The following is a 72089-nucleotide window of genomic DNA, read 5'->3' as shown; positions in this document are numbered from 1 at the left end:
ACGGTACCTAGGTGTGTATCGTGGACAAATATTCACTTGGTAAACGAATCAATATGCTTTGTATGGAACATGTGTGTTTTATGTAATGAGAATGGATCATGTTATGATGCCATGAGAATTGATATGATATCATGAGAATTTGTTTGATATTTTGGTGAGGAACTTTTGTTCCAAATGTCCTATTTGTTATTGAGAATTAAACATGTATTCAGAATTAGTTGTGATGGTGCACATACCACTTCGAGGGCTTAGGTAAAGCGGTAAGTGGGGATGTGGCACCAATGATTTGTGTCTCAATTGGGTTTGAGCTCCAACCATGGCGGACATGGGGGAAAGGTGGACACCTAAGTGGGTTAGAGGCTCATACAGTGAAAGATACCCTAAGTGGGTTAGAGACTCATACGGGTGACGGTCGCTTGAACTGGGGATTAAGCCTCATAGAGAACCCGATATCCACCGTGAAAGTCGAATCATACGAGCATGCATGAACCGGACCTGACTTAGACGTAAGTCCGTTCGGGGATCGATATTTCGTGAATCCGAATAGTGATTTATTGAGTTATGTGAACTCAAGTGACATGTTTTCATACATTCCGAATATCCCTTAGTTGCTCAAGTCCTGGTTACAAGGTGCGAGTGATGCCCAAGTAACAAAAGGTGAAAACTTTAGTTAGAATTCATTAGAAACCTTGTAGAGCTGAGTGGACCCATAGGATAGGAGAACTCACTGAGATTATTATCTCACCCCAATATTGTTGTTGTTTTTCAGGTGTTATTTGTAGGTTATATTATACAAGAGGAGTTATGCATTAATGTTTCAAAAGAAGCTTTTACTGTGATCTTCCGCCGTGGATTTTGTTCAATTGTAAATATTATACGTAGTTCTTAGAGTTTTATTTAGGCATTATTGTATGACATGTGCCATATGTTGTATTTTATATTATGGACATGTATATAATTATGCCGTTAGGCACTTATCATTGTGTCAATACCAAATAATAACACTTGTATGATATTATTATAAATATATATATTATACGGATTGTTACAATTATTGTATTAAGTTTGTAATAGACTTTTGAAATATTTATTTTATTAAATTGTGAATATATGATTGTGTGTGACATATCTATGAATTTATTTTTATATATTAGTTTATTTAATAAACGGTTTGACCGTAGCTTAATCGATTAAATCGATTAAACTTTAAATAAGATATTTCATTGGTTTGACCCCGATCTAATTTTTAAAACATTACTTGTATTGAGTCTATTTTCGAGTAATTTTTATGGGATGGGATTGAGTTAAATAAAAAGATTAATTGGGCTACTTGAGGCACAATTCGTGTTTTATATATATATATATATATATATATATATATATATATATATATATATATATATATATATATATATATATATATATATATATATATATATAAGTGACGGAGTTTAGGGATTAAAACCCTGAAACCTTTTAACATGATTTTAGTTAGAAAATGGTTTTAAAGATTTAAAATTTAAAATAATAGGCTACGGCACAACTTTTTAACATATGGCAATTTTTAGAGTTCAATAGAGAAAACTTCAAAAAAGGATTCTAGTGGAGAGTCTTAGATACACTTGATAGAAGGGTGTGAGAGTCTTAGATACACTTGATAGAAGGGTGTGAGGAGTAAGAGAAAATTGGTTTAATGAAACATTAGATCACATAGAAGGTTTAGGATGGTCTTGGGCCGGTTTGGATCCAATGATTATATAGTGAAAAATGCATACAAGATTTTTCTAGAAGGAAATGAAAATACTGATTTTCCTTTCAATAATTTGATTCATAACAAAATAATTGATAGTGATCCTTCTATTTACTTTTAAGTGTCATTTAAAAAAAAATTAATTATTATTTGCAAAATTTAAAGTAATATTAGTTACACTTTTATCAAGATTATTTTTAGTTATTTATTATAAAAAAAATAAAATAAAATGAATATAATAAATAATTAAGAATATTATAAATAAATAAAAATTATTGTTTTAAAAATGCAGGTAGAGAGTTTTTCATTTGGGTGTGAAGACAATGAAACTATTTCTCATTTATTTTATAATTGTATTTATTTAAAGATTTATTTTACTTTTTTTTTTCGGTATGTAATAATTACAGAGATAATTTTGACAAAAATATAATTAATATTATCTTGAATTTTGTAAATAATAATTAAAAAAAAACAATTTTTTTTAAAAAAAATGATATTTAAAAAAGAATTGAAGGAGTATTTAGTTTGAATTATTTTAATGGTTGGAGGTCTCTAATAATAACAAATTTAGAAAGTTTTACGGGAATTCTTAGAAGACACTAAGATTTGGTACATTTTATTTAGAGCACTTTTCCTATTTTATCTTTTTAGTAAATATAGATGTTTTTTGTAATTAAAGATTTTAAAATTTTCGTAAAAAATGTTAGAGCACTTTTCCTATTTTGGAAGACACTAAGATTTGGTACATTTTCGGAAATTTGGAGTATGTACATGTTCAATTTTTGTAACTAAAGATTTTAAAATTTTCGGAAAAAAAATGTGAAGAATACTAGAATTTTTAAAAAATTTGAGTTTTTTTTACCCTATCGTAAATTTTGAAAAAATATATATATGGCTTATATTTGTACTGAACGGAAAGTTCAGAATAACATAGTATTTAAATGTGAGAATTATAAGGAAGAGAGATTAATAGAAAAGGAAAAAATTATTTCTCGGAGATGAATTCATTAGAAATAAAATAAAAAATTGGTTATCTAATAAGTCAATGGTTATGCACTCTAATTACTTTCATAAACAATTGAGAGATTTAGAAAATTCACATGATCCAAGTCTGCAAATTTTCAGTTTCAGGTAGAAAATTGAACTATTATAAATTTCCACGCATATCATAAACAAGCAACACAAACTCTATTTTTAAGAATTAATCGAGATATTTTCAATTTAATCTTTGAATTAAATTTCAATTTATTTTCCCACCCATGAAGCTAACGAGTTTTTGTGGCATGAAATTATATATAGGAGAGATCTTTTAAACCTCTTTAAATTAGATTAAATAGTGACATACTCTATTTTATGGAATAAATATTAATGTATTTTAGAACAATTATTCTCGTACGCTTTTTGATTATCTAACTTTGAACAATTTTTTAGACACTTTTATTTTTTTGACAAAAAATGGTACTAATTAACTTTTTTGAATAAAAAATGTTTCTTTAATTTGTGTTTAATTTTCTTAATTTTTATTTATTTGGAGAGTTAGTATATGCAGTTGCACTCAAAAAGACATTTAATTTCTACCCAAAAAATATGATAATTTCTCCTTATTTAAATCAAAATTTAATTTTCTTAATTATGTTATTATCTTATTACCCTCAATTTACTCATATTTTTTTATTATGTTCTTATTCTTCTTATTAATTCCATTTTTTATTATTTTAATTTTTAATTATAATAATTAATTATCTACCAAACTATACTATTTCTTATTTTTCTAAAACAGCCTTATTTTTAATTATTCCATTTAAATTAAATTAAATTAAATTAATCTAATTAATTTCTACCATTCCCTTAATTTTCTCTAATACTCACCGAGACACATATATTCTCCAATTATCCAAATAAAAGAATATAAATTACTTAATAATCTAAATAAAATATAACTAAATTTAATTAAATAGGTTAATTGAATTCGGGGTGTTACAACTCTCCTCTCTTAAAGAATTTTCACCTTTGAAAATCACCAAAAGGAAATAGAGTCAGATACGACTCTCTCATTTGACTCTCTAGCTCCCACGTCATGTTGCTTTCAGTTGGTCCTTCCCACACCACCTTCATCAGCGCAATCTCCTTGCCTCTCAAGTTCTACTCTCAAGGGAGATGCCTCAACGACCAAGTTCTCTCTAACTTGCACATCGTTTACTTAAGTCACATGAGACGGATCAGGAATATATTTTCTCAGCGGAGACACATGAAAGATATAATGAAGATTCTAAAAAATGGGGGTAATGTCACTCTGCAAGCCACTTCTCCTACTCGCTTTAGAATATGACAAGGACCACTGAAACGCGGCGTGAGCTTTCGGGATTTCAAAGAATGACTAACACTTGTCACCATAGTGACTCTAAAAAACACTTAATCTCCCTCCTAAAACTCAAGTGATTTCCTCCTCTTATCATGATAACTCTTCTGGAGAATCTATAAAGCTTTCATCTTCTCTTGGATCATCTTGATCTTCTCGGTAGTCTGCTGAACAATCTCAAGTCCAAGCACAACACTTTTAACATAATCATACAAACACAAAGGTGTCCTACACCTTCTACCATACAAAACCTCAAACGATGTCATTCCAATACTAGAATGGAAACTGTTGTTGTAAGTGAACTCAATCAACGGTAAGTAACTGCCTTAGTTACCTCTCAGCTCCAAAATGCAAGCTCTCAGCAAATCTTCCAAAGTCTGGATAGTCCTATCTGTCTGACCGTCCGTTTACGGATGATAAGCAGACCTTAACTTCAGCTTAGTACCGATGGCTTTCTGTAAACTCCCAAAAAACCTCGATGTGAATCTCTGATCTCTATCAAAAATAATACTCAAAGGAATACCATGCAAGCTAACAATCTTCTCAATACACTTTAACCAACTTCTACAATGAATAACTGATCTAAATTTGAATGAAATTAGATGATTTAGTCAATCTATCCATTATACCGAAACTGAATCATTCCCTTTAGAAGTCTTAGGCAAACTCGTCACAAAATCCATGGAAATACCATCTCACTTCCATTCAGGAATATCCAATGGTTTCATCAAACCCAACAACTTCGACTTTTGGCAAGTCAAACATGCATAAACGAACTCGGTTGTATCCTTCTTCATTCCTAGCCACCAAAATATTTTCTTCAAGTTTTGATACATTTTAGTAGCACTAGGATGAATACTCAGACCACTTATGTAACCTTCTTTGAGAATACTCTCCTTAAGTTTTGGCACATCACATACACAAACTCTATCATGAAAGCGCATAACACATTCTCATATATTATGAAATCATCTCGTTTACCTTGATTGACTAACACTAGTCGGTCAATCAATCCCAAATCTGATTTTTGACCTTCTCTAATTTCTTCGAGAATACCACTAGTCAGCTTCAATATCCCAACTTCACAATATTAAGAGTTCTTTCACATGATAGACTCAGATCTTTGAATTGCTCGATTAACTCCAGTTCTCAAACCATAAGCATCAACATATGCAACGACTTCCTACTCAAAGCATCGTCTACGACATTGGCTTTACCAGGATGGTAACTCAAACCAAAATCACAATCCTTCAAAAATTCGAGCCACCTCTTCTGCCTCGTATTCAACTATTTATGATCGAACAAGTACTTCAAACTCTTGTGGTCACTAAACACTTCAAATCTGGAACGAAACAGATAATGCCTCCAAATTTTTAACACAAACACTACGGCTACCAACTCTAGATCTTGCGTAAGATAATTCTTCTCATGAACTTTCAACTGTCTAGAAGCATATGCCACAACCTGACCATTATGCATAAATACACCACCCAGACCCATCTTCAAAACATCACAATACACGACAAAGGATTCACTTGGGCTTGGAAAAATTAAAACTGGAGTTGATGTCAGCTTCTACTTGAGTTCCTAAAAACTCTCTTCTCACTGAACACTCCATACATAATCTTGGCCTTTTCGAGTCAACTAAGTCAAAGGCAATGCTAACTTCAGAAATCCTTCGATGAACCTTCTGTAGTAACCAACTAAACCAAGAAAAATTATTATCTCGGTAATAGACTTCAGAGTCTCCCACTCCAACACTGCATTTATCTTTGATGGATCCACTATGATACCACCACTAGAATCACATCACCAAGGAAACTCACTTCTTTCAACCAGAACTCACACTTAGATAACTTCGCATACAAATTCTTTTCTTTCAAGGTCTTCAACACAACTTTCAGATTCTTCGCATGCTTTTCATCAGACTTCGATTTTATCAAAATATCATCGATGAACACAACAACAAACTAATCTAGATAGGGATTGAATATTCTATTTGTGTACTCCATGAACACTTCATGCGCTTTAGACACACCAAACGACATCACAGAATACTCATAGTAACCATATCTCGTTCTGAACATAATCTTCAGAATATCTCTTATTTTCACTCGAATCTGATGACAACCTAATCTCAAATCAATCTTGTTAAAAACATAAACACCTACCAACTGATCCATGAAGTCATCAATTCTCGGAAGAGGGTACTTATTGTGGATATTGACTTTGCTCAGCTGTCGATAGTCAATACACAACCTCATGCTACCATCTTTCTTCTTAACTAACAACATTGTCGCTCCCATGGCGAAACACTCGGTCAAACAAACTTTTTCTCAATTAGATCCTCAAACTGTTTCTTCAGCTTACTCAACTCTGAAGCAGACACTCTATACGGCGCCATTGACATAAGACTAGTACCATATACTAAGTCTACAACAAACTGCACCTCACGCTCCGACGATAAATCACTAATGTCATCTGGGAACACTTCAGGAAACTCACACACAACAGGTAGATCCATAATCATTCTATCGCTTCCCCCTCTTAAGGACATGGACACTATGAACAATTCAACACTCTCTCTCACGGACACCACTACCTGCCTCACGGTCATGAAACTCGACTTTGTACTATCCTCAAATTCAAGAAACTTCACCACCTCAACAACACCTGCATTCATGCAATCAGTGGCACGCTAAACTAACCCTCCATGCCTGAAACATCTCAGAGAAGCATAAGTTTCTCCCCCACTTGTTTCAATCCCGCTCATGCGAGCAAGTAGTAAGAAAAACAAATGAGCACCGATAGTGTTTCACACACATGTCGCGTGCTAGGGAACACGCAACATTACAAAAACCTGGTCGATTGACCGACCTACTCAAATATCACTATGTAACACCCTAAACCCCAAAACTTATATAAAAATATTTAATTGACAATTAAAGGTGTCATACGACAACCATCCAAAAACTTTTGAAAACATTTAACAACATGCAGCGAAAATTATCATAATAACAACTTCAAAATCAAATTACAAAAATAAAGTATTAGGCTGTAAACCACACAATTCAACATTAACTCAAAACATAATAAAAACGCCATGATCACGATGTTACAGATTAGAGCATTTATTCGAATAAAAACGATAACAATAAAATAAACGAAGATGAACTCCAAGGTTATCTTCCAACTCAAAACAACTACTACTCGTGTTCCTGAGTATCTGTACACATCGTACATCAACACACAAACAAAACAACAAATGGGTGAGAATACACTTAAATGTGTTAGCGGTGCAAAAGATCAGGAAGGGTAGCCTAAAGAACAACAACAATAACAATCATCAATAGGTAATGTATTCACACCACAATCATCGATAACATAAACTCATACAAAACACTCTAATTAATTCACATAATCAATTACTCATTTGCATGAACTCATATTAGCAACTAACTCAAACTCAATGCAAATATGTATGCAATGCTCATCACGATCCCCTCTCTGAACCGGAATCACAATTCAACTCTATATGCATATGGTACCAACTCAACAATGGTTCTTCATATGAATCGGGTCCCAAAATCTGAACCCCAAGCCCCCTCTCTGAGTTCCAAGCCCACTCTCTGAGCTTGGGACAAATCATAAGTCCTCACATATGAACTCTTGACTCTCCTGTTTCATAACAATGACAACATATGATGTATGACATACAATGATTCAACGACAACAACACAACAATGATTATAGCCCCACATCTAACTGTAACAATCATGTGTTTAAACACATTAACCGTAGTTCTCCCTCCGAACTACGCATCTCAACAATCAACAACAAGTATTTACAACAATTCACATAATTATACTATACTTCACATCATATATTCACACATCTATTACACATCCACATAACACTCAATCATGTTAAATCATTTTAACATCGCTTTATCATTAATTCATTCATTTACAATAATTAACCATTTGTTTGTTACCGTTAACTATTATGTACCAAGAAAATTTATTAATTTTCACAAATTTTAACACCCATCTAACCTCCTAATACATCACTATGGGATAGTCATACGCATTAGCTTTCCAACTCTTCAAACCACACATCATTTGAATTTACGGAACTAAAGTTCTAGAAAAAACTATAGGAGAAAATAATATGTTTCAGCTCAGCAATTTTTTCAATTTTCCAAAGTGTCAATCTATTGCAGGGGAATATCAATTGATTGATCTAATTTCTCCCAACATTCTATTTTCCTATTTCACGTTTTGGCTTGGCGCAATCGATTGATTCAGGAATTAATCGATTGACATAGTTTGATTTTTCAGATTTTTCCAAAATTTCACGTGATCAATCGATTGACATCAGCGAATTTACTAAAAATTCTAGTTTTAATCACGTTTCAGCAATGTTTATCCCTTCCAAACCCCATCCAAACATATCCGAACATACCTAAACCTTTTATATAACAACTTCTACATCAATAAGCACATGGTAGGCAATCAATACACCAATTTTCATGCAATTTACACATAAATATCAATTCACCATGGAAATTATCTTCGTGTTCATCAGCATCAAACACACCAAGAAGAACGACTAAATTCAACCTTGCATACCAAATTCTGAAATCATTATATCATGAACACATATATCAATTGCATAACACACAGATCAAATTATGAGTCACAATAATTAGAGATATAATTTACACAATTTTCATTAAAAACACATGAATGCATCAACAATGGTGGAATCAAAAGAAAAACCTATAAGAGGGTGAGGATCTCTCTCTATCCTTCATAAAAAATACACCCATAGAAGAGTAATCTCCCCCATTACCGTATATTTCCAACAAAGCAAGCCCTAAGCTCCTCAACAATGGTGTTTTCTTCCCAAACCCTAATTTGCCTCCCTTGCCTCTTTTCTCTTGTTCCAAAATAATATGTATTGTAAAAAGGTTTAACCCTCACTTTTTCTATTTAAACAAAAAACTAATTCCCCTAACTATGTTATTCTCTTATTACCCTCAACTTTTTCTCATATTTCCTATTTTGCCCTTACTCCCCTTACTAACTTCAATTCATTTATTTAACTTTTAGTTCTAATGATCAATTATCCACCAAATTCGACTATTTCTTATTTTTCTACAACTACCTTATTTTTAATTATTTCACTCTACTTAAATTAATTAAAATTAATCTAATTAATTTCTATCATTCGCTTAACTCTCTCCAATACCTATCAAAACACATATATTCTCCAATTATCCAAATAAAAGATTATAAATAACTTAATAATTTAAATAAAATGCAACTAAATTCAATTAAATAAATTAATTGAATTCCAAGTGTTATATGTTACACTCCCTCCAGCAGGTCCTCCACAAACAACTCTCACTAGAGCAATCTCTTTACCTCAGAGTTGCTACACTTCTCGATCTTCAATCCTCATAGACGATACCTTGATAGTTATGTTATCCCTCACTTGCACATCATCCATTTAGATTATATGAGATGGATCGGGAATATACTTTCTAAGCTTAGATACTTAAAAAACATCATGCAAATTCAAAAGAGATGGCGGCAAGGTCACTCTGTAGGTAACATATCCAACTCGTTGGGTTATCTGATACGGACCAACGAAACAAGGAGTAAGTTTCTTAGACTTCAGCGCACACCCAACACCAGTCACATGAGTGACTCTCAGAAATACATGATCACCTTCTCGGAACTCAAGTGTTTTCCTCTACTTATTATGGTAACTTTTTTGCCTACTCTACGACACTTTCATCTTCTCTTGGATCATCTTCGCCTTCTCAATAGTCTGTTGAACAATCTTTGGTCCAAGTACAACACTCTTTCCAAACTCATACAAACACAGAAGAGTCATACACCTCATACCATACAAAGTCTCAAGTGGTGTCATTCCAATACTAGAATGGTAGTTGTTATTGTACATAAATTCAATTAGTGATAGATAATCATCCCAAGCACCTCCTTGCTTAAGGCACAAGCCCTCAATTAGTCCTCCAAAGACCGGATAGTCTTCTCAATCTGACCTTATGTCTGCGGATGATAAGTAAAACTCAACCTCACACTTTTTTATTTTTCAATTGTCTTCTTCTTTTTCTTTATCTCTTTCCTTTTCATGCTCCTTTATTTCTTTTTTATTTTCTCTAGTTCCAATAACAATTCGTTAATATTAATGAAGAGGGTTTAATCATAGTTGCATGAATTAAGACACCATTAATAAAGATAATTTAAAACATACTTTTTGAAATCATTAATTATCAATGTGTACTCTCACTTGAAAGTTGAATATCAATAATTATTTGGATAAGATCTTCCTCTCCTTCTTTCTCAAACTTTGATGGATAAGTATGCAATAATATTATGATTTTTTTTCATATGTCCCAAGACATATTTATAGAAAAAATGGAGAGGAGACATACCTTTTAATAAAAATTTACAATGGTTCACCCTATTAATTTGAAATCTAAATAATAATTTAAATCACACTCGTTCCCTAAAGATTTAGAAAGGTTTGCCATATTAAATAAATTTTGAATAATAATTTAAACCATACCTTTTTTTTTAATGAAAAGTTACAATAATTTTTTTTGTTACAAATTATAATAATTTCATTCATTATAGATTTATCCAACTAGGTACGTTATTCAAATATACATACCACATGATGCATAATATTTATTGATCACATTATAGATAGTTCAAAACTCATTAAAGTATCATTCAACTAATGACTTAATCTTATAAATCAATGGAAAACAATACTCATAAAACAAATTTTTCTACCAGAAAAAGTAGGATTATGGAATAATCATCCGTTAGTTTTCTATTAAGTATTTTAATTGATATTTTTCTTAACATTTACTATTTGATAAAAGTTACTAGAAATTGAAGATAAGACACAAAAATGAAGTAGATTTTTCAAAATTAAATTAGGGATGGCTACTCGAGCATGATGTTGCAACGACTGCACAGAGCAGGGAGACATTTTAAAAATACGAATAGATATGACGGCCACACTGCCCATACGTAAATAATACCATGACAATCACAACCAAACCATTTCTATATCATATCCTCTTTTGTAACATAAACAGGTAATTGCCTAGCCAATTCTATAACATATACTCACACATTTAGAAAATATAACTATTATATACTATCCTTTTAATAAATGTTATACTACTAAACATGAACACAACTTTCATAATCCAATCAATATCTTATCTTAGTATAATTATTATGTATAGACATCGATGCTAATTAGCTTTACAACCGTAGATTAGTGAAAGACTGGATAGGGTTTGGCACATGTCACAATGTACTTTTTTGTTACATTAATTATTATTTTACATTTTACGGTTGTAAGGTATGATTTAAATGAAGATAGTTAAACTTGAGGATATATGAATTAATAAATAATGAGGATTGTCATACGTAAGTTGATGACCGTTTTTTGTGAACTTTTCTGAAATAAAGTTGCGTGTGTATAGTATTGCACCATACTTTTATGGCAATATAATAGTTAAAGCACATCACGAAGACTTTCACAAATGAACATGATTAATTCTATCTTAGTAGTATTACTTGTCCAAATCCATACTACATCTTATGTAATTGACGGTTTAGGTTGGAGTGATCGTAAATGATAATTTGACTTGTAATTTGAAAATATGAAGAGATTTTTATTTCTTTATGGAAAAGAAAGGGTCTCTAACATGTTGTTAGTCATATGAGATATATGAGACGTGACTCATTCATTGGTCGTCGATACGTGGTGGTGGCCCCATTTTAAATATTGTGTTTTTTCGTGGACTCACGTGTTCGGAGCTTCTTGAGAGGAAAATGCGCTTAGTTGCTTAGTTTTTCAGGACAACTCGGTAGACTTAGTCATTCCCCTCATGTGCGATAGTCGATTAAAGTGGTGGTTTTCTTTTGGAAACTTCTCCAAAAATAATGTCCTTATTAGAGTTAGCCTCTATAGGCGTAGAGTGATTGTAGATCCTGAATGTATTTCTTGTCCTTTTTGTAAAGAGTTCTCACATTCGGTTTCTTATTTGTTTATAACTTATGATCTAACATCATTTGTATGGTATATAATTTTAGATTGTTGAGGTGGTGTTTTGTTATTCCTAAGGTGCTTACTTCAATTTTTATTTTGCTTAGATGGTTGGGTGGAAGGTCTAAGAAGGGGGTGTCTTGTCCATGATATAGCATGCAATAGTTTGGTCGTTATGAAAATATTTTTGACATGTTCCCCTGTAAGTGTGAAAGATGTAAAAGATAAGATGTTTTCCTCACCTAAATATTATATTTTGGAAGGTCTATGAGAAATTGTTGTGCTTTTCCTACTTGACTAGATAACCTTATCATATATTTGAGTATATAGCAGGGTGAGTGTTTTTGATCTTACAGTGAAAAGTTCTTGGTAGTCTTCCTAAATAATGTTTTTTCTATTTATGGTGATTGTTTTGACTGAGATTTGACCTCCTTACTTGGTGAAATGTTTTTCTTTAGTTTTTCGCTTTGTTATAGCAATTTTGTCTGTTTGGGTGGTGTTTCGCTGCCTAGCTGTGTTTCTTAGCACCACCCTCTTTCTTGTCTTTTGGGTTTTAGACTAAATATTTCTCGTGTCTTTTAGATTATATATATATATATATATATATATATATATATATATATATATATATATATATATATATATATATATATATATATATATATATATATATATATATATATATATATATATATATATATATATATATATATATATATATGGTTCTGTTCATGAACCAAAAATGAATGTGGTTGGTGAAATGGATATCTTGAATCTGTGGTGCTTATCTTTGTTACGGCAGTGTGGGTGGACCTGCAAGATTAACACTCCAACACCTAAGTTAGTTCAAGATTTAATATGAGTATAATGAAAGTGAAGATTAGAAAATATACTTTGATTTCTCGCGTGAACTGATTTTATATACCTTGGTCCAAGTGGAGCAGATTTGAGATGAATTCAATCTTAGCTATTTGGGTCTTTGGCTGGCCAAGAACAGTTGTCTCCAAGGCTTTTCCAGGCACTGAGTGAGACAAAGAAGCCTTTAGTGTTTGTGGTCAGCCTCGAAGATGTTGTATGGTGTGAACTAGAACTGAAACACTTTGAGTCAATTGAAAAAGTAATGGGGAACAAGCACATTAAATGCACTCTCATCATTGAAATGTTTCACTGCTTACTCGTGATATGTGGGTTGTCGTGACACGTTAGGGAATGACGTAGCTTATAGTGCCCTCAAGTTTGCATGTATCCTCGAGAAGAAATCTAGCTATTGATTTCTCAACTCCTTTCATTAATTGGTCTGATTTGCCCAATTATTCTCGCCTATAAATTAGAGAAGTTAAGCGTTTTGGAAATCTTTTGCAAACTTTGGCATTAAAGTTCATTCACACGCGCTTTATTGACAAACACCTTCGCCTCTTCCTTACTAGGAGCATTAATCAAGACGATTTCAGTTCCTTTACCAGAGTTTCTATGCTTCATCGATCTCAAACAACTAGGTATCCTCCTCAACTCAAGCTTTTGTCTTCAGTATATCATGTTTTCTAGTCAGGATAAGTGATAGTACAGTTAACTTAGTGAGCGATTCTAAAAGAGAAACTTTGTTTGTCTCGAGCATGGGGACATCCATTTATTATCACTCTTCTCTTGATCATGATCACCTCGAACTAGAAGTCATACCTTTATCTAACGATTCTGACTCAGAAAGGGTATTTAGGGATTTCCTAAATGAAGGAATTTCTTCACCTGACTCATTAGAAGCCCTTTTATCAAATATCGGCGGAGAAGTGAATTATTCGGAGGTCCTTATGCCCCACACCATCTTAATTGAGGAGAAAATACACACTAATCAGTGGATGAGAGGATGTATTAAAAGTTATATCTAGCTTTTCCTGATAACCAATAATTGTGAATCTAACGACGGTAAAGTGAAAGCTTATTTAGATCTTAGAGGTCGGTGAGATGCAGTGTCTTGAATCACACTTTGCGATCATTCTAAGAATAATCATTTATCCCATAAAGGATTGACGCTAGTGGATCCAGCCTATGTAGTGAAGTATGGTCGGGTGAAGGCCGAAGTGGTAGGTACCCCGTCTGTTTTGAATACTGAGGCAACACTAGAGGTTGTTGGCCTTGTGGTCGGTGATCCTCAAAATTGGTTGGTTCTTCCGTGGATATAGAGAAGAGGATATGCAGCTCCTTTGACGGTTGTGTAGTTTTGCTTTATACGTTCCTGCTCACAAGGATAGGATTATGGATGCCTTTCTCCGACTTTGAAGTGGTCGTCCTGAAGCATCTAAAAGCTTCTCTTCTCAGCTTCATTTGAGGTCTTGTGCTTTTTTTAGGGTATTTGAGTTGTGTGTCGAACATACGTCTTAGAAGCCTTCACTTAAGTTATTCTTTACCTTGTTCTACCTGGTCCGCGCTTCCCGGGATGGCTACCGTGACCAAGGGCTCATTAGCTCCCACATGGACGACCGTTGGTTCGACCATTTCACCCAAGACTAGGGCGATTTCATGGAGCATTTCGTACTGGTGAAGCCTCGTACACTAGAGGCTCATCTTACCCTTTTGCTACTCTTTTGATGAATCTTCTCGCTTCTACAATAGCACTTTTTGAAGTACTGGTATTCATCTTATTTCCTCCTGGACGTTCTTTCCTACCATGCTAAAGAGAGCTACTTTCCTCTGACAAGGCAGTGAAGAATCTGCATTCCTGGTTTCAAGGGCTTGGTTTTAAAGAAGGATTTGGGCCCGATGAGTTACGTTCTTCAAAGACGAAGAAGAAACAAATTAACATTTACACTATTTTGAGTGCAGACAACCAGGAAGAGAGGAGAGAGATTTTTGGTGAGGATGAGGTCCTGTTTTTTTTTCTCTCTTATTTGACATGTGTGATTTTATTTTGCAGGTAATATGGAAAAATTCAAGATGTTATATGACCTTGATAGTGCTCAAGGTATCCAAGTTATTGTGCCTCTTACGATGACCATTGTTTCTGCTCCAACCTATGCTTTTATCTAGGTTGCTAAGGTTTCTACTTTTGCACCTGTGTTCAACCAGCTTGTGGATGATGCGGCCACTCTGATTGTGGAGGATGCGCCCTCATCTCTAATTCCAACAAAGAGGGTATGGATGAAGACCAATCCTCTCCTCTGGGAGAAGGTTCTCCTAAATGGACTCGTCTTTTTAGGGACCATGCTTCATGGGAGATAACTCCCTTCTTGCAGATGCCCGATGTTTTCTCGTCCTGGCTTGCCTATACTTCTGAGGAGGCTGCTGCTACCATGTTGATGTTGGACATATCCTTCATCCAAAATCTCTCTAAGGGGGAGAATATGGAGATTTTTTATGAGGTCATCCATATAATATATGGGGTTTCTTATCAGTTCTTCCTCGTTGTTGTTGGTAAAGGAGACTTCCTGGCTCTTGGAAATTTCTACAAGTAAATGGACACTTGAAAGGGGAAAAATGAGGCTATGGAGCAAAAGTTTTATTCTCTCCAAAAGGATTTGGCTGAGTTGTAGAAGAAAGCTAAGTTGGCTAGATCTTTACAAGATGAGGAGAATATCCACGACTCCCTTACTACTCTGGTGGCTCGGGTAACCGAGCTAGAGGTTAATCTTAAGGCAAAGGAGAATCGGTATCAGGATACCTCACAGTCTGCTATTGAGATAACCTGTCATGCAGAGGAGGATCTGAAAACTCTTCGTCAATGGCCCATGTCAAGGATCTGAATACTCTTGAATACGAGGTTGTTGGTCTAAAAGTGACGCTCTGGGATTCCCTCCAACGGACTATGCATGTTGTGTTCGGGGTCTACTACCGGGTTATGGAACAGGCGAAAAGGCTATGCCCCACTGCCGAGATTCTTGTTGAAAAGTTGAACCCCTTCCATCCTTCTTCTAAATGGGCTCAAGATGGTGGCCATGGTACCTCGACTCCAGATGCTTCGGCTTGACCACTTCTTTTGCTTTGTATTGTCTTTTGTTCCTGTAACATTTTCCAGGTCTTTATGCCTTGGATGTAACAAATAATGTTTATACAAGTATTTTTACCTCAGTGATTGGTGCATTATTTAACTTTGAGTTATGTAGTTGTCTCCATTTTACTGTTGTTGTTCTGTTGCAACTTTGGTTATTATTAAGTTATTGTAATGCCATGGTTCACTTAGTATCCATACAAAGAAATATTTGGGGATCATCGAGCTTTTTCAATGTTCACCGATGAGTTACGAGTCTACACCTTGGCATCTGTGAGTGGTTGTCCACTTAGGGTGCAGGAACCCTGATTGATTATTTTTAAGAGGGAAAGACATGCCTCGTTACGACGAGGTACTAGATGTACTCTTTGCACTTTCCTGAATATGGTCTTCGTGATTTGTGACTTAGCACATTGAATGTAGTTAGCTACCCTTTTTTGTTTCCATATTTGTCCGTTGTATTTAGTGTTTGTCAGCATGTTGTTTTTAGCATTCGTTGTAGTAGTGTATTCTATTGAGTGTGTTGCTTTTGTTTCCCATGATGGGGCTCGTAATCGGCGATATCGATGAGGTGCATTAGTCTCTTTGTACTGCACTCCACGTCATATAGCATTTTTCTCCGGCCAATGGTATAATCCTCGTCCCTACTCCCGAGGCTTGGCTCATATCGAGGTAGACATCTTCGAGCTCCACCGCTTACGCCATTGGATTGGCTATATCTAAAAGGGGGTGTCGGCTACACATAATGCATTTAATCCATATCAGATAAGTAGAAATGTGTGTAGTCTGTATCAAACACATAAAAGTTCGTGTAATATGAGAGAGAGAGAGAGAGAGACTGAAAAGAGTTCAATGGGGGAAATAGTAGACAAATATTTTCATTCATAATGAAGTAAATTTATTACAATGAGACAACATAATGACTAGATAAGTAAACCTTCAACTATAACACTATTTTAACTTGGCTTTACGATTACAATCTGATCTTTTGAGGTCAAGAACATGGTCGGATGAAGGTGAAGCTCCTTGAGAGGCTCTTCCCCCCGACTTTACGAAAGAAGCTCGTCCTGCTTTCTTCACCGGATACTCTTTTTAAGGACCAGTGATATGGGGTGAGAGGCCATAGGTGATTTTTGACCATATGGGCCTTTAGAAGAGACTTAATTTCCTTACTACCATAGTTCAAAGGCTTATTGAGTGAATCTATGCTATCTCGTAGGCCCGATCACTGGGATTTGGTAGTTCGTCTACGTCGGACAAGGCACTGGCGCTTGGAGATGTTGCTCATGGGCCATCTCATTCGGACTCTGCCCTATTGGAAACTGTTACACTTATCGGATGACCTGAGACTGTAGTTTGTTCAACTTTCTTGTTCTTCTCCCGTATATACGATCAAATGTTGTTATTTCTTGATGGAATGCTCTAGGGTCATATGGAAGAGGTAGTTTACCAGAAGTCCGTCCCTGGAATCAACTGCGTTCCTAGTAACAATTGACCTAAGAGATCAGGAAGAAATATAGCGGAGTCGGCGTACTCTATCACGACCTACTGGATTCGGCCTAAGGAGATATAAGCTCATCGGCTGGAGATCATTTGGTACCTATAGTATGCACTTCGATATCATTTTTTTGTCGATCATTAACTACAAACTCATCGTATCTCCAATGTGGCCACAGTAAGTATCACGTTAGTGGCAAGAGATAGACACAGTGATATATTGGAAGATGGATCATGAATTTTCAACATGATCTCCAAAGAAATTATCTTCATTTTCTAGTGTTTCCAATGTAGATCTGGATTTGGATCTAGAATCCTTTCTTCTTTTACTTCGCAAATTTCCCAAGGGAAATCAGAGATCTAGATATTTGATGGATCGTAGTTGAAGCGGTAAGTGACTGGACCGGTTGCAACGGATATCCGCGTTCGATTCTGAATGCTCTTGATTCAGTGACCTGAAGAGGCTACAAACTAGTCATTCAGAGATTGAATATGAAATCGTGTAAATCATAGGAATCGGAAGTCGTTTTCCACAGGTGGCGCCACTGCTCCGTTCAGGAACAAGAAATGGATGCGGTTGGTGAACTAGGTATCTTAAATCGATGGTGTTGATCTTCGTTACGGCGGCGCAAGATGGACCTGCATGGTTAGCACTCCAACGATCAAGTCAGTTCAAGATTCAAGATGAGTATAATGAAAGTGGAGATCAAAAAATATAAATTGCTTTCTCGTATGAACTGATTTTATACCTTAGATTAAATGGAGGGAATTTGAGATGAATTGAGACTTAACTATTTAGGCATTTGCCCGGTACAGAATATATATATATATATATATATATATATATATATATATATATATATATATATATATATATATATATATATATATATATATATATATATATATATATATATATATATATATATATATATATATATATATATATATAAATGATAAAATATTTTATACTATCAATTTAACATAATCGTTATATTTTTATAAGTGTTTGATTTTTACTTTATCTAAAATATCAGATATGAATAGTTGTGATGCACCCGGTAAAACCTTTTTACATTATAAATGAAATGCATATCAATTAATCTCATCATATAATAGTTAGACACTTTTAAGCATTTTGGAAATTAGAAATTTTTTAATTTAAATTTCTGCATACTAAATATTTTTTAAACTATCAATTAAATTGTACATTTGGACATACTTTGATATCCATATGATTAATTATACTGCACAGGTAGTTGAGAAAAAGCTGTCACATATACAGAAGGACATACTTTGATTTAATTTTCCAACTAATAAAACATACACTAAATTAATGAGAATCTATTCATGTTTTAAAAAATCATGACTTTGTAGCAAGAAATATTTTGTCTCTCTTTTTACATATATCAATTAAAAATATATCAAAATTTTCAAATATATATAACTGTTTGCTGATATATGTAATATAAATATTTAATTTTCTTATTAATAATTAAATTTTATTAATTACTATCTCATAAATGTAGCAATGTTATTTAATGTTATAAATACCTGGCCTGTTACAACACAACGGCAATATCATCATTTCAGTATAATAAGTTCAAACTTCTGAATTGAACTTATTTCAGCCAGACATGAAGAACTCTGGGAAACATTTGTTGTTTTCTTTTATGCAAATAATTTTCATTATTCTTAGCTTATTATGTTTCACAACAAGAGCTGAAGCCAATTTCAACAAAAAAGTCTCTGGCTTTTATGTGTTTGGAGATTCCACAGTAGACCCTGGAAACAATAACTACATAGACACACTTTTCAAAAGCAATTTTCAACCATATGGCAAAGATTTCACTAACCATGTTCCTTCCGGAAGGTTCACCAATGGAAAACTAGCCACTGATTTCATTGGTAACTATTAAAAATCATATTTATAAGTTCATTTTTTTTTCTGGTTAGTATATGATATGTGACTTTGTGTGAATGCATTTCGCAGCTTCTTATGTAGGTGTGAAAAAAGAGCTTCTTCCAGCTTATTTGGATCCAAATGTTATTGACAATGTTAATGAGCTTATGACAGGAGTTAGTTTTGCTTCTGCTGGTTCTGGTTTCGACCCTCTTACACCGTCTATCTCTGTATATATTTTTTTCCGTTATTTTATCTGATCTTATTTATAAGAAAAAATTTACTTTCGAATATTTATATATCTGGACTTAAAATTTTTTCTGTGTTTATTTCAGAGTGTGATTCCGATACCGAAGCAATTGGAATATTTTAGAGAATGTAAAAAGAAGCTGGAAAATGTGATTGGTATAGAAGGAACTGAAAATCATATAAAGAAAGCAGTGTTTTTCATGAGTGCTGGTACAAATGATTTTGCTCTTAATTATTTTACTCTTCCAGTAAGAAGAAATAGCTTTTCTCTCTTAGGATATCAGCAGTTCTTGATTCAACGTGTCAAAGAATTTTTACAGGTTCGGTTCAATTATGTTGCTAATTTTTGCATAAACTCATAATAAATTAATGATAATAATAATATGAACTTTTCTATATTTTGACATTAGTGTGATTTTTGGTGTTTGTTAAATATTTATTTATTTGGTAATTTTTCTTGATTTGCTTCTTTCACTTGTTACAAGTTACTGATTATATTTAGAAATATATGTTACTTAAAAAACTAATGTGATTAGTAATGGTTATTAATTTTAGTAATTTGTAATCATAACCCAAAACATCTCATTTTTCTTATTTAGTAATTTGTTACCTTATAAAATATGCATGAAAGAAAAATGGTAGTGAGGTCCCATTTTTGTCATTCTAAATTTTTGTCAATAAAAACACACGAGTACTTTATGGAAAGTGGTAAAAAAAGAAGACTTAGACAATTCAATAGCACCTAATAATTATGAAAAACAAAGACAACAAAAATTGGTAGTGTAGTTGAGAGTAGACAAGAAAACTAATAATGACCCAACCCCACTAAAATCAACTTATTATAAAAATTTAATTTTCGTCAAATTTATTATATTATCACATTTTTATAATATTATTATTAATATAAAAATTTACAATTAATAATTTAGATATTCAAAAATCAGTTTAAAATAAAGTATGTTAAATTAAATTAAATAAAAAAATCGAATCACATATATTTTTATCTTTAAATTCGATATTAAAAAAAGGCCCTATGTACATGTAGATTTACAAAAACATTCCTATCAAATAGTACTAATTGAGTAGGAATAGTTTGGTTAGAATTAGATTGTGAATTCACATAATACAAAGTGTTGGTTGAAAGTAGTAGAGACAATACATCCATTTGCCAAGATTTTCCTGTTACAACCGAATATGGAAGTATGGTTGATGATGTTAATTTTAGAATGGTGATAGAGTGCTTTATAAATAATTAAATGGAGCACCACCACTGGCCATAAGTCCATACCGTGATCTGTCATCATGTATATAGTGTTAGTTCTTTTCTATTTTGATAATAAACTCTATAGCTGAGGAAAGTAACCTAAAGTGGAAAATAGGCATATGTTGCCTCTAATGTAAATAACGTATTTGCCATACATATGTAATGTGAGATAGAGTCAACTATAATCACAGTTGGGATCAAGAATTGGAAAGTTTGAGACCTTGGGGTATGGGGTACAAATATTAATTTTGAATAAATTATTAGAGTTTGATCTCATTTAATCCTTATAAGATTAGTTTGTAAAATGAATGGTGTCATTTTATATAACTTTTTAAGATATCATCTCTAATCAATATGATAATTAAATTTTTTTGATATATTTTTTCACGCTCAACGCTCTTTTGAGTTTGGTGCATGGATATAAACATAGGGGGATAAACAAACTTCTAAAATGGGGGACGTCATCCAATATTATTTTTGACTTAGTGTACAGATATTAACTGTGGATATCTCATGGTCCGATCGATTCCAATATCATATACAATTTTGATTTAACTTAACCTTGTAAAATCGGCAATCAGAGAAAAAATCACAGTCGTTATCAATAGACAATCAGATAATAACATTATGTAGAAATTGTTACACCATTAACTAACTCAACTCAGACCCCCAATACACTCACACCCTCAAAAACAAATGTTTAAATACATCTCATAACACTCTAATATAAAAGTATAAGAGAACAAAGAAAGTCAAATATAAGCTTAAAGTGTTTTTGACTGATGCATCTTTGAATGAAAACTTGAATCTATATATAATCTTGGACAAGAGCAAGACAGTTCTTAGCCCAGAGCCTCCAAATTAAGGGGCCTCATTTTGTTTTTAAAAAAAGCAAAATATATATTTAATAATCTATATATAATAAACATGAGTTTGTCATTGATCAAACGGTATGAGATTGATTTTTAAATATGATGGTGAAGGTTGTGGATTCAATCATCCTTGTTATATTTGTTTAGATGTGATCATTGCAAAACCTCTTGCTTATGTAAAGATATTCTTTTGTCTAAAACTTCTATTATAGCTAGTTTATAATCTTACTTTGGTAATTTTCATTTGTGAAAAAATTTATATCAAAATTGATCTTATTTTTGTATATACTATTTATTTAGATTTATAAAAAGATTTTTGTTGTATTCGAGTTGTAGTAGAAAATAATTATAGCTAATCTCCATACCGAGGAATACTATATAATTTTTAATAGTAAAGACTGTGGTTGACAATTTAATATTAATAGACTAAATTAGTAGGTTTATATATTTAAAATGCCAAATCTATTTAAAATGCCAAATCTAGTAGTATCTAGAGTCAAACATTTTGAATTTTAAAGGAATGATTATGATTGAATCCGAAATTCATTGAATTTTATTAAAATGAATGTTGGATTGAATGTTCGGATTCATGAATTGACTCATAATCATTAACACCTTTAATTATAATTAAATAGGAAATAGTATTATTTAATTTTTAAATAATATTTTTTTTGTTTAATAGTATATTAATATATGAAGTGTTCCTTGATAAATGTGGTCTAATACTTGTTATCATAATAAGTGCTGCTAATTTATAGTACTAGTTATCATCCCATATTGAAAATGGGAAATGATTTATACCTAATTCTAAAGTAGGGAAGAGTTCTATCAGGTCCTCATGTTCAAGATTATGTTCAAACTTATTAGGCCAAATTAATTTAGACTTAGTGGGTGCATTCGACTATGCTTTTTTTATCAAATATATTCGAATATAGTATTCAATAACACAACTAAATAATCAAAATGATTAAAAGAATAAGAAAATTATAAAAAAAAAAATGTACTAATATTTTTTTTATCTTGTATAGATATAACATATTCATCTTTATAATAAATATATATAAAATTGAAAATTGAAAATTAAAAATATTCCGGTCATCCCAACTCATTGATACACGTATAAATACGTCGTAAGTTCAAATCTACAACATTTATTTATTTATCTTTAATATGTGAAATTTTAACCACTACTATATTATTAGATTTTTTCAACTACTATATGTTTAATGTTTTGGTCAGGAATTGTTGGCAGAAGGTGCTCAAAAAATTGTAATAGCAGGAGTCCCTCCAATGGGGTGCCTACCATTCATGATCACAATGAACTCCCCTAATGCCTTCTTACAACGCAACTGTATCGAAAGATTTTCCTCTGCTGCTAAAGATTACAATCAGCTCCTTCAACAAGAATTAAACACAATGCAGTTTCACCTCAATTCCTCAAATTCACCTGCAAAAATCTATTACATTGACATATATCAACCCCTAGCCAATATGGTTCAAGCACATCAAAAATATGGTTTGTAACTAAATATTTGTTTTCACTTTCTAGGAATGATAATACATAGAAAGAAAAGTTATGTGCTAACATTTTTATTTTGTATGTGGCAGGATTTGAAGATATTAATAGTGGATGTTGTGGAAGTGGATACATTGAAGCAGCACTTTTGTGCAATAAGGAATGCAATGTGTGCTCTGATCCATCTAAGTATATGTTTTGGGATTCAATTCACCCCACAGAGAAAGCATATTACAACCTTTTTTTAGCTTTCAAATCCACTATTGATTGCATTGTCAACAACTAGAATCACGACTTTATATATATATATATATATATATATATATATATATATATATATATATATATATATATATATATATATATATATATATATATATATATATATATATATATATATATATATATATATATATATATATATATAGATATATATATATATATATATATAGATATATATATATATATATATATATTTTTTTTTTCTTTTTTAGGTCATGGCCTCTCAAACTTTAACAATTTTTTTTCTAGAGATAGTATGGTGAGATTGTGTATGTGACCCGCATTCATACTATTTGTGTGTGACCTATAATAAAATGTGATCAATATTGTGAATAATATGTTATATTGAAATTTATTTTTTCGGTTCTTATTTATAAGATTTTATAATTATATTTTTAAAAAAATAGGATTCTAAAACATAGGGTTCCTTCTTCCTCTGCTCATGGAGTGCGTACGAGAAAGCAAAAGAATGATCCAAGAGAATCTTGTAAGCTACGAGTTAATATGTCGTCCACACTACCGCAATCTTAACCTTGGTCTCATCCTCAGATTGTGTCCCAAACTTTTAGATCAATATCATTTTCCACTACCATGATACACTAAAGTCTGTCAACCATGGTTAAAAGACGTCATCGGTGTTGCATCCCAATGAGGATTGGTTTCAAGACATACCAAAAACATTTGGTCTCAAACATGTAGCAAGATATTGTCGGAATTTAGTAAGATATTGCAAATTTAGACATCTTTTTTCAATCTACTTATTGGTGAAATGACAATTACTTTGGATTACATGTCTTGTGTGTTTAACCTAAGGATGACAAACGGTCATGCTCGTCCCATTGAGGCTCAGCCCGTAAAAGCCCACAAAAAATGGGACGAAGTGGGGCGGGCATGGTTAAGTGAGGGCGGGTGTGAGCCTACGGGTACTATACCTTTTAAGTTTAAAATTGCAAAAAAAAATATGTTAATGTCCACATCCATAAAATCATGCAAAAACAGAAAACAAAGCGGACACATTAGAGAGTATGTGTCTAAACCTTTGAACTACCTCACAAAAGAGCGTGCGAAACAGTCATTCCCGACAGGTCGGGCTCGTCTGCCACTCCTAGTTTCACCTGTTGGTTGTTTGCCGACCTTTGCATCATACTCTAATTCATAGGATCCAATGATGATTGATATCAGTTATGAGGTAACCCTAGAAGGTTGACTATGAGATACTATAGATTTGGGATTGTTATGTAAGATTCATATGATTGGAAAAAGTATACTAGGATCATATGTAGGTCTCATTGGCTCATCACGGGAACAAAACACAAAGATTAACCCATATTATATGTGATCATGTGTTATCATAAGAAATATCAAAGAAGATGATGATTTACTAATGCATGTATCCCTTTTTTTACTAATATCATATACTATGATGAAAGCTTTGAAACTAGAGAATCTGAATTAAAACAATCAACATCCTCAAAGAAAGATGATCAACGCTCGATTTAACTGTCACTTGTAGTATATTTGACCTTCTTTAATGCACCTTTTGTTTTTATTCGTTATGTAGGTGAGCCATCTTGGTCGTTTCTAGATAAGCCATTTGACACATTTTTTCCTTAATGTATTGTCTTATATTGCAACTGTTCTGGTCCGGCTGAAGGCCCAAATGGCCAAGATCCAATTCATCTCAAATCCACTCCGTTTGACCCAAGATACAAAATCAGTTCACACACAAAGAGAAAGATACATTATCTGATCTCCATTTTTCATTACACTTATCTTGAATCTTGAATCAAATTAGGCGTTGGAGTTCTAACCATGTCAGTCCATCATGTGCCGACGTGACGGAAGTTAGCACCACCGTTCAAGATCATCGATTCTCCAACTGCATCCATTTCTTGTTCTTGAATGAAATAATAGCGTCGTATGTGGGAATTGACTTATGATTCCCGCATATTTCCACCATTAGATAAATATCAATCTGAAATCAAATTTATACCAACAATAGAAGAAACTAAGATGATAACTCTAGTAGTCATGTCTAAGATCCTCAATACATTTCCTGAATCAAACAATCGTCAAATATCACCGATTGATGAAGTCTTTGACACCGCTTCATCTAGCACATGTCCTTCATCGGATTTCTTTCTACTCGTACCTGGCGCTAACATTTAACGAAGTGAGGATCGTTGGAATTAGGATTTCTAGATCATGAGAAGATTAATGAAATTCCTTTCTTCAGTTTGCTCTTGATTCTTACGATCACCATCACTGATTGAAACCTAACAAATTCTTTGTAGGCGACGAAAGCTCTAGCAACATCCACTATGCAGATACGATGGATCTATTAGGTATCTGATAACTCAATCTAAATCCTTATAACGAGGAAGATATGTTATCATTCAACGATTTTTATCATTTATAATTGTAGAAGGAGAATTATAAAACAACATAAATTAAAATATATATATATATATATATATATATATATATATATATATATATATATATATATATATATATATATATATATGTCAGGATCAAATGATATAGCAAAATTCACGTTAGATTGAAATGTATTATCATATAGATCATCTCTATAAAATTTAACATCAACCGAAAATCATTTGATATGTTAAAGAAAATTATCAAAATTAACGATTTTGTTAAAGTTTTGTAAGATGATAAATTGTATGCATCTCGTTGACATATTAAATGTTTTTTTATTGATGTTAAATTTTATAGAGATGATCTCTAAGATAATAACTTTCAATCAAACGTTGAATTTTGTTATACGGATATGTGGTAAAGAGTTATCGAATATGTCATACTACTAAATTTAATACCTTAGTGTCATTTGATCCTGATTATATATATATATATATATATATATATATATATATATATATATATATATATATATATATATATATATATATATATATATATATATATATGTATTATTTCCTTTTTTATATACAATTTTTATCTAGGTATATGACAATGAGGATTCAAAGACTCTTGGATTAAATGGGAGTTACTCATCCTAGGGGGATTGTTCCGAAAAATACACAAAAATTATAAAATGGATTTATCATGAAGAAAAAGACACACATATTCTTAAATAAATTTTTTAATCTCAACCATTTTATTTTTAATCTAAAGACTAATAATTGTTCTTTTATATATATATATATATATATATATATATATATATATATATATATATATATATATATATATATATATATATATATATATATATATATATATAAAAGATGATTTTACATCAAAAATAAGTTTAAAGACTTACCCCGAATATCAATTTATAAGAATATATAAAGGAAAATTTTGATTTTGGTGTAGCCTGTTTATCTACCAACTTTACCTTTAGATAACTTATATAATTACTTCTAATAACTTCTATTGAAATCAGTACTATTACCTTTTATCTAACTTTCTACTATTAACTTCTATTTAAATAATATTAAATAAAATAATATCGTATATATTTTCACGTGAGTTCATTAAAAAAGCGGTATTCGTCCGGACGCTAATCATATAATTATATTAATTTAACCGTTTTAATTACTTATTTGTATAAAAAATATTTTCAAAATTAATTAGACTAAATAATAAGTTAACGCCGTTAGTAAATACATTTTATCGCATCAATTTATTAATAAATGGTTTTTAATTTATTTAGTGCTACTTACTATTAATTTAATCTTTCTACCTCATCCTTTTTGTTTTACTTTTTTAGTCCCATAAAATGTGTTTACCAAAAAAAAGAATTTAATCTTTCTATTATTATTTTATATGTTTAAAAAATAATTGATGAATTTCATGTTGTAATATTACTTTTAAACACATTATATATTTATTTTTGCATAATTATATTACTTTACAATATGTTATAAAATTATAATTATTAATATAAAATATTGCAAGTAATGATTTAAATATTTAAAAACTGATTAAAAATTCATTATACTAAATTAAGTCAAATATTTTATACTCAATCCGCTTATATTTTTATCTTTAAAACTAAATATTTTTTCTCAAAACTAATAAAAAAATACCTTATGTACATGTACATTTCCAAAAATTCCTATCAAATACTAGTAATTGAGTAGGAAGTGTTTGGTTAGAATTAGACTCTCAACTCACATAATACAAAGTGTTGGTTGAAAGTAGTAGAGACAACCCATCCATTTGCCGAGATTATCCTATTACAACTGAAGTAAAGAACTATAGTTGTTGTTAATTTTAGAATGGTGATAGAGTGCATGTATTTGATAAGTTTATGAATAATTAAATGAACCACGAGGAAAGTAAACCTAAAATGAAAAATTGGCATATGCTGCCTGTAATGTAAATACGGTTTTTTTCAAAGGCAAATAAGAATTGTATAGAACGGAAAAAAAGAAAGAGGCACAGCAAACAAAGTACAAGGTATTTCAGGGGAAGGCATAAGAAATTCCAATCTCCATAACACACCCAATAGAGTCAAATAGAAAGAAAGAAAAAATATCACTGGCTATAAGAACCCCATCAATTAATAAAGGATAAAGGAGGATGAAAATCGCAACTACAAATTAGAAAAACACAGAATAATCAGCATCAGATAAGGTTAGAACTCTCTAAATCAAACACATTTGCAGGAGCAACGAAACCACAAAAGCCGCAATAAGAAAACATTCAATGGAGGTCGAAATCACTCATCCCTCTATTGATTTGGGAAATAAATACGATTCTCAAGGCAGTTCGAGAAGACACATGAGTTTTCCACTAACCTATCAAGATATCATTTTCACACCAAAAAATGCTCTTGTCTTCCACGTCTTTTGATGACACCGAAGATTAAAAAAAAACAATATCATTCCTAGTTTTCCAAATTGACGAAAACACGACATGCCAAATCATCCTATATCCTCTATAGACATAGGACATCCAATTAGAGGAATAAACATTTGAAAAGGGGTCAAGATATCTCTAGATAAAATAACACACCACCCAACCACCTACAAATCTGATACCAAACAGAGGAAGCAACCTCACAGGTCACAAAGAGATGAGAGGTCGTCTCAATGTGGAGAGAGCATAAGGGACATGAAATAGTCCCAGTGATAAAATGAACACCCCTTTTAAGTAAGTTATCAATGATCGGGATACGCTCCTTAAGAAGTTGCCAAGAGAAAGCAATAACTTTAGAAGGGGCCATGTTACACCAAATAGCCGAAATACTAGCTCTACATGAGAGACTTGACGATCAGGGGGAGACGCTCGGGTCAACAGGTAAGAGTAGGCAGAAGACACAATAAATCTCATCACTCGACTCATGCCACCTCCACCCATGACTATTAGTAGAAGGGGTGAAGTCTCTGATCACAGACTTGAACTCAGTGAAAAACCTCAACTCATAATCAAATAGGAAAGTCTCCTCCATTTAAGGTCAAAGATGCAACTCTCTCCCTCCATAACAAATTTATTGGTCTGGTTATAAATATGAAAAAGTCTAGGGAATCTAAGACGAAGTAGAGAGTCACGAACCCAAGTATCCTCCCAGAAGGATGTAAGAAGACCAGAACCAACTTTCACGGAAATACCATCCTTGAACTAGTCAATAGAGTATACACTCGTACCTCCTAGAAGAGAAATCCATATCCATCAAGGCGAGGCCGATCAGAAACTCCGGCTCTCCCGCCCAAGATAGAAGTTGTGGGGGCAACGCCATATCTGACAGTGAGAATATCACGCCAAATACCAGAAGCCCCCAAAAATAGGTGCCACCTCCATTTACCCAAGAGATCCAATTTGACCAACCAAAGGTCACAAACACCTAGGTCCCCAAACTTTTTAGGCTTACAAACATCCACCCATTGGACCCAAGCTATCTTGGAATCCCCTTTAACTCCTTCCCAAAGGAACCTCATTTAAATCTTCATTATTTTCTTTCAAACCTTAATAGGCATATTCAAAAAAGATAGGAAGAAGATAGGGATGGAATTAAGAACAAAGTTGAAGAGGATCACTTTCCCTCCCAAGGAGACATACATATGCTTCCACGAAAGGATCCTTCTAGATAAGAGATTCACTAGAGGTTCCCAGATAGACGTTAGACGGGGGTTGGCTCCAACGGGAAGACCAAGCTACTTAAAAGGAATAGACTCCTTCTTACAGTGAATAAACACACATGCAAGGTATAAGAAATCCTGGTCAGAATTCACCCTAATAAGAAAGCTCTTGGAAAAATTCATCTGAATGCCTGAGGCGAGCTCAAACCCACAAAGAATAACATTGATGGTCCAGAGGTTATCAACAGAAGCATCAGTCAGAATAATGGTGTCGTTTGCATACTAGAGATGGGATACCACCAAGTTAGAGAACCATACTATAACACTTTATAAGAGATATATCTTAACAACCCTATAAATCAGTCCAGTCATGCCTTTAGCTACTAGTAGAAAAAGGAAGGGAGCCAGGGGTCGCCTTGCTTCAAACCCCTATGAATGTTGATCTCTTGAATCGGGAAGCCATTAACCAAGAACGCGAGATTACTAGAAAACACATTGACTCTAATCCTACTCATCCACTTATCATTAAAACTAAATATGGAGAGCATTAATCAAGAAAAGACCAACTAACAGAGTCACGAGCTTTCTCAAAATCAACTATAAAGAAAAGATAAGATTTCTTAATTTGCTTGACAAGATCCATAAGCTCTAACATATTCACACACATTTTGAATGAACGAAGCCTCGTATTTGTCCAAATTCACACCTGGCCAGAGGATAGTTGATACCTATGAAGGATGTTCATTATGCAGTCTGCTTCACCTAAATTTTCCCTAGCAAAAAGTAATTTGTCATCCGCGAAGAATAGATGGGAGATGAAAGGTGCTTTTCTAGAAACTTGAATACCGTGGAAGCTCCCCTTCTTCGCCCCTTGCTTTATCAAACCTGAAAAAACATCAACACACAAGATAAATAAATAAGGGGACATGGGATCCCCCTGGCAGAGCCTTCTCTCAGGAGTGAAACTTTTGTTGGCTTGACCATTGAGGAGAACTTGGTACAAAACCGTGAAAATAAACCTATTGATGAGATTGACTAAAGTCTCAGGAAAGACCATGGACCTTTAGGTAGAAGACACAAAATCCCATTCTAAGCGATCATACACTTTTGACATATCAAGATTTAAAGCCATCACACCCTTCTTGCCCTTTGTCTTCTTCTTTAACTAGTGAAATCATTCCATGGCAATAAACGTGTTTCCTGTGATTGACCTTCCATGGAAAAAAGCACTTTATTCCTTATCTATCACCTCTGGAAGAATTCGTTTCAATCTGTTGGCTATAGTCTTCATAACCACATTACACAAACTAATTGGCCGAAAGTCCCGTGGGAAAGAGGGATTCTTGCATTTGGAGATCAAATCTATGAAAGTATTGTTCAAAACCCAGGGATCCTTATTGTTATTAAGGATATCCAAAGCCATCTTTATCAAATAGGAACCCACTACATTCTAGTACCTTTAGAAGAACATAGCAGGAAGCCCATCTTGGTCAGAAGCCTTCAAAGGATGCATTTGTAATAAGGCTTATTTTACCTCTTGAGCAGAAAACTTGGCTTTACACCATCTGGCATGGTCCTCTGTTAGCTTTCCCTGAACTACTTCATATGTTTCTTGGATATGAGAAGGATAAGAAGTGGATAAAACCTCAAAAAAATTGATCAAAAGCCTCTCATAGTTGTCATTTCTCCTCCACCAAACACCGCTCCCATCTCGAAGTTTCTTGACTGAGTTTGTTCTTCTTCACTGATAAGCTTTACCATGAAAGAATTTTGTACTTCGATCGCTATGATTAAGTTAGCATGCTCAACTCTTTTGCCTCCGTATTACTTTCTCCACTTGTACAAGGTTATCGCGTTGAGCTTCTAGAGATTTGTAAGCTTTGATGTCCTGCTGAATTGCTGACCATCTGACATTGTTGTTCAAGAAGGATTCAATTCTAGAGAGCTTGTTTGCCATAACTTTGAGTATGTATTCTTTGAAGTGATCATCCAGCTCCTGCATAGCTTGAAGACGATGGTGTCCTTGCACATCATTCTCATTCCACAACTGGCCCACAAACTTTTCACATATAGGATCCTTTCTCCACGCCTCCTCAAATCTAAAAATGTACCTGTGCTTATTTTTGACCTCCTCCAACATAACTTCAAGATCAATTCTAATAGTAGCATGATTGGAACCATGATGAGGGAGATGAATAACCTTATCAGGGGAAAACCTACTTACGAAACTAGTTGAGGCAACAACTTTGTCACGTCTGCACTGAATATTTTCACTATCTTGCCTGTCATTAGACCAAGTGAAAGGGTAACCTTCAAAACCTAGATCTGTTAAGCCACATAAATCCAATGTTTGACGACCCCAGAACATTTGAGATATTGATCTATTAATCCCTCTAAATTTCTAATGTTCAACAATGATATCATTAAAGTCTCCAAAGAAAACAACTTGGTTTCCAACTCTATTGACCACTTCCTCAAGCAACATCCAAGTTCTCATTTTGTTTATCTCCTCCAGGAACCCATACACACCATTAAAGAACCATATTTGATTGTCTATCTCGTCTTCAACCGATGATTACTCGAGAAGGAAATAATATCAATCCAATGTTTGACGACCCCTGAACATTTGAGATATTGATCTATTAATCCCTCTAAATTTCTCATGTTCAACAATGATATCATTAAAGTCTCCAAAGAAAACAACTTGGTTTCCAACTCTATTGACCACTTCCTCAAGCAACATCTAAGTTCTCATTTTGTTTATCTCCTTCAGGAACCCATACACACCATTAAAGAACCATATTTGATTGTCTATCTCGTCTTCAACCGATGATTACTCAAGAAGGAAATAATATCAATCTTCAACTTTTCCTTCCATACCAAAACAAGGCCTTATGCTCTTTTCCTGCCACTTCCAATGCACACAACCTGTTGACAACACTCAAACCCACACTTAAACTTGACCTTCAAAATCTCCTCCTTCTTCAGGTGAGTTTCCATAAGAAACACCATATCGGGGTTTTCCAAATGGAGGAGCCTCGACAAGGCTCGAACTGCACGGGGACTCCCCACCCCCTACAGTTCCAACTTATTATTTTCATTGGGATAGGCGGTGTTGGGCTTCCAACACCATCTCTGGTTCTGTTTGAGACACAACAACTGACTTGATTTGCTTCCTTTTCTTGTCATTACTCCCACAATCATCCATAGCTCCTTCAGTGATCAAAACCTTCACCAATTATCTTTTTCCACTATCCTTTTCCCCTAGTTTTATCTGAATGATGTCCACTTTCCTGACCCCCTTCCTCCTTCTCCATTTTTTCATCCTAGAATTTGCCTCCTTTGAGATTGCAACCCCTTACTTTCCTTTATTTTAAATGTCAACTGCACTTAGAGACCTAGCCACCGATTTTATCTCTAGAAGATTATTCTTTGAAGTGATTCCTTTCGGTCTGAGACTCTATCATTTTGTAATAGCCTTTATAGCAACTTGTTCTACCTCCACCCCATTCCTTTCCTTCCCTTTACCTTTGTTTCTGCATCTTCTATGGCTTGTAGAATTATTGAGGAGGCTCTTGTTGCAGGTGCTTGAACTAGAGTCCTTCTTCTTGGGTTCCTCTATAATTTTTGGTAACGGATACGCTCTAAGCCATAAGCCAGAGGATAAGTCTTGTTCATCTAAATCTTCAAAGTCTTCCTCGCCTAGATTCCCCATCTCCTCACAATCCTTCAGCTGGTGCCCTATCCTTCGACACACGAAACAAAATGTAGGAAGGCACTCATATTTGAAATGGACCCTTAAATTTCTCTCCTTGAAGTGAACCACAATACCTCTCTTTAGAGGTTGTTTGAGGTCCATTGTAACTTTTATTATGAGAAAACGTATGTTCCCGTGAGCTTCCTTCTGGTCCATTTTCTCAAAAGTCCCTAAAATGCCCCCTAGTTTCCTTGCCATGGTTTTAGATCTTAACACGAGGAAAAAATCATAGATCCTAACCCAAAAACTTCGTAGTGCATGTTTAGATATGATGATTGTTCTTCACTAGAGACACAAGCTAAGACCACTAGATTTTTATCAAAACTCCATGGCCTATTCCGAAGAACATTTTCTAAATCTTATTTAGTAGCAAACCTAAACAAGAAGAGATTTTTGCTCAATTCTTGCGTTTCTAATGTGTTCTTAAGTTTCTAAGCATTAGTCATTGTACTTGTGAAAGCTCGAGTGTTGAAGTTGTTGTCAGTCCATAACTTACCCGCCAACCTACACTAAAATATTTCTTCACCACATACCTCATCCACCACCGCTGTTACCCCTTCTTTTTCTTTCTTAGATAAAAGTATGTTCTTCCACTTATCCATGGACACAAAGCTGAAAGGAAAACCAAAAATCCAACCTAGAGAGCTTCTACATGAGAAGAGAGAAAAATCAAAAGAGATTTAAGGAAAGAGCCATTGAAGGATTGGAGAAAAAACCCCTGCCCAACCCTAGAGAATGAAAGGAATGGTGAGCGAAACACAATAACTTTAGAAAAAAGGTTGGAGTCTCTCTCTAAAACACGTAGAAATATATTGATATTAGATGTTTGAGGTTATGACCTCTCAAACTTAACATTTTTTTCTAGAGATAGAATGACGAAATTATGTATGTGATACACATTCATACTATTTGTGTGTGACATATAATAAAATGCGATCAATATTATAAATATTATGTGATTGAATTAAAATTTACTCTCTTAATTCTTATTTATAAGATTCTATAATTATATTTTTTTAACCAAATTAAAATCTCTCTCTAACTATCTATCTATCTCAAATTAATTTTTTTAAAGTTATATTTATTATTCAAAATGACCAATAATATTATTATTTGTGAGTCTTTGCACTATTTATAAAAGATAAATTATTTATTGCTTTTGATTTAATTATTGTGTATATTTTATATATTCTTTATTTATAGTTTAATTTAATTATTATCTTTTAAGATGAATTATAGAACTCATAAAAAATATACTTAAAAGTTTATATAAAATTTAATGTTAAAGGATAAACAAGTATCTAATTGTGAATACAAAATAGAAAAGAAAAACTACTATTAAGGGTGTAATTTTATTTGTAAGATTTGGATTAAGATTCGGGTGTAATTTGTTTAGAAATTAAAACGTCTTTAAAGTTTTACTACGGTTAAAAATGAGTTAGATTTTTTGGGATAAATTAAGTTTTGGGTTAAGATTTGAGTGTAATTTTAAAATTTTATTTAAAAATTAAAACGTCTTTAAAGTTTTATATTGATTAAAAATGAGTTAGATTTGTGTTTTTTTAATTAAAAAAGTTAATTTGCCAAAGTTATAATAAAGATTTCCTAACAAACTTTAGAAGGATCATTTCAGATGTTTTTTTATTGAGTCAGGTTTATATTTAGAATCTATTCTTCTTGCCTAAACAAATTAATTATACTTTTTTTTTGTGAGTAGTTATTGATAGAACTTCTGTAACAAACTTTTGCACTCATTACATGCTAATCTTGTTCTCATTGCCGCTCATTTTCCGATTACGAACCCTTCAAAACCTCCGCGAATACGGCGGTGACACACTCAACGCCATGCCTCAGGTCAGATCCCCATGGTTTGTTGTTTTTAGCTTCTAATCTTGAAGTACTCAATCATATTAAGCTAAATACATTTTGAGATGATTTTGTTGATTGTATTGGATTAGGATTTTAAGTCTTTTTCTATATAAAATGTTTTTATCATATTCAATCCAAACAAGTCTTGTGGTATTCAATTAGGAGAATCAGAAATTATTAAATTAGATGTATAAAACTGATGGTATTGATTAAGAAGTTTTTGTCTTTTGTGAAATTGAGTTCATGAATTCAAAAGGTATTGTGTATTGAGGCCAATCCAAGGTTTTCTTTGCATGCTTTCAATATAGGAAACAACTTTATTTCCTAATGAAATTTGGTTAGGATCACAAGCTCTCTGTGGTACCAACACCTCTGAAAAAAGGTGTGTCCATGTTAGTGTCGGTGTCCGAAACCGACACCGACACTTGTGATCACATCTAATTTATCATTTTTTAAATTATTACCGGTGTCAACATGTCGGGATCAGTGTCAGCGTCGTGTTTTCAGTGTCCGTGCTTCTTAGATCTGAAGTTGCTTGATACAACAAAGTGATGTTGCCATACTCCGGTTAAGAGGGATGTCATGCAGTTTCTTGATGATTTTTAGCATCAATATGGCTTTTTTTTTGTTGGAATTTGAATACATCAAGTAGTCTAATATACAACAAATAAAGAAATGGCATAAAGATTTAACTAAAAGACAGAATTAATGTTTCAAAATTTAGTATTAGATATAAGTTAATGAAATGCTATTAGTTATGCCATTATTGGAGTTTGGAGTATTTCCACACATATATTCAAAAGGAAAAAAATACAAAAAATTGTAGAATATAATGCAGTGTATTCAAATGTGTGTGGAAAATTTGTTACAAGCTCAAAGAGCTGAAATAGACAACTGAACTGATAGGTAGAGACAAAAGGAAAGAGCAATCTTATTGAACGATATGAATATGAATGAATCTACTATTTTTCGATACTTAACCAAATGACTCTACTCTAATTAACTAACTACCTTAATTATTTCTAATTGCTTCAATTCTCTTTTATTCTTCATCCTAACAGTCTAAGACGAGCTTTTACCGTGTCTAATATGACAATTATTTTGAGGTATATATGGTTCCATGGTTCCTATGTCGTCTGTTGTTATATGTACTAGTACTTCTTTTGGTTGAGAAGCCATTTCCTGTGAATGCTCAGGTGTATCACTGATGCTCACATCACCTGATCTCGAAGAAGAGTCAGTTACATCCTGTACCTTGTTTGAATTGTCAAGCTTTTTGCTACGAATCTGCTTTGCAAATGTAATAACCGCTTTCCACACCCTTTCATCACTTGGTGTTCCGTTGCCTTCTGGTGGAACGTCTTCATGTGATTCCCTGGATTTTAGACACTTGATGGCTGATATTAGTACACAAATAGTAGAAGTGGCACCAGAGATGACATATAGAGCCCATAAGCTTCCAAGATTCAAACTATCCGAATCACTGGAGGACGTCACGTTGGAGCAATCTTGTGATGTAATTAACCACTGTTCTTCCAATCTCTTCAATTCTGCCTTTTCTGAGAGATGTAATATAGCTTTAGAGAAATCTCTGGTCAGTGGAGAGCCTTTCTGGAACATCTGCATTAAGTTATATGATTTTAATTATATATAACCGCAATTGCAATGCTAAAATTCATAAATAGTTTAGTCTAACAAAATAATTTATTTTTGTAAAGGGTAAGGAAGGGCATTAACGAGTTAAACTGTATCATCACTTACAAAGCCCAATCCTCCAAATCTATTTCTAGGAATGAAGCCGGTGTATTTCTTGCAGTATTCGCTAATGAATACTTTTTCATATGGGAGCTCAAGAAAAGCAGCTGCTATGCTGTTGTTGGCGAATGCTTCATCATACTTGTACTCGTTGGTTATGTTTATGATATTCTCTGGCTTGAACTTTTCAACTTTCTCTAGGAACGTCCTAACAAATGAGTCGCCGTCACAACCAACTTTCTTGTTGTTGTTCTTCAGCCATTGAATGTCCGTGACTTTTGGTCGCAACTGCTTAACTGTGAGCATTGAAGAAAGACTAGCTGTGTAGCATGAGGTGAGAACCAATACAAGAAAAAGCCACGAGAACATCACCACTCGAGTTAAGTTGCTGTGCATTTTTTCTCCTGCAAGATGAAAACTAAGACATTACTTGAGTAAATTAATTCACTGTTTTAAATTAGGTGCTTTCTTTAACAGGATTATATGTTTTTTCATATTGTTATTTTGCATCAAAATGACAAGGAAGTTTGAGATTGATACTCACTATGAGCAAAGAACAGAGAGGAAAAAGTAAACCAAAAGGCTGTGCTGAGCTGGAGCTTCCAGTTTCCATGGAACTCTGGGTTGGGTTCTCTCTCAAGATACCAAACAACTAACATTGTGTAAATCAAGATTGCATCTGTAACCAGCCACAATTCCCAGGTAAATGGCTTCATAAACATCCATGCTGATTCTCCAGACTTCATTGGAACTATCATTGACAATCCTGATTCTGCATATGGCACTGTAAAATCCACATACTTCAATCTTTCCTCTATTATGGTCATGTCTCCAATAACAGCATCAAAAGTCTTCCATTATTGTTTAACCACACATAAACAAAAAATCGTAATCAATAAATAAAAAAATATTGTTTCTCAAATTTCAAAGTAATTAAGTTGCATTTAGTACATATTATTAGTTATTCCTAATCGCTAACTATAAGTATCTTTGTCATATTTGATAGGGAGGACAATGATAATCATAGAAACCAAAATTAAACATTTGATTTCAAAGAAAAATAGATTTAATACCTTGTTATAGACAAGCTGAACCAAATCGTTATAGGTTCCATTGATGGCATGATATTTATATGGAAGATCGTACCCCAGAAGTTTCTGTACTTGCTCGAAAATGTCAATGCAAAATCCACTATATTTATCATCCTTTCCATTATGGCCATACTCAACCTTGACAAACTTGTAAAACGAGGTTCTGCTTCTGACTGCAATTTTCAATGGATATTGTTTGGTAGGCATGTTCCACCCCTTTGGATCGCGGTCCAAATTCCCAGGCCAGCGTACACCCCTGAAACATTCTGTATTTCCAGCAACCTTGTTTCCACCTTGTCCGGTATGGAGGACTGTTGTGAAGCCATGTTGTTGAGTCCAAAAGCATAATTCCTTGTAACTCTTCCCAGCCACATTTACAATTCTTAATACAAGATTCTTCTGCATGAGTTGTTCATCTTCAAGTTGAATATGGCCACTCAAACCAACGAAATTGCTAGACTGTATTTCTCTTAGCAAACTCTTTGGGCTGCTATTGTTTCTACTGGTCATTCTGTCGATTGCTTGAGTTACAATATTAATGCTATCATATGCTTGTAGAGCATAAAATCCTGGGTATCGGTTATCTTCCTCTGGATTCTTTAACCAAAAAGTTCTCCTGAACTGAGCCTCAAAGTCTTGATAATCCTTGCTTCTCTCTGAGTAGTAGGCTTTAATTCCTAAAGCTCCTTCCATATAGGAAATAGCAGATTTATCGACAGAGTCCATCAAATTTGTTACGCTCTCTGGGATTATCCAAACTGATTCTTTACCCACCAGTCCAACTTTTGAAGCTTCTTTGAACAAATGGATTGTCATTTCTAACGATGATTGCAGCACTATGAACACCCGAGATTGTGCTTGTTTTAACTTAATCATCTCTTCACTAACTAACTCTCCTGGATCATGTATAGAAGAGATTGGGGGAAGGACTAAGCGGTGTTCAATCATTGAATCCACATCCTGAAGGGCCTCAGCTAGCAGAGCTAGCATCCCATAATCTCCCCCGTACCCGTCATCTTCGTAGATTACTACTACTCTTTTCCAGCTATATGCCTGCACTATGTCTGCAATGCATTTTATATATGATGTACCTTTGTTTGCTTGTCCCACCAGAAAAGGCCATCGAGTTTTCATCAATGGTGGCATTATGGTAGGTGCTGCAAAGGATATGATAGGAACTTGAGCTTTGCTTCCTATTTCAGCTACTATACCTGCTTCTGGCCATGTGTGCATCCCTATAATCACTTGCACCTTTTGCACCTTAATCATCTCTTCAGCTGCAATTAAAGATCTCACATGCTTCATTATACACATGTAAGAAAGTTTAATGTTTTTTTTCTCAAAAAATACTAGATGTACTAACCAAGTGTGATGGCCCTGAGGGTATCCTTGGCAGAGTTCTGAAAATAGAGAGCCAGGTTGTATTCCTTTGAAGCGATGTTGTATTTCTGGGCTGCAATTTCCATGGCTACTTCTTGTTCTTTCCCAATACGAGAATTAACATCAATGGTCACCCCAATGGATATAACTTTGTTTGTCTCATCTCGGAAACCAAAAATGAGAACAGAAGGAGTGAGTAAGAAAAAGAATAGCCAAACTCTTGCTAGTGCTTGAGGAATAGTTGAAAGGCAATGCATTTTGCTGCAATATCTTTTGCTCACATAATCTACTAGCCTTTGTTGGAAACTGTGCAGGGACTAGCTGCCTATATATTACATGATTACCTAGAGGAATTAATATTACTCAATGCCGAGGATTTTTGGAGTTACTTTGGTTGTTTCATGGAAATTTAATGTTTGACTTTGTCAATTATGATGTTGACTCCATACTTGGAGACAAAGTTGGGTATAAGAAGAGAATAAGCAAGGCTTGCAAGTTGCTGAGTTATTAGAAGGAAGGCTAGTCATAACACCTCATAAGGGAGGGAAAAGTAATTGTAAGGATCAACGATTTGTTAGATGGGATAAATCTTGGATTTAGAGATGGTGAAAACTTAGAAACAGTGCTCTAGAGTTTAGACACTGCTCTTAATATTATTCACTAAAAATAGAGTAGAACTGTCACAAATTATGTTAGATGCGATAGAAATTGTCAATGTTGAATATGATTCATAGTTGTTGATAAGCGGAAAGGGTCTATTGAGGAAAGCAAGAGAAACATGTCCTTAGGCTTGGTCCAATCATTTTTTGTGGGGTTGGAAGTCATCTGCGGTACAGTTTAGAGGTAATAAAAAGAAAATGTAGTTCAGGGTGTAATTAATATTAGCCAAACTTTGTTAGCATACAGCGTGCTCATTGTTTGCGTCTATTGTTTCTTTACTCTGTTAAGCCGGATTATTGTTCTAAAAGTCTCCTTAATTAAATAAAAGCTGTACTTTTGTATGAGGAACAATAAGACCAAAATATGTGCAGCATTACACCTAAGTTTTATCTGCTTATTGGAAAACCTATTAGGGAAAAACTAATGTTAAATCCAAGTAAGAGTAAGGGTGGTTTGATAGTTGGAATTTAGGAGACAAAAAGTGGAGCGATAGAGAGGTGGAGAGTTTGATCCGCATTCAAAATAAAATTAAGAATACTAAGTAGTTGATAGAAATATGAATTCATACTTCAAAAATGACAAACACTCTCGTGCCACATGTAAGAACGCGTGCTTATTGTCTCATACCGACACACAAGTGTATGATAGGACAAAAGATTATATTTTCTAAATTTAGGATGTAAGTCTTCTAAAAGATTTGAAATTTAGGATTCCTTGCTGTCGGGATTTCCTGCATCCACACATTCAAAATGATGGTAGTCTGTTCAAAATCAGATGGTCTAGATTCAAGTTTAATTTATTGAATTATAAAATAAAAAATCAGAAAATAACGTCTTTAAATCAACTAGAGATAAGTTGATCCAGTCAAAATGGTAATCTTAATTTCATTTAGTGTTAATTTTATGTCATTTCTAGAGATAAGTTGAAAGATCATCAAAAATGGATGCTTCTTGGAAACACAGATTCTTGTTGGATTGGCCAGCTATGAGAAGTGGACCTCAAACTAATGACATTTAGGCTTTGATATGTGGCCACAAAATTTAGGACAATAGATCATAATAAATGACTTTAGAATCTGAATAGGAAATTTGAGTCTGAAAATTTGTAAGTATATACATTCCCCCGGAGGAACTGGTCATATAATTCAACATGCATACTCAATGTTAAAATATGTGAAAATGATTGTCCTGCAATTATCAGCCTTATATTTATCATTTTTTAGTACCTTTGTGAAATGTCATACTTTAATTACATAAAAATAAAGATGTATACCTCAAAATAGACGGCTGAGAATGAAGACAAATGTAGAGTGATATATAATCCCTTGTGCAAGAAATTTAAAATGTCTCTTGACCATACATTGTAATAGTTGAATTTTGCAAGTGCAGCATTGCGCTTATTGTAGGAAGAACTTTTTTCCCATACTGAATCATATATAGTGAGGTGAAGAACTGATGATATTGCATGTTTTTCAGGAGGAGACTGATGAAACGAATCACATTAGATACTAACTTTAAAATACATATATTTGTGTTAAAATTACTATAGGGTTTTCATAATTGCTACTACTACAATTGTTAAAATTAAACACATAAAAGTTGGAATGTATATGGTTAGCTATTACATAATATGAATTATATCATTTCTATGGCATGGCAGCTGATTGGGAGTGAGGAAGATCGCCCTGTTCATCAGAAATGCTTATACTCTCCAATTTTGGTGAATTTCTACGACGTACACCTTCTTTTACACGTCCACCAAAAGTTGCAGATTTATTTAATTTAATGAGATTCTCAATGTTTAAACCTGTACCAACTCTAATTGCTCTCTGAGAATTATTATTATTATCATCATCAGATTCGGAGATTACACTTCCTTGAGGAAGTTGATCAGCTTCTTCATAGTGGTTATGGTTACGTAAACGCTTCTTCAACAAAGCTAGTAGTAAGCAGATGGTGGATGTGGCAGCACATATGACATAGAGTCCCCAAAATTTGTCAAGAGTCAGACTCTCAGTTTCTTCTGGAGATGGTGAGTTGTTTGAGCATTTATTGGAAGGTGTTAACCATATATTTTCCAAATCTTTTAATTTTCCATTTTCTGCCAGTGTTAAAATTGCTTCAGAAAAGTCTTTTGCCATTGGATCGTCTTTTTGAAAAACCTGCAAAATCATAGAGCATGAAACCAAACATGAGTATGCAAAACTAAAATAGATACTAATGTACTTTGAAAAGACAACTATTAACTTTTTGTAAAAGTAAATTGTCCAAAATAAGAAGTTTTAGGCACTGACAAATCCCAATCCTCCAAATTTATAGGCTGCTGTAGTTGAAGTGTATTCTTTGCAGTATTTATTCAAGAAAACCTTCTCGTATGGGCTCTCAGCAAATAGAGCAGAAATTTTTTTGTTCTTGAATTTATCCAAAGTGTCTTGTTCATCCCCAACTTCTACAACTTGATGCGTAGAGAATTTATACACTTGGATCAAGTAGTCCTTTACAAAGGTACTAGTGTTATCACAACCAACTGATAGATTGTTTTGTTTAAGCCATTCAATGTCTCTGTCAGACCTCAATTTTTGGACAGTAAGCAATGATGAAAGATTTGCAGTGTAGCTTGAGGTCAGAACAAACACAAGAAATAACCATACTCCAACTACTACTCTTGCTGAGTTGCTGTTTATTTTCTCCTCTGGTATGCATCAGAAACAATTAACTTGTTACTATTAATTAGTTTGCAAAAGTAGGATTTTCCAAATGAAGAAGCAATATTTATTAAATTTAACATCTCAAGCTTTTCTAAGAATTAAACTTTGTAAGTATTGCAGCTCAGAAGTTCCATAACAAAAGTTATTGACTTCTAATCACTAAAGAGTTGAAATGCTTTTTCATATTTATAGAATAAGTGGAAAATGGTAAATATTGTTAAGAGTCTCTTGTTAAGAATCTCAAACTAAATAGATAGATAAGGTCTGAACATAAGTTTATTATTGGGAGTATTCACCTTACTAGTTTTGTATTGAATTAGTTGTGTCACCTGCTATCAAATCACCATTATTGAGTCATGCTCTAGATGTTTAGCTCTAAGCTAGATGAGGGTGTTAACAGCCTCACATTGAATGAGGTAAGACATGAACTTAAGTTTATAAGAGGAGACAGTCCTCACTTTACATACAGATTTTGGAAGAGGTGAACTAGACTCAACCCAAATTCTAAAGCGTTACAGTAAATCAGAAAATTTTGAACTTTTGTAATCTATACTTACTCTGTGCAAAAAATAGAGAAGAAAACGCAAACCATAGAGTCGTGCTGATTTGTGTTTTCAATGGTCCACCAAATTCAGGATTCAAGTGGTGTTCTAAGAACCAAACGGCAATCATTGTGTAGATTAGGATACCAGTAGTTGCAATCCACATTACCGAGCTAAATGGTTTCATAAACAACCATGCTGAATCTTCAGTTTCTGCTGGAAGTATGAGTGATAAGCCTGATTCAGTATATGGTTGAGTGAATGATACCTCTCTTGCTCGTTTGGCAAGTATTGTTACATCTCCTACAATAGCATCATAGGTCTGCAATAGTATTAGCTTCCTTCTTCCATTTTTGTTTGGAAAAAAATGAAACATTTTCATTTGTTCTAGTGCATGTTTGGAATCGCGGTGACACTTATTTTTGTTTAAACTTAAAAATGTAGTTTAGGCCAAAATCATGTCGCATGCCTAGATTTTTGTCAAACTCACCGTCAGTCCCAACATGCATTGGTTTTGAGAAAACATGATATTTGATCTACATGCTATGTAATGTTATGCCATTTATGTGTGAAATGTATATATTGAAAGAGACAAATGAAATTGTGAAACAAAAATTAAAAAATACAAATTGACAAAAATATAATGTTGAGTTTACCTCATCTTTTACTTTAAGCAAAATATCATCAAAAGATTCGGAGAAAGGGATAAAATTATAGGGAAGACCAGAATACTGCTCACTCAGAATTTTTCGGATCTCTTTAAAAAGTTCAATACAAAAACCGGTAGGAGTTTGATTTTGAGAGACTTTCACAAAGTTATCAAATGCGGGATTCATAGGAATTGCAACTTGTAAAGGGTTTGTATCATTCGGTATTTTCCATTTCTTAGGTAGACAGTCATTTGATCTTTCTTCTTTAGTACCATCATTTGTTTTCTCTCTAAGAGATCTAGCAAACTTCAACTTTGGTGTCCAAAAGTCCAATTCAGTATCTTTCTTATCATTATCAACCACTTTGATGACTCTTAATATTGGAGTGTAGGATAGTTGTCTTTCTTTGAATCTTATATCACCAATTAAGCCATTGAAATCGGAGGATAACATCTCCTGCAATAACGTCTTTGAGCTACTAGAATTAGTATTCATTTTCTCCAAAGCCTTTGTGACAATTGTGATGCTATCATAAGCTAGCAAAACATTTGATCCTGGTTTGAACTCAACTTTTTCTGTATTCTCAGCTTGAAATTTTTCCTGCAAATGAGTATAAGCACTAGAGCTTGTAGAATAGTTGGTTTTGATTCCCAAAACACCTTTCATAGAAGATAAAACAGATTTATCTACATTCTCCAACATGCTTGTAATCTCCTCATTGATTATCCAAGATGATTCTTTCTCCAATAATCCAATTTTCTTAGCTTCTCTAAACAAATGGTTCACCATAGGTAACGATGCTTGAAGTACAACAAAAACCCGAGATTTTAACGGCAACAACTTCAGCAATTCATCAAGAACAAACCCTTTTGGATCAGATAAAGAAGTGAATGGTGGAAGAGCTAATAGATACTCAATCTGCAAGTTAAACTTTTCGAGAGCCTCGGATAAGAGGCTTAACATTCCAGATTCGCTACTATAAGGGTTGTCTTCATATATAACTATAACTTTCTGAGAGTTGAAAGCATGAATCATATCAGCTATGAAGTTCATTTGTGCAGAAAGATTTTGTGACATTTGAATCAAGAAAGGCCAACGAAGTTGCACTAATGATGATGGGACTGATGGTGGAGAAGAAAATGAAATTATTGGTACTTGAAACTTGGCTCCAAGGTCAGCAACAAGAGCTGCTTCTTGCCATGTTTCCATGCCGATAATCACTTTAACTTTTTCTTTAGTGATTAATTCTTCAGCTGAAAACCAATAAGAAGCAAGATATTATCTATAAGTTTCTGTTTGGATAAACAACTTAAATAAGTGCTTATTATATAAGTTGTTTTGTATAGTAAAAAATAAAATTAAAAAGTACTCACCAACTGAAGCTGCTTGTAAAGGGTTTCGACCAGAATCACGGAAGAAAATTACCAAGTTTTGATTGTTGTAATGGATATTGAAACTTTGAGCTGCAATTTGCATGGCTGTTCTGTGTTGTTTACCTGTTTCAGAATTAACATCAATGGTCACACCAATACTAGTTGTATTTTGGGAACTATTGGCAAGACTTTGGAATAAAAAAAGTGAGATTATTAGAGGATAAAAACTCATGTTGAAGGTTTAACTGTAGTATAGATAATAATAATACTCAGAATAAAAGATGTAAGATAGTTATAATAGGCATGATAAAATGGAAGTGTAGGATATGGATGTTCACATTTATATGTATGGTGGAGGGAAAGGTCAATGGTCATAGTCATAATTTTAAAGTTGAATAATCCTAAGGATTGAAATGGAATGTTAGTGAATTTATGAGAATGATTTTGTTGTTAATTTTAACCTGCAAGTATCTTGACTTGTACTCGTATGTAGATTTTCTATGAGAATGATTCTGCCTTTATAATATCAACATTCTAGTTAACTATCTTGACTTTTATTATCCTCAACACGTGACTAGGTGGATAACATAAAAACGGTAGAAGTTGTTTAAATTATGTACGCTATCGTCATCAATGTTATTGTTTGGCACATAATAAAATGTCATATCACCATTATTATAAGACCATTTTCAACGGTTTTCTTTTATAAAACATATTTTAAATTTTACACACTACTATTAAGCAATCTCTACAATGCTAAGTTGTCATTTTGACTTGGTAAAACACTCTCATATAAATCTCTAATTATGTCAAATTTTATTAAAATTAGTCTTTCCGAGATTATACATGATACTAATAGATTAAATATTGATAAAAGTAATAAGAACATTAAATATAGAGGCGTTTGTGATATCCTACTTATTCATTTTTAATAATAAGGTGAATTTCAATAATTTGAGTTAACTAATATATATATATATATATATATATATATATATATATATATATATATATATATATATATATATATATATATATATATATATATATATAATAATAATAATAAAATCAGGAATTAGTATATTGATTTACTCATTTAAGTAAATGTATTTTCTAGAATCTAGTGTCATAATTAATTGAATTAGTTTATAAAAGTTATAAATTAGTTAAGAGTTTGTTTTTTATTTTTAAGCTAAAAGGAATTTTCTTTAGCAAAAACTCATTTTCATATACTTATAATTGTAATGAGAGATTGAGATAGTCCATTCAATCCGAATTATATCATTTTGGGCATTACCTTATCTATCTTATAGGATGATTGTTCACCACAGTTAAAAGTCACAAAAATTTAGATTTTTGAGATACATTTTCAGACGCGTTTAAATTACACACCCTTAATGCTTGAATGAATAAGCCACCCACATTTTGTCCAAAAATATATCTGAAGATGCATCTCTGTAAATACTTTTTATTCAAAATACTAAGTTTCACGCTCAATGAATTTTACGGAGATGTATCTCTGACAGTTTTAATTTATATACCTCGCGCCAAAACCTTCCTTGTACCTTCTTCATTTCTTACATTTTCATAAACCCTTCAAAGAGCTATGAGCAAGATTCAAACGTGCCATTTTTCAAGCATCAACATTACTTCAACTGCATTGCAATCAGTTTTAGTAGATTCCATTCACTTAATTAAAGCTTTTCTACAATAACTCTTAACCAATAACTACTAGGTAAAGTATGTTGTTTAAAATGCATTAGTTTGTAGTTACATTCAAAATAGACATTTTGTTTAGACATGCATACAAATTTATTGGTGTTTAAGACATTGTCTGCATTTTCTAGAATTTCTGATATCGCACATTTTTACGGAGATAAATCTCTGGATTTTTTTGCCTTTCATGTTTTACGAAGATGCATTTCTGAATTATACTTGCTTTGATTTTGATATTGTTTTCTGTTTTCTATTATATGAAAAATGACTGGAAACCAGGATAGGTTGAGGTGCAACCGTCTATCCCATCATGTGTTTATTCGTAGGGAGAGGGAAGTGCGCTTGAGGCCACAATTTAATGTTAGGTTGTTTGACGTGGAAGCATCGAATTCACATGGTCACGTGTCTTAGGATTCACAAGCTCGTGTGTCTCAGGCCTCGACCTCCTAAGGGCACGTGTCTCATGTTTATCCTCTAGCTTATGAAGCCCTTAAAGCCCAATAGGAAAAAAATTGTTGTTGTTGCTCCCATTCTTGATAGTTTTTCAATAGGCCCATTTGATACCTCCTTACTTTCCCTCTTTGCTGAATATGTTGCTGGGCATGCGTGGGAAGGAAATGTATATTTATTTACTTTAACGTTAAATTTGTTTCATACTAATTGAGTTGCGACTGATTGTTGATATATATATTTTTACAAGAGTGTGAAGCTATACAATCTATAAACCATGCCAGAAAGATTTTGAACCAAGAATATAATGTAGCCATATGGTTTCAAGATATAGTTCATTACTCTGGGATGGCAGGTTTATGTGACACTAGATACCTGACCATTAACCATGGCATGTTGGCGGCTTTTGTGGAAAAATGACACAAGGAAACCTCATCTTTCCACATCCCTCATGGTGAGATATCTATCACCTTTGATGTTGTCTCATGACAGAAGGAGGCCTTATTTTTTATAAAGTGCTATTATAGGTTCATCATTAAATAACTAAGATATGGTAGCGATTTTAAGAAAAATGCTATTAAAGAATGTGCTATTAATAACACTTAAAAGTGATATTGTATGTATGCACCTAAAATAGCGGGGGCTTTAATAGTGGCTAAAAGCGCTATTAAAGTAGAAAAAGCGCTATTAATTATCTATTTTGGCATAATGACTTCAAAGATGCATCTTCAAACTTATTTCAGAGATACACCTCTAGACGATATTTAAGCTTAAATTGCACCATAATGATTCTTCTTCCTCATTTCTAAGAAAACTCAAAACTTTCTCAAAGTTTCTCAAATTGTTTTCCATCAACCAAGTCCAAAATCAAACAAGCAAACTCAAAGGTTCATCAATCAACATCAAGAATATCAGAGACATCATCCAACAATGAAGTAAAGTCTAAATTTGTAAGTTTTCGATGTTTTGATAAGTTTTTTAAGTTTTTGTGTAAATGAGTAGAAAATGATGATTTAGGTGAGAAATGAGTAGAATTTGCATGAATGGTAGTTTATACATACTGTAAAGCATGTTTGTTGGTTGAAAATAACGATCGAACCATTATTTTTGGGGTTTGTATGTCTCCATTACCGCCATTGAAGGATTTGAAGAGTTGTAGAAAATTCCGGAGATGCATCTCCGAAAATTATCAATATGTTTTTTTTTCTTGCTTGAAGTGTTGCTTGTACTAATTGTCTGATTTACTTATAGGAATTGTGGCTGATAGAGAGGACAGACTTAGGCACGAGAGTATTACATAACATGGATCAATACGAAGGGAGAAAAGTCAAGTTTCAGAGGCTCATGTTCACTCTAGCCATGTGGAGACATCTACTTATGAGACTCATGCTTCTCCATCTTCTTCTTCCCATAAGATATAAGTTTCACCTAACGATGCATCACTACCTCCATCCTCCCGTAGAAGATAGGTTTCACCTATTTATGCGCCAGAGATACCCAGATCACTAGTGGTACATGAGGCACTAGTGCCACCTATGACTAATGATGCTTGTGAGTCAGTACCACCTCCAACTGTTAAGGGTGCTAAGCCAGTACCACCTCCGACTAGTGAGGCTGCTAAGGATGATGAGCCAGAGCCACCTCATGTATTTGGATGAGGCTCTGTAGAGTTATCACTACTGCCTCTGTACCTAGACCATACTATCAGACATATCTGAGGCGAAGAGGTAACATTAGTTGGATTCATTCTTTTTAATTTATGTTTATTATCATATTACAAGTTTCTGACATTGATTTATTTTTTTGCATAACCGTGATTCACTGAAGTTTATTAACCATATGCGGAAGATTACTGATTTTCCTCAACTGAATGAGGAGTGGTTTTAGGTAGCTTTGTCCCTATCTAGGATGAAAGACTTATGCATGTCCAATTATGTTATGGTCAACCACTAGATGTTTAATGCATTCGTGGAGAGAATGCACACCGAGGCCTCACCATTTCATCTCCCAATTGGTGAGATATCTATCACATTCAACGAGGCACTCGAGGTGATGGTAGACTATTTGGGAGTTGACCTAGAGGATGCCATAAATGAGTTTGAAAAACTAGAGGGACTCATGCTAGGTTTGAATTCCTGAAAAATGTATATACATATGAGATCTTTAGAGCTCAAGAGGCTAGAGATGATGATGAGCATGTGGGGCTCCATATAGCGTATTTTATGAGAGCATACATGGTATATTTGGTCGACACTACCATTTTTATGGACAAAAGTGTCACTTATACATATGTTCGTCTACCTACGGTACTTAGAGGACTTCGAGCGGATCCCTGAGTACAACTGGGGGGGGGGGGGGGGCGCTTGTTTGGTTTATTTGCACTCGAAGTTATCATAGGGCTGTAGGCGGAAGACGAAGCAGGCCACAAGTAGTATCACACTAGTGGCAGTAATATTTATTGGTATTTTAATGTTTCTGTGTCATTTCATTTCTCAATCACTTCTCATTCAGGTTGGGGTATTAGAAATCACTTTTGAAGGTTTGAATATAAGCATGAGATTCATGAAAATGATGAATGATTTGTGTAATTATGTGATTTAGCATGTTATAATGATGTTATTATATGTGGTATTATTTTATGGGTGTGTTGGGATGATTGACGACCAAGAATTGGAGTTCAAGGGAACTCCCACGATAAAATTCGCGTTTTTGCCTTCTGGTGCAGGGTGACGGGCACCACCCAGATGACAAGCTAACCGTCATGCACCTCAAGCAGTTGACGATCGTTAGCGCTATGATGGGGAGACCTTCATGGTATATAGGTTTGTTTTTCCAAGCCGGTCGTCAGTATGATGATGGTATGAGGGTTTTAACAAGATGACGGGTGTCACCCTGGTGACGGGCTCCCCATTATGCTGTTATAAGGGGCGTTGTTGTCCATGTTGATGTAGTTTGAGCAGTCAGTTCAGATTCCGAGGTGGCTCTGTTGTTTGGGTAATGAATGACTATTATTTGGCTATGTCGTAGTTGTTAATTAATTATTATGAATTTAATTATGATAGAATTATCGTTGTTGAATGATAATTGATTTACTCACATGTTGATGTTATGTGAGCTGAATATGACTAGTAGTGTTATTGAAATGCATGATTATATGGTGATTAATTATGTATTATTGGTGTGTATTGTTATTATTATCAGTAGTTAGTAATTCATAATGGGGAATTATTATTGTGGATCAATGCATGTTGTTTATGGTTAGAAGAGGGACAATAAGCATTATTATTGTTGTTGCATTGATTTGTACGAACATGCATCATTGTGTCGTGTCGTTGAAAGAGACATGTTCGCTAGTTCAGAAGGGGCGACTAGTGGCATATCCCAAGTTCCAAAGGGGGGCTTGGAGCTCAAAAGGGGGCTCATGGGTTTATAGAGGGGGCTTGGAGTTCAGAAGGGGGGCTCATGGGTTTAGAAGGGGGGATCCAGTTCTAGAGAGAATCAAATGTTAAGTTGGTACCACATGCATAGTGTCATGTTGTATCATGAGTTGTATTACATATATTTGCATATTATTATGGAATGAGTGTGAGATTATGGTGATGTTGGTTGTGTATTGAATGTGTGACATGTTATGTGTTTCTGTACGTTTGCATTCTTTACACCGTTTGTATCAAAGTTTATTTCTCACCCCTTTTGTTTAATGTTGTCCACCATGCACATCTTGCAAATAATCATGAGTAAAGTTGTTGTTGTGTGTGGAAGGTGACTTGTTGGAGTTATTCTTCGTTTATTTATTATTTTTTCTCAATTTAATGGGTTTAGTGTTATGATCTTGTAACGTCGGGAACAAAGCGTTTTGCTATGTTTTGAGTTAATGTTGAACTATGTTGTTTGAAGTTGAATACTTTATCTACAAAGTTTAAAACTAAATTGTTATGATATGATTTTCCGCTGCATGTTGACAAATGTTTTGAAAGTTGTTGTTGGCTTGTCGAGGTGACACATTAAATTGTCTATTAAACCTTTTCATATAAGTTTCACGAGAGTGTTACAGCCAACAGCGCATGCATATGATAACATTTTTTTCAAATAACCTCATGGATTTGATAAACCCAGATGGCGAGGTCTATGTCAGGTTATCACAAATAACACGTATTGTCCGTGGTGGACCTTTGTAGATTTTATCTATTTATATTTTATTGCCATTGACATTATTTTGGGGTTGTATTGATTTATTTGTATATCATTGACACTTTATCTTAATATTACATTAGATGAAAGTTAGCATTACATTAATGCAGGACGAACATAACTTATCATGAACATTGTTTAACATAACTTAACATGAAAATAACTTAAACATTACTGGATTCATGATGTTTCAACATCTTGATAATATCATTGGCGAATTTCACAATTGGCGCAACTACCTTGATCGAATCTTTCCTTTATTATCAATCGATGATGAACGATACTCGATCTTTACCACTCTTCTGTATGTCTGTATAACACAAGAGATTATCCGTTTTGAATTTCAGAACATCAAAAAGGCTGTCCCCTATGAGCCTAAAATAACAGAAGGGCTCACCCTGTTAAAGTACACAAATGCGAGATATTAAAATTGAGACATTGAGAGATGTTTATGTCAACAAAATACGAGACATTAATATAAGTTATAAATCATTATGATCCATACAAAAGTGTCGGCAAAATCACAACCACACATCAAGAGGAATGTCATGTATGAGCCTAAAATCAATAGAAGGATTTACGCCGTTAAAGTACTCAAATGCAAGATATAAAAATTGAGACATTTCAAAGTATAACGACATATGAAATATAGTTATATAAGTTATAAATCATTATGATCCACACAAAAATGTTCACGTAATAAAAAACATAAAAAAATTACTAAATTTTTAAAAAATAGGAAAAATATTCAATGTATTGAATATTTTGAAACATTCGATAAATCTTTTGTTACACACCAATTTTTTAAAATATGATTTAATTGAAATACACTGAAAATATAAAAAGATTTTACACCGTCAATTAATTCTATATTTTGGACATTAAAATAAATTTGACTTTTATTTTAAAAATTTATAAAATAATACAAACGGATGCTAATAATAAATCGATAACGTGAATCTTTTTAGACAGACGTTGCATCCTAATTAATCCCTTTAAAATAATCTAGTAAAAATATATTCCGGATTTTTTGTTGCCACTACCCCATTTTTCATGTCAAAGAAATTTTTACAAGAGGAATTAATGAAAAAAATAAAAAGGTATTTTTGCCTTTATAAAAATTGGGGGTGTCAGGTCTAAATTGGGGTGGCGGTAGATTCCACGAAAATTTTGAGGCGCTGTCTTTACTGAGAGAGTTAACGGAAGTGAACGATGGCGCAATTCTGGAAGCCAGGGACGGAAAAGCCTGATGCTCAGGTGGTAGACGACGAAGAAGGCGGTGTTCTATTCTTACCCGGTTCCAACTCTCTCTCTTCTTCTGGATATGGCTACGCTAGTATCGAGAAACAACGCCAACGATTACCTGTCTACAAGTACCGGACCGCCATTCTCTACTTGGTCGAGACTCACGCCACCACCATCATCGTCGGTGAAACCGGTAGTGGCAAAACCACTCAAATCCCTCAGGTATTATTCTTATATTCAATTTCCACCCTTCCAAATTCAAATTCAAATTCAATTTGAGAATTGCTCTTGAACTCCAGTACCTGATAGAGGCGGGTTGGGCCGCCGGTGGACGACTCATTGCTTGTACTCAACCTAGAAGACTTGCTGTTCAGGTTCATTTCACTATCCTTTCTTCATTTCATTCGTTTTTTTGTGCTGTTGCGATTCTCTATAATAGTGTTCACATTTCACAGGCTGTTTCTTCTAGAGTTGCTCAAGAGATGGGAGTTAAACTTGGGGATCAAGTTGGATACACCATAAGGTTTGAAGATGTTACTAAACAAGTGAGACTTGCTATCCATTCTATTACTAGCTTATTGTGTGATTGCTTTTGCTATGATGGAAATTGATTTTGAATGAATTGATTATGCAAAATCAAGTTTGGTGTGAGTTGAATTTAAGTGATTAATGTTTGAATACATTCGGATTATGTGGTAAGTAGAGTAGATTATATGGAGTAAAAGTAGATTTAGGTGGTTTCGGCTTGTAGAGAGAAGACATGTAGATTATGTGATAAGGAGAGTAGATCAAATGGACTGAAGTCAAACAAATTGAAAAGAGGAAGACATAAAAAGACTATAGGAGAAGTTATTAAGATAGATCTCGAGATTAACGATTTGGATAGAAGCATGATCCTGGATATAGAGCATTATGGTGAAAGTTGATTCATGTAGCCGACCCCACTTAGTGGGATAAGACTTGGTTGTTGTTGTTGTAATGTTTGAATACATTCATGTAAACGGAGTTGAACTATAAATTTAAGGTTAAAAATCACTTGTAGAGGCAAAAACTCGAAATTCCAGCTTTAAATGAGAATCAATTTGGAATAAAAATCAATCAATTCTACTCGAGAACATCCAAACATGTCAAAATCAATTCTAGGTCGCCACAATCAATTTTGCCTTTTATGGAAGTGGAACCAAACATACACTTTTATATGGTGATGATGATGATGATGAATTATGATATATCTTTGACATACACATTAACGACTTTTTTGGGCTTTTTGACAGTGTAGGATGAAACGGTTTTAAAATTTGTAACCGATGGGGTGCTCCTAAGGGAGATGATGAATGATCCTCTTTTGACAAAATATAGGTACTGGATTCAAACGTTACACTTTTTTCTGGTTTTTAAGTATGAAAGTGATTCTGTTCCATTTTACACTTCCGAACTTGAATCTGAATGCGCTTGAACACTTGCTTTTTATAGTGTTATAATGGTGGATGAAGCTCATGAAAGGTCCATTTCAACTGACATCTTGCTTGGACTATTGAAAAAGGTATATACTACAGAAACAATCTGCTAAATTTATTTATGGTGACAAAATGTTGTCTTTTTTACTTTGGGGAATTAACTGTTGACCTCTTATTTATTTTCTCCAATATTCATGAATATTATAAATCATATATTTTCTGTTTGTTACTCTTCTAGATCCAACGGCGTCGACCAGAGTTGCGATTAATTATTGCATCTGCTACTATTGAAGCCAAATCAATGGCTGACTTCTTCCGCCCAAGGTTTTCTTCCTATAAACTTTCTATTCATAAAAAATATAACTAGATTTTATGTGGATAATAAGCTAAACTGCAAATATCTGATTGCCTGGTTTATATTTATGCAGCTAAAATATCTAAGCTACAATAAGCATGCTTTTTCTTCCAGTCCTAAGGCATTACTGTATTATTGGTTTGTTATGTTATGCATAAGTGTTCTCGTAGAAATGATCTTGTGGTGTTGGGTCGTTGTAACACCGACATTTTTAAAGCAACATTTTCAATCTCATAACTCTCTGCTATACCCACAAAATCACAAGAGAATATATGTTATATATACATACATATATAGGGAATAATTCTACTGAAAACACTTTGTTATTATGAGAAACAATTATTATGAGAAACAAGAACAACGAATAATAACCAATGGATCAACATTAATGAAAATCGGTGGTCCACATATTTTAATTTTTGTTGTTGTAATTTGTCTCTTGATTGGGTACATCACAACTCTATCTCGCATAGCAGTTATTCTCAGTTGCAACACAACCTTTACTCATAGGCCACATACGATTAGTTAGATATTGAGGTCTCTTTAAAGAAGAGTTTGAAAGTAGTTGTCACCACCATTGATTTTATTGGGGCCAAATAGTCCTATCAATGATGATAAACTTGTAAAACTTGGTCTGACACATGAATTAAAAAGGTAGTGCACCTCTTCCAGTTTGCTTATCAATTTTCTCACTTGGTCAGTGCACCTCTTCCAGATTCACATCCAATCCAAGCTATTTTTATTTATAACCATTAGGATTATGAACTATACCTGCTATTATATGGAATGTAGTACAACAGTATTACTGAACGATATGAAGTTAAAAGTTTTGTTCCTGTTTTTTTTTGTCCTGAGTCCTCAGGTTTTAATTATCACATTAAAACATGTGTTGTTTAACAGAAAAAAGCGCCGAGAACCTGAAACTGAGGAGAATGGACTGAAAGTTGAACCTGCAATCTTATCAGTCGAGGTACTTTTTAGATGTGCAAGTGCAACTCATGCTTGCATGTCCCCTGTTTCTCTAAGTGCATTTGTTTGTAGCTAAACCCAACTAAATTGAAGGTTAAGTTAATCTAAATTTTCTTTCTGATATGGTTAATGTATCAGTTTTCTCTAGTTCTCAGCCCATGGTTATTACAAAGTTGTATCTGATTTTCAAATGGAAGCTGCCACTATATTTCTTTTCTTCTATTTAATATTAATAATATTACTTTTCAAAAAGAAAATGTCATTTTATAGAACCTGAACGACATTATTATTTCGATATTTTTAGTTGAGAAATTACTATGCCTTTGTGCTTTATAGGTTAAAGTATTCAACTTAGAAATAAAGTATGTTTTATATTTTTCAGGGAAGAGGCTTCAATGTACAGATTAATTTTGCTGAGGAACCCTTCCATGACTACATTCAAGCTGCTGTTTCAACTGTTCTCTCGATCCATGAGCGGGTATTTTAAATTCGTTGAGATTGGATAGTGTTAACCAATTTGTTCTATTTTGAGGCATTTAGTTCTGTGTAATTACATATGTCTGTCAATGATGTTTGAACCTGTCTTAGTCATGGACACCAAAATATTAGTGTTCATTTTGATTCTGATAATAAATTCTGGACTCTTCATTGGCAAAGCTAACACACACTAATTTAAGCATTTCTACTGTTGATATAAGCAGAAAGTCAGATATATAATAGTTCAAACAAAATTAGAATGGAATGTAATTGTGGTTTTGGTCTATACTATACTATCTCTCCATAGGAATCCACTGGAGATGTTCTAGTATTCCTTACCGGTCAAGATGATATTGATGCTGCTGCTCATTTACTCAATGAAGACATTCAAACTAATCGAAAGCACTCAGGTATACACCCGAAATAATTCTTATCTGGACTATTAAGTTTCGTTCTCCAAAATTACTTACAAGTAAAAATATTCTTAAAAAAACACTTACAACTAAAGTAAACGAGCAACATAAGTATATAAGTTAAATTTTTCTAAACTAAGCACAATGAAAAAGATTTTCATATGTGCACATAATTATGCTTACAACCAGATAGCCCGGCAATACTTTGAATTTTCTTTTGTTCCAGGATTGGTTGTTTTGCCTCTCTATTCAGGGCTCCCACGTGCTGATCAGGTCAGAAATACATATGTGGATTTAGTTTCAAAATTTATTGTCAGTATTATCTAAATAAATTTTTTGAATGCATTGATACAATTTTTACTTTATCTTAGGAGTTAGTGTTTTCTCCAGCTCCTAGAGGAAAGAGGAAAGTAGTAATTTCTACTAATATAGCAGAGACATCACTCACCTTGGAGGTAACATCCATCTCTTCTTCAACATGTCTGACTTTAATTAAAGAAAACAAAGTGCTACTTATATTCATATTTTTCTAATTGTGCAGGGCATTGTCTATGTTGTTGACAGTGGATTCTCAAAACAGCGGTTCTACAATCCGGTATTTCCATTATGTTGTTTCTATGAAAATATATATAGTAATGGGCCAGTAATGTTATGGTCCTGTTGTTTATAAATGTCATTTTGTTCATTTTGAAGTTACAAAAGCACATGTCTACTGGATTAATACTCCGCCCTTGTATTTATGCTTTCATTCAATTTCATTTGGCCATATGCAAGTTTCATCTAGCACTTCTATTGCATATGGGTTGCACTCACTTTTCACTTCTGTGCTTTGTACTTTCTTTGTAAATTTTCCGTATGACAATTTTAAACAATCTAGTGTTGATTCATGAAGTTTTTTAAAACCTTAAGCATTTCAATGATTTGGATGAAAGTTTCCTAATTATGGGTCACTTTTGAATTCTAAATTAACATTTGTTTTTTTTATACCCTAATAGGCTAATATGCAGTTTATATGAACTTATCCACTAAGTTTTGATTAGTTTTAGATGTTCTGCTAGTAACATTATTTTTAGGAAGTCTTCCCTTCTCAACTTGTTTTCTTCCTTTCTCAGTTATCTTGCTATCACTAGTGTAATTTTCTTCCTTCTTTTGTACAGGTTTCTGATATTGAAAATCTGGTTGTGGCACCAATTTCTAGGGCATCTGCTAGACAAAGAGCTGGTAGGGCTGGACGAGTTCGACCAGGAAAGTGTTACAGGTGTCTGACTGAATGTAGATAATTACTTTCTGATGGTTTGGGAACATTTTCTCGATGATGATTATTTTTCTTCTGATTAACTAATGGAAGAACATGCCACTGTTAATCTATAAATATCATTGCATTAACATGCTATCTACCAAAGTTTTTTTGTGAAAGCATGAATATCTGGTTACACTTTCAACAAAAGGAAATGCTTTTCCGCTGTTATTTATGTTTTTTTTTCTTTCCGGAAACTCGGTATGCGGCCCTAGGACCGACTAATCCAAGGGATCAATCCCACTGTCTACTAGCGGGAGGCCCAATTGAAGCCAGAGCTATGGGCTGACCCAACACATAAATTGTTGGCACCTGCGAGATTCAAATCTTTCGAAAGAAACACATAAGTTGTTTCATGCCAAATATCTTTTATAAAAAAGCAATAACATGCTTTAAAGTACTTGACTTTTATAGTTTTCCTTATTTAAAATATTATGTAAGAACTAAATATACTGAGAAAGATGTTGACAGCGTGTAGATTTTTACTAGTTTTTGGCATATTTGGTTTAAGCAGAATACTCTCATTTTTGAAGAGCTACTCTCTGGCCATATATTTTCTTTGGGATTTATGCTTCTCATTGCTCTTCTGCTCATGGTTGATTCAATTTCAATGTTCTTTTCATTTCTGATATACAAAAAGATTGGACATCCTTGTGCTTTCCTTATTCCTCTTTTATCCATTTTATTTTTATTTTTTGGAGGATATTTTATCCAGTCCACTCTGAAGCCTTACCCTGGATGTTTATAAACTGCGACAGTGATAGGAACTAATATTGAAATTGCAATTGGTATTTTGTCATGATGTTAACTGCGACAATTATCTTCTTACCTTTCATTGTTCACATGATTATAACTAGGCTATACACAGAAGAATATTTTCTTAGCCACATGTCTGTTGAGGGAATTCCAGAGATACAGAGATCTAATCTTGTCTCCTGTGTAATCCAGGTCTGTTATTATTATGGAATAATTTCAATTCATCTATTTTTTTAAGACCCTTTTTTTTTCTTATGGTGGCAGTGCCATCACTGGTTGTATATGTTTCTCCAGTATTTTTATGATCAATGCAAATGATGACTACTGATTTAGTTACATCATTGATAGAAGATTTATCATGATTTTATTCAAATTTCAAAAAGTGTAATTAGAAGTGCATCTGATCCCCTTATGATAATTCGTGACTAAAAAAATTGTCAAGATTAACCGGAGATAGAAAATGATGAGGTTTGATTTGAAACTGCTGTTTTTTATAGTTCATTTCACTAGCTCTTTTCTTGCAATGAATTTGACTTTTTTTTACTGGTCTGGTTCAATTGAACTTGACATTTCACTAGCCCTTTAACTTAAACATTCTTGTTGAATTGTTAGAACAGTTAGGTAGGGAAGCTTTCATACTTACATCCCCTTATGTATATTGTAAGATTATTATTATTACTTTCATACTTATATCCCTGTATGTATATTGTAAGATCATTATTATTACTTCTTTCTGTTGCTATGGTAATGATCATTATTGTGGGTTTTCCACTTCTAAAATTGAAGGTTTGAAGTGATTGAACAGCTTTTTTGCATCCTTCAGCCTTTGCTTACTGGTTTTGTATTACTTTTTATTTTATTAAATTTCTCCTTTTATCCTGAATGATAAAGGAAGACAGTCCTATGTTTAATGAGATATATGGCTGATATAATTCCATTTGAGTGCTATTACAGAGTATTGTTGCTGGAATTGAGTGTGTTTTAGTGTGTGTATTATAGGTAAATTTTGTGGTTGATCCTAATATAATTACTTAATACATTTTTTTGATGATTCCCAGTTAAAGGCTTTGGGAATCGATAATATATTGGGATTTGACTGGCCAGCATCTCCATCACCTGAAGCAATGATCCGAGCACTGGAAGTTCTCTACTCACTTGCGATCTTGGATGATGATGCCAAGCTTACTTCACCAACTGGATTTCAAATTGCAGAAATTCCACTTGTATGTTATGGATACCACTAAAATCATGTTTTCATTCTTTTTATGTAATACTTCGTTTTTATTTGTAGAAAAGTAATGAATTGTTTTGTTCACTGTGGGGACTGGGTTATTCCAAGTACACCAGAGATACATAACAGATAGCACAAACGAATAACAGAACAAAGAGTAAAGAACTGAGAATTTATGACTTTAGACTCATTTCTATGAGTTTAGTTAGGAACTTTAAGAATCCAATTATAGAGTCTTATGCGGTACTCTATCACCCATTTCTTACAACTTTACTAATGTCTGCTTAATGTGATGTGATTCTTACCAGGACCCTATGATCTCAAAAATGATAATAGCTTCTAGTCAACTCGGATGCACAGAGGAGATACTCACAATTGCTGCAGCACTTTCAGTCCAAGTAAAGTTTTTTTTTGCTCTAGTCATGAATAATTTTGTTTTGAAAGAAATGTTCAGTTTTCATGCTGAAGATTGGAATGTAAAATGAAATTTATCTGGACAGCATCAAAGAAACATAGCTGAACATAAATGTAGTAACATAGCAGTTGATCTCAGTTTCAATTTATCTATGCATACAGTCTATCTGGATCTCAGGACGAGGGATACAAAAGGAATCAGATGAAGCAAAATTGAGATTTGCTGCTGCCGAGGTACTCTAGGTTAATTTTTCTTTTTTCATTCTCCTCTCTCCCACAATGTTACTAACTTTCGCCGTTTATACATGTAGCTTTCTCTGCATTATTTCCTTGTCAAACTTTTAATGGTTCATCAACCATCAGCTTTTCTACTGTGCAGTACAAGTGTTTTTCTATAGCAATATGCTGTATGAACTGTTTTTTTTTATTTAGAATTAAGTTTAATCTTTTAATAATTTATACAGGGTGACCATGTAACATTTCTAAATGTCTACAAAGGTTTTCATCTGTCTCGGAAATCATCACAGTGGTGTCACAAGCATTTTGTGAACTACCATGCCATGGTGTGTATGTATTCAGCAATTATGCACATTGTAGCCTTTCCATTTGTCCTTTTCAGTTCAGTTTTCACCAATTCATGTTGACATGGGTGTTTAAATTGCACAGAAAAAGGTTGTCGAAGTTAGAGAACAACTCAAAAAAATTGCACAGAGGATAGGCTTAGTCTTAAAATCTTGCGACAGTGATATGCAGGTTGTTAAGAAAGCGGTTACTGCTGGCTTTTTTGCTAATGCATGTCGTCTTGAAGTGAGTACTTCCAGAGATATCAGTATGCCGTATTTTCTTTTTGATAATTGTATATTACCTTTTTTCGCATTAATATTGCGGCAAACAAAATAATTTAACTTCACTTATATATTTTATCTCTTTCTGTACTTTTTTAAAAGCCATACAGTCCGGACGGGATGTACAAGACGTTAAGAGGATCAGAAGAAGTATATATTCACCCATCATCAGTGCTATTCAGGTAGTAAGAAAAACCGAGTTTGTGAAAACTCTATCTACCGCGCGTTGGTTTATTCACAGTTAGTTTTGGACGACTGTCGATTAAAAATTGTGTTCTTTTGCAGAGTAAATCCAAAGTGGGTTATATTCAATTCTCTAGTATCAACTGATCGGAAATATATGCGCAATGTGATGACAATAGATCCCTCGTGGCTATTGGAAGCTGCTCCTCACTTCTACCAGTTGCAGAAACCTAATCTTCTTCACTAATTACCTTAGCCTTATTGATAAGTTGAGAGTCTAGTAGAGCAGATTAACCAGTGATGTGGGGATTAAGACAGAAACTTCTCATTAGTTATTAACTAATCTTGTGTAAATTACAGAAACAGATTTGGTGCAGTTGATACAAGTCTAATTACAAAAGGACCCTGTTAAAAAAGACAACTTTCAAGGAATGGCTGAGATTTGCCATACATAGGCACAATTCTTTTTTAAAACTATTTCCGCTCACTCAAATTAGTAGTTGTCGTTAAATTTAATTTATTGCTTGTGTAATCTAAGTCGAATCTTTATTCATTGAGATTGATTACTCCATTTAGTGCGTGATATTTTAAAAATAGTCTAAGTTAAAACTGCCATTTTGATTAATTTTTGAGCCTTACATTTGAATGATAAAAAAATGGTTTTATATGGTTGATAAGTTAGAGAGCGTTTGTTTGTAATTTTGTATAGTTAGATCAGCCACTATTGCTATGTAGACTTTTGTTCTAATTTATTAATGATTGAGCCTTACATTCGAATGATAATAAAAGTGAGTTGTTTAAGGCCTCCTAAGGATTGCGACCACACCCGTTGTGAAGAACTAAAAATACTTTTAGAATTTGTTATAACATCCTTGTGAAAAATCAAAAATACTTTTAAAATTCGAAGATGCGTTTTTAGATGTACTCTAAATACATTTGTTTTTGAGATAGACCCTAAGACTATGTTAACAATAATTATGGAAATGCATCTTTGTGTAAATTACGGAGATGTATATTTGGACGTTGTTTTAGTATAAAATGCGTCGGATCTTCTTCCTTTTTCTCTTTTCAAAATACTCTCAATCTCTCAATTTACATTCTTTCAAAATCATTCATCTCACTTACATCAAATCGATCAAAGAGCTCATATAACATCAAACTAAATTCACATTTGATAAGTTCATGATTTTTGTAAATTTTTTGATTTCTATATATATTTGTAAAAATTGAGCATTAGGTTACGTAATAGATTGTTTAAATATGTTATTGAAATGAATAATGTATTTGATAGGTAGTTTAAATGATCAATTCATTGTTTTGGATGTTGACATGGATTGTGTTTTCTTTTGCAGAATTTTACGGAGATGCATCTCTAGAACTTTTCAGTCTACTTTGTTTGACTCGATCTCATTGTGTTTCATCTGTGTAATGCTTGTGTGGTTTACTTACATGCATTATGACTGATAACCTAGATAGATTAAGGCACGACAGAGTTGCACAATATGCATCGATTCAGAGGGAATAACTCGATCATCGCAGACACCTGTCGTTTCTAGCCCAGTTGATGCGGTGACATCAACTTCTAGAGCTCATGCATCTCCGCATTCGTCTTCTCGTAGTGTCACCTACTCAGGCACCCGAGGCTCTGCAGGAACCTGAGGCACCCGAAGGGTTTGGAGGAGATCCGTAAGACTTATCACTGCTGCCTCTATACCCGGACCATACTGCCATACATGTTTAGGACAGAAAGGTAAAATTCAGTTGTATTCATTCTTTGAAATATCATTTTTGTTATATTATTCGATGTTTTTGATGATGATTTATTTTTCTACAGGACCATGATGCTTTAAAATTCATCTACTATGGCCGAAAGATTACGGGTTCTGCAGCAACCTAATGAGCAGTGGTTAAAGGATGTGATGCAACTGTCTAGACTGAGAGACTTGTGCAATATCTATTTTGTTACGGTTAATCATGGTATGGTGTCCGCGTTTGTAGAGAGATGACACTCAAAGACATCATCATTTCATCTTCCACATGGTGAGATGCTTATCAAATTGGACGATGTCTAGTGCCTTGTTGCATCTTTCGATCAGGGAGAAACTGTTAGACCCGAAAAAGATTAACATAGATGACACATTGGAGATGATTGTAAACTATCTTGGAGCTGACCCAAAGGATGCCATGAAGGAGTTAGAAGCCACCTGATGGGCTCATGTTAGGTTTCAATTCTTGGAGAGGTTACATACATAACGACTGCATGATACATAGCAAGTTGCTGCTGATGATGAGAATGTTGCACAACATAGAGCACACACACTCTTAAAGCATACTAGTTGTATTTGGTTGGAACCGTCCATTTTTGTAGAAAAGAGTGCTACTAATATGGATGTGGTCTATATGCGATACTTTGATGACTTGGAGAAGATCCATGAGTACAATTTCAGAGCCGCTTGTTTGGCCTACCTGTACTCTAAGTTAGTCGAATGTTGTATGTGTAAGACCAAACATATGACACACAACATCACACTGTTGACGATAATATTTATGCAACTTTTAGTTTATTATTTTCATAACACTTTTGCTACGTCCCTTTCTGCATCTTTTACTAATGATTCATATGTACAATTTTCAGGATTGGATCCTCTGAAACTTCCCATACATATTTGGCTGGTCATGTCTTTTGACCTACATTGAAGATATGCCACGTGCTTATGTATTCTTCCCACCCAGAGGGAATAAGGCGACACAATCATATCGACTGTATCTTGACCGCTTGGTAGAAAAGTATATACACTTCCATACTTACGCCATTCACCGTCATATGCGTACCTTTGATGACATAACCTTATACTTGGGATGGTTGGCTTGCACTTCACGTATGACGTATCCTCATCTGCCTGAGTGTGTCAAGCGACATTTTGGCTACATGCAGTTTATTCCCAGAGACCCTTTTGAGTCTGCTCCTCCTGCTATGACATGTAGAGATATGGATACCATGTTCGATGATTATTTTAATCACATGGTACCAGAGGAGGCATAAAGTACCATATCTCCTAGCGATTGGAGTGTTGTACAAGGTTACATCTAGTAGTATTCAGGGTGTCACATCCTTATATGATATCGGATGCTCTGGGAGATTGATGGTTGCAGTATTTAACATCAAAATTAAGTATTTGCTTATCATATCTACAGAGACTGATGCGATATTAAATGCCGTTCAACAATTGATATAGTTTAAGTGAAAAGTTACCGAGTTGTTTGTTTGCATAAAGTACGTAATGTAAAAATGATAAATGATAAGTGAAGTTCAAATCTGAGACAACTTGTTAGGATCGAGGTTCATCCACCAATTACACACATATTCTTATGATCATTTATACAAAGATTAATCGTTTGATTAATAATATCACGTATCGCACGCCGACAGTGTTTATGTCCAAACTCCTGACGAGATTTCAACCATATTGTTTAATCGACGATCTCTCAGCCAATTAAACAATACAGTAGCATTAAGATTCGATACTGCTTTGAATGTTAAACCTAAATCTATGTCTAGAGTTTAGCATCTAACAAATGATTATCCTAGATCGAAATTCGAAAAGTATTTCTCAATAATAGTTCAAATCTATAAGTTAAACAAGTAAACAAGGATAACATCAATATCAATAAACGACTAAATCATATATAACACCATGATCATGATAAACACACACGGCACCGATAGATTACATTCAATCCCAACAAGAAAAAGATTTAGATACTCATAGTGGCTTTGATTACAAATGAGAAGAAAGAAAGATGGATGGGTGTCAATGACGATTTCCCGAAGATTGATGCGTAACCAACTTGTATTCTTCAAGTCTACTCTTCTCTATGTCTCTTTCTCTCTATTGAGTTATTTTTATCAAATTATCCAAGAGTCTTCCTAAGTGAAATATTTATGAAACTATATATAGTTGTCTTGTCATGCTGTTCTCACATGGGGAGAAACCTTTCTTCACTCTGAAGTATATGCCAACTCAACATCTCAAACCGTATTGTCTCGCTAGGCGAGCAAGAGGCTCGCCTGACGAGCTTCCTCACTGCATCTTTACTTGACGACAATGGGAAATTTTGCTTATGGAAAGTCTCCGACTTATCTCGCCTGGTTCTCACTGTAGCTTTGCTGGGCGAGATGGCTCGTTTGAAGCTCTCTTGGCGAGAAGGGTGATTTTTTCTTCTATTTCTCCACGCCCGAGCCTCGCTGTTGGCTTACTGGGAGATCTCTCACCTTGGCCTCGCTAGATGCTCGCCTGGCGAACATGCATGATATCTTCTCCTTTGCTTTGTATTTCAATCTTGGTTAATTGTGGAAATTCCTGCACAATAGCAAAGAAATAAAAAAGCACCACACATATATGTATCAAACTTAATCCTATGCAATATTTGGGGATATCAATGGTAGAAAATATTAGTTTGAGCCAATAAGTGCTAATTTTAATATGATCAAATACTATCTTTTGACACTTATCAGAGATCCACCTAGGTCCGCTCATCAGGTGATCCTAGAGAAGGGGCAAACTAAGGCAGATAATGTTGTTAAAGCATTGTCTAAATTTCACCGTATCATGTAGATTGGGCAGGGGAGTATAAACATATGACTATTTTCGGATGACTATGAGGTAATGGACGTTCTAGATGCCATGATGAGGGAGACACTATAGTACAGGTGGTAACATAGGAACAAAGGGGTTTCGAGTCTGTCATACATAATACTATATAGTATTTATATTAGGGGTACTATTTTCAATTCTATTTTATTTTCACTTTATTGTATACTCCAAATTTATTAAGTTATTGTCATACGGTGAACTGACTTGGGGTGTTTTGCTTTTTATCGCAATGTCGCGGATAGCAAGAGTCGCCACCGACTTTTCTTTTATCCAATAAGGAAAGGTGGAAAAGAACAGGAAAGACCTCAATAGATTTTGGGTTCGGGAGGTACATTATACAAAGGGAAGGTGTTAGCACCCTTTGTATCCATGGTTATCCATGGGCTCTTAATTGCTGGATCACTTATATTTTTGTCTGAAAAGTGTTCGTGAATTGTTTAAAAAATGTTTCGAAAAGAGAGTTTAACTTTGTAATGATTCTCGTATGAATGTATACAAGGTATTTATCTCGTTTGATTTTGAAAACGGTTTAGAAGAATGTAACTTGGTAATGATTCTAGTATGAATGTATACCAAGTGGTGATTTTCTAGGATTTGCAAAGTGTGAGGGGTGGGAAATGTTTTAGGTTATGATCCAGCAATTGAGAGTTATACCTTCCTAAGGTCGTTATGAACGTTTCCTATCCTTATGAGGGTAAAACTGTCCTTACTATTGAGAAGTAAGTAGTTTTACCCTTTGGATGTTTAAGGGTCATCGTAGGGTCATCGATAGGTCATTGAAGGCAACAGTTGTAAGGATACCTTAGCATTCGAAGGGACGATCATCATTTAACCGTAGGCTACACCGAAGGGTCATCGAGGGACGAAATCATATATTCGAAGGCAACATCCGAGGGACTATGATTTATTTTATGATGATTTAATCGAAGGGCCATTGCTAAGTGTATCCCCACATTCGCGGGACATGACCGTGGTACCGTAATATCGTAAGGCAAAAGAGAGGTCCAAGATCACATATTTAGAGGCCGTATTTTACAATCGATTAGGTAATTAGGATGAATCTCCACATTAAAATTAATACATTAAAATTAATACATTAAAATTAATTAGGTAATTTAGGGTGAAACTCCACAAGGGTATCCCACAAATAAAGTGGAAGACCTAGACATCAATCTTTTCCTGGGAAAGGTGAACCTTTACAAAATTCAACAAACGGGTTAGAGTACCAAGTCAGGATGCAATCAAGGATTGCACCGCAAAAGAAACCAGAATAGCAGTAGGGTCAGATAAACAATGCATGGCTATGATAAAAACATGACAGGTTAGCAAAGGACAGAACAGAAAAATCAGCGACTGTCCCGGTCGCCGCTGCCTCGCCTAGCGAAGGCTTAGCGAATACTCGCTGCATGCTCGCTTAGCGATGTGCTAGCGAGCGGCTGCGGATTCTGGTTTTGATAACAGCATAATGTTAGCAAGCTTCACACCTTATAGCATCCATTTCAGAGATTATGTGGTTAGACATTCAGATGTTCATGCATACTTAAATTCATATGTAAAACTTAAGATAGTTTCATAAATTCAATCATGATACCATATGCAAATTAAGAACATAAGATAGTAATAGCAATACCAACCTGTTCGTAATCGAATTGTAACCTTGAATTGGCCGATCGGATCGAATTGAGCGGAAGTGACCTTGCTGCCGCCGGCTTTCCTTCAGGGTTTCCTTTAGGGTTACTCGGAATTCTCAGGGTTAGCCTCCAGGGTTTGCCGTCTGTGAGCGCTAGGGTTTGCTTGCTAGGGTTCTCCTTTCGTCCTTTTTCGTCCTCTTTTTCATTACTGAAGTGCTGGTATTTATAATGCTCTTTTTTGTGACCTAATGGGCTCAGAGTGAAGCCCAGAATTTTCTGTTATCTGCCAGCTTCGCTAGGCGAGCGTGTAGCGAACGTTCGCTAGGCGAGCGTGTAGCGAACGTTCGCTAGGCGAAGGATTTGCTCGCCTAGCGAGCAGGCCAGTTTGGGCCATTTTCTGGATTGGGCCATTCGTGAGCTGGGCCTTTGTTCCTTTAAGATCAGTGTCATAAAAATGAGTCGGAGTGCCCTGAAAAATGTCTTAAAATATTAATGGGCAAATTTTGGGGTATGACAGCTGCCCCTGTTCAATATTCTTGAACCGAGAGAGTCAGAATGGTATGTACGCCATTCGTGGTCTGGAGGTGGAAGATTATTGAACACTTAGAACGCCCCAAAAATTTGCACTTGTCAATTAGTTAGTCTTGATGGAGATGGGCTTAAAGATGCCATCTAGGAAGTTTGATGATGAGAGCTTCAGAGTGCGTCGTACGTTAGAAGATATCTGAAGTCATGGGTGTCACTGGGTCATACGCCAGACCGTATAGTGAGTCATTCATTAGGCCGTCGACTTCACTGGGGAGTTAGAATGGGTCATACGCCGCTGGGGATAACAGATCAGAATGGATCATACGCTAGATCGTATCTGAGTTGCAGAATGGGTCGTCTGTTAGGCTGTATCTGACGAAAAGTAGTCGTACACTAGACTACACCTCGGGATGTACCGTACGCTAGGTAGTATCTGAGGAATGAAGATCCGAATGGGTCGTACGCTAGACCGTATCGGACTTGTTGGGGGAGTAATATGTTGTGCCGAATCAAAATGAGATAAGAATCCGAATGAGTCCTACACTGCTGGGGATAAAGGATCAGAATGGATCGTACGCTAGATCGTATCTGAGTTGCAGAACGAGCCGTCCGTTAGGCTGTATCGTTACTGGGGGTGAAGGATCAGAATGGATCGTATGCTAGATCGTATCTGAGTTGTAGACTGAGCCGTCCGTTAGGCTGTACCTGGTGATGAAGGGGGTAGTCATACGCCAGACTACACTTCAGAATGTATCGTACGCTAGGTAGCATTTGAGGGGATGAACATCCAAGCGGGTCGTAAGCTAGACCGTCTCTGAGTAGCAGAACGAGCCGCCGTTAGGCTGCATCTGATAATAAAGGGGTAGTCATACGCCAGACTACACTTCAGAATGTACCGTACGCTAGGTAGCATCCGAGGCCTTGAAGGTCCAAATGGGTCGTATGCTGGACCGTATTGGAGTTGTTGAAGGTCGGAATGGATCGTACGTTAGATCGCATCTGAGTTGAAAGAGTCATATGTTGAGCTGAATCAGAATGAACCGTACGCTAGGCTATATCTGATAGTATTTGTATATGTTGTATTTGCAATAAATGTCTGGGATGGGCTTATAGATGCCATCACTAGGAGGACGTCAGGATGAATGTTGACATGGAGTGTATCTGAAAGATGTATTTGAATCTGAACGTAATCGATGAAGATGTCCGTCTGAATGGCTCTCTATTTTGACTGTATCAGGAAGATAATTAACCTGAAAAATAAAGTTAGCTTCATGCCATGTCATGATGCATGAGATGTTTTATGCTTTCGAAAATAACTGCGAACGATGTATGCATGCGTATGCTGTGAAATGATGTAATGAATGAATTATGCATCTGAAAAGTTCTTCCTGAGGACTCTACTGGGGAAAATAAATCTCAATCTTCTGGTTGGGAGATACCGGTATCGATGACCCTTTCTTAGCCGGGGATGCTTGATTTCTGTCTGATGGTAGAAATGTTCAACAGAAGCCCCGCTGGGGGTGGAAGAGATGACCCATTTGTCTAGTAATGCCACTCTCTTCTGGGCATGACTGGCTTTGCTGGGGAATAGGATTAGCAACGGATTCATTGGAAAGCATGATTAGACCTTCTCCTCGATCCTGAAGCCTAGTAGTAATCGCTATTTCTATTTTATGCACGCATTTTTGGTAAACATCGATCATATCCAAATGCATATATTAATTCGAATTAAATCAATGGACGTTTATGCAAACAAAACAGAGAAAGTAAAACAAGAGCATTTTTTTTTTGAAACTAAAATTATATTGATTTCGAAAGAGGGCCTATAAACAGGCAATTTGTGTACAAGGAGACAAAAATCCTAGTAAGAGGAAATTGTCAAGAAAACAAAGAGAAAGCTATGCCAAAAACGTCCTATTGACTTTAATTCCACTATTGCCATTATGTCTTCAAGCCTCTCATCTCCTGCTGTCGGATAGAAGTGATTAGCTTGTTCAGTCCTTTGAACTTGGATGAAGCTGTCTGAGAACGGGACATAGTCATACGCTTTAATCCCTAATTTTTGCCTGGACCGCCTTTTCAGGTTTTCAATCCACCAGGATACCCCTTTTTGCCCAAGCCGCCTTTTCAGGTTTTCGACTTGCCGGGTGCACATTTTTTATGTTTATCCCTAATTTTTGCCCGAACCTTTTTGGTTCGCCGGGATGCCCTTACTTTTGCCTAGGTACGTCGACCTAGCAGGTCTCTTTTATGCGTAGTATTTTTTGACTATGTCTGCGTTCACGGGATGCGGGAAGTCTTCGCCGTCCATTGTAGCTAGTATCATGGCTCCACCAGAGAATACCTTCTTAACTACAAACGGCCCTTCGTACGTGGGAATCCATTTGCCTATGGGATCACCTTGTGGTAGAGTGATGCGCTTTACCACCAAGTCTCCAATTTGATACACCTGTCTCTTGACTCTTTTGTTAAATGCCTGGGTCATGCGCTTCTGATATATCTGTCCATGACAAACAGCCGCAAGTCTCTTCTCATCAATCAAGTTTATCTGATCGAGTCGAGTCTGAATCCATTCCTCTTCATCTAAGCCCGCCTCTTTCATGATTCTTAGAGAGGGAATCTGAACTTCCACTGGTAAAACGGCTTCCATTCCGTAGACTAAAGAGAAAGGAGTTGCTCCTGTCGAAGTGCGTACTGAAGTGCGATAACCGTGAAGAGCAAACGGTAACATCTCATGCCAGTCTTTGTACGTCACCGTCATCTTTTGTATGATCTTCTTGATATTCTTATTAGCAGCTTCTACAGCGCCATTCATCTTTGGTCGGTACGGAGAAGAGTTATGGTGCTTTACGTTGAACTGCGTGCAGAGTTCAGTAATCATCTTGTTGTTTAAATTAGTACCATTGTCGGTGATAATCCTTTCAGGGATACCATACCGACAAATAAGACTATTCTTGATGAACCGTGCCACCACATTCTTGGTGACAGAAGCAAATGAGGCGGCCTCTACCCACTTTGTAAAGTAATCAATAGCGACAAGGATGAAGCGATGTCCATTAGAAGCAGTAGGTTTAATCTCCCCAATCATATCAATGCCCCACATTGCAAAGGGCCAAGGTGCGGTCAACACGTTCAATGGAGCAGGAGGTGCATGTACTTTATCCGCATATATCTGGCACTTGTGACAGGTTCTGGAGTGATGGTGGCAATCAGCTTCCATGGTAGACCAATAATACCCTGATCTCAGAATCTTCTTGGCCATCGTATGTCCACTAGAATGAGTCCCAAAAATACCGTCGTGCATATCTCCCATAATCTTTTCTGCTTCCGTTTTATCCACACAGCGAAGCAAAGTCGAATCGTGGTTACGTTTGTATAATACTCCATTACTCAAAAAGAATTTAGCAGAGAACTTCCTCAGGAATTTTCTATCATTGATAGATGCCCCCTCAGGGTACTCCTGAGTTTCTAAATATCTTTTTACTTCGTGGAACCAAGGTTTCTCTTCCACTTCATCAGTATTAAGCTCATAACAATGTGCTGGTTCATCCAATCGCTCAATGGTGATCATGGGAGCTTCATTGTCCCATCTGACTCTGAACATAGATGACATGGTAGCCAATGCGTCTGCCAACTGATTCTCTTCT

At 34.4% G+C, this 72089-nt stretch overlaps 4 protein-coding genes and 1 long non-coding RNA gene across 13 annotated transcripts; 3 read left to right on the top strand and 2 right to left on the bottom strand.

The window, feature by feature from the left end:
* The first annotated feature begins 19245 nt into the window (after positions 1-19245).
* Positions 19246-23814, top strand: LOC127081301 (GDSL esterase/lipase At5g45960). Its single transcript, XM_051021575.1, has 5 exons — positions 19246-19596; positions 19682-19821; positions 19927-20160; positions 23216-23492; positions 23585-23814. Exons 1-5 carry the CDS (start codon positions 19326-19328, stop codon positions 23776-23778), a joined length of 1116 nt encoding a protein of 371 aa, XP_050877532.1. The 5' UTR covers positions 19246-19325; the 3' UTR covers positions 23779-23814.
* An 11422-nt stretch (positions 23815-35236) lies between these two features.
* On the top strand, positions 35237-45544 carry LOC127081285 (uncharacterized). 7 transcript variants are annotated; one of them, XR_007788087.1, is made up of 9 exons: positions 35237-35456; positions 37190-37370; positions 37485-37605; positions 37704-37928; positions 42017-42091; positions 42215-42388; positions 42706-42861; positions 42944-43051; positions 45048-45251. It is a non-coding gene; the product is annotated as an uncharacterized LOC127081285 (long non-coding RNA). The 7 variants fall into 7 exon arrangements; XR_007788086.1 differs by having other exon boundaries at positions 42676-42861; positions 42968-43051; XR_007788082.1 differs by having other exon boundaries at positions 42676-42861.
* Positions 36295-40533, bottom strand: LOC127081267 (glutamate receptor 2.7). The gene is made up of 5 exons (XM_051021540.1): positions 39681-40533; positions 38300-39594; positions 37771-38077; positions 37233-37630; positions 36295-37091 (listed from the first exon to the last, which is right to left on the bottom strand). Exons 1-5 carry the CDS (start codon positions 39952-39954, stop codon positions 36534-36536), a joined length of 2832 nt encoding a protein of 943 aa, XP_050877497.1. The 5' UTR covers positions 39955-40533; the 3' UTR covers positions 36295-36533.
* On the bottom strand, positions 41858-46043 carry LOC127081277 (glutamate receptor 2.7). The gene is made up of 5 exons (XM_051021552.1): positions 45630-46043; positions 44263-45509; positions 43622-43928; positions 42651-43048; positions 41858-42518 (listed from the first exon to the last, which is right to left on the bottom strand). The coding sequence occupies exons 1-5, from the start codon at positions 45859-45861 to the stop codon at positions 42003-42005; spliced, it is 2700 nt and encodes an 899-aa protein (XP_050877509.1). The 5' UTR covers positions 45862-46043; the 3' UTR covers positions 41858-42002.
* A 7047-nt stretch (positions 46044-53090) lies between these two features.
* Positions 53091-62080, top strand: LOC127081251 (probable pre-mRNA-splicing factor ATP-dependent RNA helicase DEAH9). Of its 3 annotated transcripts, none has more exons than XM_051021530.1 (21): positions 53091-53453; positions 53531-53605; positions 53687-53776; positions 54511-54590; positions 54705-54774; positions 54927-55012; positions 55944-56013; positions 56395-56490; positions 56797-56899; positions 57129-57175; positions 57274-57357; positions 57444-57497; positions 58060-58160; positions 59057-59147; positions 60014-60178; positions 60495-60584; positions 60763-60834; positions 61065-61163; positions 61267-61429; positions 61548-61627; positions 61731-62080. In XM_051021530.1, the coding sequence occupies exons 1-21, from the start codon at positions 53199-53201 to the stop codon at positions 61773-61775; spliced, it is 2016 nt and encodes a 671-aa protein (XP_050877487.1). In that variant the 5' UTR covers positions 53091-53198; the 3' UTR covers positions 61776-62080. The 3 variants fall into 3 exon arrangements, 2 of the variants coding, with proteins under 2 accessions (XP_050877487.1, XP_050877481.1); XM_051021524.1 differs by having other exon boundaries at positions 53092-53453; positions 61267-61407; XR_007788079.1 differs by lacking the exon at positions 61731-62080 and having other exon boundaries at positions 61065-61167; positions 61267-61407.
* Positions 62081-72089: the final 10009 nt, after the last annotated feature.

The sequence above is a fragment of the Lathyrus oleraceus genome, chromosome 1 (genome assembly GCF_024323335.1).
Source record: "Lathyrus oleraceus cultivar Zhongwan6 chromosome 1, CAAS_Psat_ZW6_1.0, whole genome shotgun sequence".
Classification (NCBI taxonomy): domain Eukaryota; kingdom Viridiplantae; phylum Streptophyta; class Magnoliopsida; order Fabales; family Fabaceae; genus Lathyrus; species Lathyrus oleraceus.
The sequence above is the reverse complement of the archived record's forward strand: the minus strand, read 5'-3'. Positions and strand labels throughout refer to the sequence as shown.

What these genes read in the sequence shown, in the direction of transcription:
- LOC127081301 (XM_051021575.1), top strand. Translation starts at nt 19,326, where the DNA reads ATGAAGAACTCTGGGAAACATTTGTTGTTTTCTTTTATGCAAATAATT. An exon ending in ACTAGCCACTGATTTCATTG is followed by an intron (nt 19,597 to 19,681) that starts GTAACTATTAAA and finishes TGCATTTCGCAG; the next exon opens with CTTCTTATGTAGGTGTGAAA. An exon ending in TCAAGCACATCAAAAATATG is followed by an intron (nt 23,493 to 23,584) that starts GTTTGTAACTAA and finishes TGTATGTGGCAG; the next exon opens with GATTTGAAGATATTAATAGT.
- LOC127081267 (XM_051021540.1), bottom strand. Translation starts at nt 39,954, where the DNA reads ATGCATTGCCTTTCAACTATTCCTCAAGCACTAGCAAGAGTTTGGCTA. An exon ending in CTCTCTGTTCTTTGCTCATA is followed by an intron (nt 37,631 to 37,770) that starts GTGAGTATCAAT and finishes TTCATCTTGCAG; the next exon opens with GAGAAAAAATGCACAGCAAC. An exon ending in GATTTGGAGGATTGGGCTTT is followed by an intron (nt 37,092 to 37,232) that starts GTAAGTGATGAT and finishes AACTTAATGCAG; the next exon opens with ATGTTCCAGAAAGGCTCTCC.
- LOC127081277 (XM_051021552.1), bottom strand. Translation starts at nt 45,861, where the DNA reads ATGAGTTTTTATCCTCTAATAATCTCACTTTTTTTATTCCAAAGTCTT. An exon ending in TTTACAAGCAGCTTCAGTTG is followed by an intron (nt 45,510 to 45,629) that starts GTGAGTACTTTT and finishes ATTGGTTTTCAG; the next exon opens with CTGAAGAATTAATCACTAAA. An exon ending in TTCTCTATTTTTTGCACAGA is followed by an intron (nt 43,049 to 43,621) that starts GTAAGTATAGAT and finishes GATGCATACCAG; the next exon opens with AGGAGAAAATAAACAGCAAC.
- LOC127081251 (XM_051021524.1), top strand. Translation starts at nt 53,199, where the DNA reads ATGGCGCAATTCTGGAAGCCAGGGACGGAAAAGCCTGATGCTCAGGTG. An exon ending in GCTGACTTCTTCCGCCCAAG is followed by an intron (nt 55,013 to 55,943) that starts GTTTTCTTCCTA and finishes GTTGTTTAACAG; the next exon opens with AAAAAAGCGCCGAGAACCTG. An exon ending in AACTAATCGAAAGCACTCAG is followed by an intron (nt 56,900 to 57,128) that starts GTATACACCCGA and finishes CTTTTGTTCCAG; the next exon opens with GATTGGTTGTTTTGCCTCTC.